This window comes from Stegostoma tigrinum, chromosome 30 (assembly GCF_030684315.1).
Source record: "Stegostoma tigrinum isolate sSteTig4 chromosome 30, sSteTig4.hap1, whole genome shotgun sequence".
NCBI lineage: Eukaryota > Metazoa > Chordata > Chondrichthyes > Orectolobiformes > Stegostomatidae > Stegostoma > Stegostoma tigrinum.
Window position 1 is genome coordinate 9454518 of NC_081383.1, and position 72089 is coordinate 9526606.

At 43.6% G+C, this 72089-nt stretch overlaps 1 protein-coding gene across 2 annotated transcripts; it reads left to right on the forward strand.

Annotated features, from left to right (window-relative positions):
• Positions 1 to 11827: 11827 nt before the first annotated feature.
• Positions 11828 to 39240, forward strand: LOC125466016 (protein FAM174C-like). 2 transcript variants are annotated; one of them, XM_048560106.2, is made up of 4 exons: positions 11828 to 11849; positions 12196 to 12448; positions 28724 to 28846; positions 37874 to 39240. In XM_048560106.2, exons 1-4 carry the CDS (start codon positions 11831 to 11833, stop codon positions 37875 to 37877), a joined length of 399 nt encoding a protein of 132 aa, XP_048416063.1. In that variant the 5' UTR covers positions 11828 to 11830; the 3' UTR covers positions 37878 to 39240. The 2 variants fall into 2 exon arrangements, with proteins under 2 accessions (XP_048416063.1, XP_048416062.1); XM_048560105.2 differs by lacking the exons at positions 11828 to 11849; positions 12196 to 12448 and adding exons at positions 13902 to 14252; positions 30791 to 30871.
• Positions 39241 to 72089: the final 32849 nt, after the last annotated feature.

The following is a 72089-nucleotide window of genomic DNA, read 5'->3' on the forward strand; positions in this document are numbered from 1 at the left end:
AGTTGTTGAGGGTGAGGACGAGTTCGGCTAGGCAGATGAGGGTGTCGGTGGAGGGGGACTGTTCAGGCCTGCGGGACAGGAAGAAGCGGAGGGCATTAAGGCCATCTGTATGAGGAATGCAGGTGTACAGGGACTGGACGTCCATGGTGAAAATGAGGTGTTGGGGGCCAGGGAATTGGAAGTTCTAGAGGAGGTGGAGGGCGTGGGTGGTGTCACGAACATCTCAGCTTTTGTGCCCCTGAGATGCTGCTTGGCCTGCTGTGTTCATCCAGCTTCACACTTTATTATCTTGGATTCTCCAGCATCTGCAGTTCCCATTATTTCATGTCACATGGTGGAATTTGAATTTAATAATAATGTGGAATTAAGAGTTAATAATGATGATTGTGAAACCAAACTGGTTCATTGATATCCTTTAGGGAAGGAACCTGCCACCCTTACCAGGTTAGGCCACAATTGGAATACTGCGTGCAATTCTGGTCTCCCTGTTGTGAAAGTATGTTATGAAACTTGAAGGGTTCAAAAAAATATTTACAAGAATGTTGCCAGGGTAGGTGGATTTGAGCTACAGGGAGGAGCTGAATAGATTGGAGCTGTTTACCCTGGAGCGTCAGAGGCTGAGAGGTGACCTAATAGAGGTTCATAAAATCATGAGGGGCATGGGATAGGGCCAGTAGATAAAGTCTTTTCCCCAAGGGTGGGGGTGCCCAAAACCAGAGGAGCATAGGTTTAAGTGAGAGGGGAAAGATTTAAAAGGGACCTTAGGGACAAATTGTTCACATAGACGGTGTTGTTTGCATGGAATGAGCTGCCTGAGGAAGTGGTAGAGGTGGGTACAAAACATTTAAAAGGCATCTGGATGGGCGTATGAATAGGAAGGGCTTAGACGGATAAGGGCCAAATGCTGGCAAGCGGGACTAGCTTAATTTAAGGTGTCTGGTCAGCATGGATGAGTTGGACTGAAGGGCCTGTTTCTGTGCAGTATATCTCTATGACTCTATGGTCTGGTCTACATGCAATTGCATGATCCCACAGCATTGTGGTTGACTCCCAATTGCCTTCTGGAGCTTAGGGTAATAAATGCTGATCCAGCCAGTGGAACCTACATCCCATCAATGAATTTAAAAAAGGCATTAAAAAAACCTGGAGCCATTGGGATCCTTAACCCAATAAATCCATTAAAAAAGCCTCATCCCCAACTACATATCCCAACACCACCATCACATCTCACTTCCCCACAGCCCCCTTCCTCAGTCCTGCCTCTGTGACCTCCTCTGTGCTCAATTCCAGTCCCACCTGTTTTTTTTCCCTCCCAGCCCTCCCTCATTAGCAGGGCTCCCCAAATACGGGGTGCGGACCCTCAGGAGGTCATGAGCTGAAACCTTGAGGCCACAAGCTCTGTGGCATCAATGGCCATCATGGAAAATTGACTCATTACAGCAGGTGTGCTTCTCCCGTACGACCTGCGCTCAGAGAGGTCCCACCAGCTTTTGCAGGTTTCTTCCTCCATACTCTCACTCTTAGTCAGGAGGCATGACAAATTTGAGCCTCGAAATGGGGCCACAGTGGGAAACATTTTGGGAAGCGTTGCCCTTTAGCCAAGTGAGAATGAGCTTTCTGCGTATTGGTCTCTCACTGCATCACTGAGCTTTGCTCCATCTCTGACTTTTAAAGGATTTTTCAAAACCAACTGACAATTTTGGAGTATACCTCACCACCTCTTTTTTAAAAAATGTAATCATAAGATATTTAGGAGCAGTATTAGGCTATTTGGCTTTTTTTAGCCTGTTCAGCCATTTGATCGTAGCTGATAGGTGTCGCAGCCCCATTCTCCTGCCTTCTCCCCATAATCCTTGATCCCCTTACCAATCAAGAACCTATCTATTTCTGTCTCAAACACACTTAATGACCTGCCCTCCATAGCCCTCTGTGGTGTTGCGTTCCACAGATTCACTACCGTCTGGCTGTGGAAACTCCTCCTCATCTCAGTTTTAAAGCATCATCTCTTCACTCTGAGGCTGTGTCTTGGGTCCTTTTCTCTCCTACTAGTGGTAATATCTTCTCTATGTCCACGCCATCTAGGACTTAATCACTCCAGATGAGGGCCACTTCCAAAATTTGCATGATAACTGCTCACATCAAAAGATGTAGGACACTTTATTGCAAGGTAGGTAAATGAGTTGTTGATGTTATGACCCACTACTGACTCTCAACATTCTTTAAGCCTCAAGGATGATTTTCCTATCATAATGGAACTATACGGTTGGAATTTTATTCTCATTTTAACAATACCTTTGAACTGTTTGGAACTGCGGGTGTTCTGAGACTTTATTCTCTACCACTGCAATAATATAGTTTATAATATAATCCACCCAATTTGTTCCCTCTCTCAGTTGAAGGTTTGTCCACTGAGAGATCAGAGTAAAGATTAATGAGAATGGTCGCCTGAAAGAGGAACTTCAGTTATGCAACAGAACGGAGAAGCTGGGAATGTTTTCTGAGGAGCTACAAGAGAAGGGTGAGAGGAGACTTATTGACCTGTTAAAAATCATTGCGGTGGGTGGACAAAGTGAACAGGGAGACACTGTTCCCAACAGCAGGAAGATTGAAACTTGTAGGACAGAGAGAAAAAATCAGTGAAGACATGAGAATAAACTTTTCATGCAGTGACCATTTGGGATTGGGAGTGTGGCCTGTTAGAGTGGTGCAGGAGTTCCAGTCAAGGCTTTCAAGAGATAATAAAATGTGAGGCTGGATGAACACAGCAGGCCAAGCAGCATCTCAGGAGCACAAAAGCTGACGTTTCGGGCCTAGACCCTTCATCAGAGAGGGGGATGGGGGGAGGGAACTGGAATAAATAGGGAGAGAGGGGGAGGCGGACCGAAGATGTAGAGAAAAGAAGATAGGTGGAGAGAGTGTAGGTGGGGAGGTAGGGAGGGGATAGGTCAGTCCAGGGAAGACGGACAGGTCAAGGAGGTGGGATGAGGTTAGTAGGTAGATGGGGGTGCGGCTTGGGGTGGGAGGGAGGGATGGGTGAGAGGAAGAACCGGTTAGGGAGGCAGAGACAGGTTGGACTGGTTTTGGGATGCAGTGGGTGGGGGGGAAGAGCTGGGCTGGTTGTGTGGTGCAGTGGGGGGAGGGGACGAACTGGGCTGGTTTAGGGATGCATAGGAGAAGGGGAGATTTTGAAACTGGTGAAGTCCACATTGATACCATATGGCTGCAGGGTTCCCAGGTGGAATATGAGTTGCTGTTCCTGCAACCTTCGGGTGGCATCATTGTGGCACTGCAGGAGGCCCATGATGGACATGTCATCTAGAGAATGGGAGGGGGAGTGGAAATGGTTTGCGACTGGGAGGTGCAGTTGTTTGTTGCGGACTGAGCGGAGGTGTTCTGCAAAGCGGTCCCCAAGCCTCCGCTTGGTTTCCCCAATGTAGAGGAAGCCGCACCGGGTACAGTGGATGCAGTATACCACATTGGCAGATGTGCAGGTGAACCTCTGCTTAATGTGGAATGTCATCTTGGGGCCTGGGATGGGGGTGAGGGAGGAGGTGTGGGGACAAGTGTAGCATTTCCTGCGGTTGCAGGGGAAGGTGCCGGGTGTGGTGGGGTTGGAGGGCAGTGTGGAGCGAACAAGGGAGTCACGGAGAGAGTGGTCTCTCCGGAAAGCTGACAGGGGAGGGGATGGAAAAATGTCCTGGGTGGTGGGGTTGGATTGTAAATGGCGGAAGTGTCGGAGGATAATGCGTTGTATCCGGAGGTTGGTAGGGTGGTGTGTGAGAACGAGGGGGATCCTCTTGGGGCGGTTGTGGCGGGGGCGGGGTGTGAGGGATGTGTTGCGGGAAATACGGGAGACGCGGTCAAGGGCGTTCTTGATCACTGTGGGGGGAAAGTTGCGGTCCTTGAAGAACTTGGACATCTGGGATGTGCGGGAGTGGAATGTCTTATCGTGGGAGCAGATGCGGCGGAGGCGGAGGAATTGGGAATAGGGGATGGAATTTTTGCAGGAGGGTGGGTGGGAGGAGGTGTATTCCAGGTAGCTGTGGGAGTCGGTGGGCTTGAAATGGACATCAGTTACAAGCTGGTTGCCTGAGATGGAGACTGAGAGGTCCAGGAAGGTGAGGGATGTGCTGGAGATGGCCCAGGTGAACTGAAGGTTGGGGTGGAAGGTGTTGGTGAAGTGGATGAACTGTTCGAGCTCCTCTGGGGAGCAAGAGGCAGCGCCGATACAGTCATCAATGTACCGGAGGAAGAGGTGGGGTTTGGGGCCTGTGTAGGTGCGGAAGAGGGACTGTTCCACGTAACCTACAAAGAGGCAGGCATAGCTGGGGCCCATGCGGGTGCCCCTTAGTCTGTAGGAAGTGGGAGGAGTCAAAAGAGAAGTTGTTGAGTGTGAGGACGAGTTCAGCTAGGCGGATGAGAGTGTCGGTGGAGGGGGACTGGTCGGGCCTGCGGGACAGGAAGAAGCGGAGGGCCTTGAGGCCATCTCCATGCGGAATGCAGGTGTACAGGGACTGGACGTCCATGGTAAATATGAGGTGTTGGGGGCCAGGGAATTGGAAGTCCTGGAGGAGGTGGAGGGCGTGGGTGGTGTCACGGACGTAGGTGGGGAGTTCCTGGACCAAAGGGGAGAAAATGGAGTCCAGATAGGTGGAGATGAGTTCGGTGGGGCAGGAGCAGGCTGAGACGATGGGTCGACCAGGGCAGGCAGGTTTGTGGATTTTGGGAAGAAGATAGAAACGGGCTTTTCCAGATAGGTGGAGATGAGTTCGGTGGGGCAGGAGCTTTCCAGATAGGTGGAGATGAGTTCGGTGGGGCAGGACTCGAACAGTTCATCCACTTCACCAACACCTTCCACCCCAACCTTCAGTTCACCTGGGCCATCTCCAGCGCATCCCTCACCTTCCTGGACCTCTCAGTCTCCATCTCAGGCAACCAGCTTGTAACTGATGTCCATTTCAAGCCCACCGACTCCCACAGCTACCTGGAATACACCTCCTCCCACCCACCCTCCTGCAAAAATTCCATCCCCTATTCCCAATTCCTCCGCCTCCGCCGCATCTGCTCCCACGATAAGACATTCCACTCCCGCACATCCCAGATGTCCAAGTTCTTCAAGGACCGCAACTTTCCCCCCACAGTGATCAAGAACGCCCTTGACCGCGTCTCCCGTATTTCCCGCAACACATCCCTCACTCCCCGCCCCCGCCACAACCGCCCCAAGAGGATCCCCCTCGTTCTCACACACCACCCTACCAACCTCCGGATACAACGCATTATCCTCCGACACTTCCGCCATTTACAATCCAACCCCACCACCCAAGACATTTTTCCATCCCCTCCCCTGTCAGCTTTCCGGAGAGACCACTCTCTCCGTGACTCCCTTGTTCGCTCCACACTGCCCTCCAACCCCACCACACCCGGCACCTTCCCCTGCAACCGCAGGAAATGCTACACTTGTCCCCACACCTCCTCCCTCACCCCCATCCCAGGCCCCAAGATGACATTCCACATTAAGCAGAGGTTCACCTGCACATCTGCCAATGTGGTATACTGCATCCACTGTACCCGGTGCGGCTTCCTCTACATTGGGGAAACCAAGCGGAGGCTTGGGGACCGCTTTGCAGAACACCTCCGCTCAGTCCGCAACAAACAACTGCACCTCCCAGTCGCAAACCATTTCCACTCCCCCTCCCATTCTCTAGATGACATGTCCATCATGGGCCTCCTGCAGTGCCACAATGATGCCACCCGAAGGTTGCAGGAACAGCAACTCATATTCCGCCTGGGAACCCTGCAGCCATATGGTATCAATGTGGACTTCACCAGTTTCAAAATCTCCCCTTCTCCTACTGCATCCCTAAACCAGCCCAGTTCGTCCCCTCCCCCCACTGCACCACACAACCAGCCCAGCTCTTCCCCCCCACCCACTGCATCCCAAAACCAGTCCAACCTGTCTCTGCCTCCCTAACCAGTTCTTCCTCTCACCCATCCCTCCCTCCCACCCCAAGCCGCACCCCCAGCTACCTACTAACCTCATCCCACCTCCTTGACCTGTCCGTCTTCCCTGGACTGACCTATCCCCTCCCTACCTCCCCACCTACACTCTCTCCAACTATCTTCTTTACTCTCCATCTTCGGTTCGCCTCCCCCTCTCTCCCTATTTATTCCAGTTCCCTCTCCCCATCCCCCTCTCTGATGAAGGGTCTAGGCCCGAAACGTCAGCTTTTGTGCTCCTGAGATGCTGCTTGGCCTGCTGTGTTCATCCAGCCTCACATTTTATTATCTTGGAATTCTCCAGCATCTGCAGTTCCCATTAGCTTTCAAGAGATAATTGGAATATTTCCTGAAAAATAAGAATATTAAGGGTTAAAGGAATGTCATGATTAGAGCCACTACAGGTCCATCTTATTGAATATCAGATCCCTAATTGCATTGTCAATCTGGGCCAATCAGGGAGCCTGGGCTGACAGATATTAGCAGGGGGCCAGAAGGAGTCCTCATTTTCGAGACTGACTCTGAGTTTGCTGGTTACAGCCAGTGTGCTGTGCACAAGTGACTAAAGGGTGACCTGGCGATGGGATACCAGCTTTGGTGCAATTATTTCAGGATATAAGGCAGAGGACTGGCTCCAGGAAAACTGCTACCCCCAGAGGGCCTGTACAGAAACCTTAGGTTGAATGCATGCCCCTTCCCTTTAGTACTTCATTATTCCACGATTCCTGAAAATCAGCGCCTCAAGCAGGTCAACAGTGCATCTTGTACAAGCTGCAGAGTAAATGCCAGTGAATTATTTGGAAAGGAAGAAACAGTGTAACTTTAACTAGACTTATTTCCTCCTCACCTGATATTCACATATGGACTCTTACAAGCATGGATAGTGAACAAGAGTGAGAAATTTGTTCAGCTTCCTAGCCTACAGGTATTGAAGGCTGGCATGACTACTGGATATCATATGAGACTAGAATTGGCAGTGACGTTCTTGCATACCATTACTCCCATCCCAAATGAGAACCCTTATCTCACAAATGAAATTATCCCACGTAGAAGGCAAAGATAGTCTCATAGCTCAGAAAGAGGCCATTCAGCCCATTTTATCCATGCCAGATCTTTCAAAGTGGTAGTTAACTATTCCCACTCACTGGCTCTTTGTTTGCAATTATGATTAGTCCTTTAAATGCATAAAAGGTTATCTTTCACAAGTTACAATCCCACCAACCCTCCAGATCATAATGACTCAGTGAGTGAAAAGTCATCCTTATCCTGCCCGGTTTTCCATTACTCATTATCTAAAATCTGTGATGCATTATGAATCCTCTTGCCAGAATAAAATTTAGCCACTTCAACATATTTAATTTTGAAAAGGGTTAGAGAAAATTGGGCAAGAACTGTACTTCTAACAGACACAAGTTTCGCTCGGACATCGCACTGTCCCAGAGAGTTGTGACACCCTGTGGCAACATGCTGGATTACACCAAATGTATGCAACACCAACTCCGTTCCATTGGGATCTCAGGTTGATGAGTTTCACAGCTAGAGGGCAGCCAATTCGGGCCTCTATTGAAAAGCTCCTAGTAACCAGTTTAAGAATGGAACGGATAGATCATGGAATGCCCGCCCTGTGTCGGAGAGAGAAAAAAAACAAGAAGTAAATGGGGGAATCCGTGTGTATGTGTTGGAAGGAGGGGAGGAACGCTTACTGTTTCTCCTTGGTTATTTTCTGGGGTGTGCATTGCTGAAAGCCCAACATTATGTTGCTCATCCATAACGGAGCTTGAACTGAGCAGCTTGCTTGACCATATTGGATTAATGTGGTGTGGTGTAACATGTAGGCCAGACTGGGGAGCAGGACACAAAATACATTTTTGCCTTCAATTTTTTTTCCTTGAGATTGCATTTTGAATTTTGGAGCCTATTTCTTGGTTTTCAGAGGCTACTTTGTCATTATTACAATCTACTACTGTATTCAACAGTACCTATATATTTATGTTCACAACCGTGGTATTTGGATTTATAGATGCAGGTAGAATTCCTTAACATCCCCAATAATTATCAACCTTCTATTAAACTCGAAGCTACAACAAACAGGGAAGACATTATTCTCCTAGGTGCTATTTACATTTTACTCTGTCCATTAACAGGATGAGGGAGTCACTGGCTAGGTCAGCATTTATTGCCCATCCCTAATTGCCCAGAGAGCAATTGCTGTGGGTCTGGAGTCACATGTAGGCCAGACCAGCTAAGGATGGCAGTTTCCTTACAAATTCAAAATTCCACTATCTGCTGTCATGGGATTTGAACCTGGGCCTCCAGACTATTATCTAGGTCTCTGTATCAACAGTCCAGCAATAATACCACAAGGCCATTGCCTCCCTTACATTGATACAAGATGACAGGCATGCGTTATCAATTAAAGTTATTTTTACACACAAAATGCCACCATTTAAACACTCTACATACAGACTGGTGAGATCGTACCGATGTGTTTCCCATGCTCAAACACAAAACTGGAAAATTCTAACCAGGCCAGTTACGGCCCTTTTAATTGCATCTCAGATTTCAATCTCAGGTATAAAGTAAATAATTAACAGTGAACACGATCATGCTGTGTGAAATATCTCAACAGAGACCAGAATTCTATCACCAAGTTAACTTTTATTTACACATGGTGCATTATTCTTAATGACCCAGCTTGACCTCTTGAGCAGAACCTCTGACACTCCTGTTTACATCTGTCAGCCAGGGCTCCCTGATTGGACCAGATTAACAGCACCAATCAGGAAACATGTATTCCATGAAACCTGGTTGGCTGATATCATAACACTGACAACAGTCCCATCTATAGTGCCCAATTATTTTGTTTTTGATTATGGGAAATAGATGCAGAAAATGCTGGAGAAACTTAGCAGATTTGGCAGCATCTGTGAACAGCTAATATATCAAGTCTGGTAGTGATTCCTTTTTAGAATGAAGGAAGGTGTCTGTGTAAACTTTTGTATATCATTATGGGAGTCCATTACAAGTGACAATCTAAAACAAGACAGACCCATTGATTGGGACCCTATCTCTCACCTTCACCATTCGCCCCTCTATCATCAATGCACAGTTGCAGCAGTGTGTATCATCTACAAGATGCACTGCAGTAATTTACCAGCTCCTTATAGTATCTTTCAAAGCCATGACCTATCCCACCTGGAAGGGAGTATGTACATACGAATGCCTCCATCTGTAAGTTCTCTTCCCACTTGGAAAAATATCACCATTCTGTCACTGTCCTTTATAGCACCGTGGTTACCTTTGTGTTTCAAGAAGGGCAATTAAGAATGGGCAATAAATGTTGGCATAGTCATTGAATAACACATCCAATGAAGAAACAACTTAAAGAAATTGAAGCTCACTGAACTTGATTGGTTCAGCCTGGAAAGGTAGAATATGCCCAAAAATAGAGTTACAGCATGCAGGAGGTATCTCATTGAATCCCTACAATGTTGAAGTAGGCCATTTGGCCCACTGAGTTCATACAAATCCTCTGAAGAGTATACCACCCAGATGTCTCCTCCATCTAGCCTGCATTTCTGTGGACTGTTGGAGTAAACCCATATACACAAGGGATGAATATGCAAACTCTACACATACAGTTGCCTTGGGTTGGAAATGAACCCAAGCCCATAGTGCTGTGAGGCAGCAGTGCTAACCACTGTGCTGCCATGCTATCCCCATTTTAAAGCACCATGAATTGAATCCCCACACACAAAGCAGGTGTGTGTCACCTCTGCATTGATCCAAGATACAAAACTATACAACATACTCTCTGAGAACTTGATACAATCCAAAAGAACAATATAGTACTGGAGCAGGCCTTCTAGCTCTCCTAGCCTGTGCTGACACATTTTGCCCTTCCATCCTAAAACTATCTTCACTTACAGGATCTGTTTTCCTTTATTCCCTTCCAATGCATGTATTCGGCCAGGAGCTTCTTGAATGCTACAATTGTATTTGTTTCTACCACTGCATTACTGTACTGCTTTTGTCAAATCCCATTCAATATCACTCCTGTGCTCACTCACCTACATTACCTACTTAAACAATATTTCATTTTAAAGTTCTCATCCCTGTCTTTGAGTCCATCCGTGGCATCTCCTCTCCCTTTCTCTGTAATCTCGTTTCACCACAGTCCTTTGTGATAACTCCGCTCTTCTAATTCTGGCCTCTTGACTCTCCCTGATTTAAGTGCTCCACGAATGAAGGTGCCCTAGACTCTGGAATTCCTCCCTGGCACCTATCCACATCTCCGCATCATTTTCCTACTGTTGGGTACCTTCAAAAGCCTACCACCTCGACGGATTACTTTGGGTCATCTGACTTTCAATCTCCTTCTGTGACTGGATGTTATATTTTACTCGATAATTGAGACCTTGAAGTGCCTTTGGATGCTCTGTCACATAAAAGGTAATCACCTCACTAACCAATCCCCACCACTGCCTGCCTGCACTCACCTATCGCCATCCTACTTACCTTCCTCAGCCTGTCTCGTCCCCACCTCCTTGACCTGTCCATCTTCTCTCCCACCTACCCGCTCCTTTCACCTCATTGACCAATCCCCACCACTGCCGATCTGCACTCGCCAGTTACCATCCCACCTACCTTTCCTAGCCCCACCCCTCCCCTCTCTATTTATTTCAGAGCCCGTTCCCCTCCCCCATATCTGGAGAAGGGTCCCAACCCCAAACATCAGCTTTCCTGTTCCTCTGACGCTGCCTGCCCTGCTGTGTTCCTCCAGCTCCACGTTGTTTAATCAAACCATAATCTGTTAATAACATAACATGATATATCTCATGGTTAGTATCTCCAATATGCCTTTAAAGACACGCCCATTATATCATCAATGTACCATAGCGCGTGACCTGAGGGTATAAAGCCAGTCTGACAACTGAACACACTACCTAGACTGACATCTCAGTGCAGCGTTAAGGGAATGCTGCATTATTGTAGGAAGCCATCGTTTGCTGCTGATGTAAGGCCGCTTTGTGGTGCCTATTGAAGAAAGGCAAGAGTTACTCTGAATAGCATTCCTCATTTAATAACAAAGATGGATTAACTGGTTGTATATTAGCCTAGTTTTTTAAATAAATCAGTGCAACAGGACTGACTACCACATTAGGGCTGAGATGAAGAAAACCGTTTTTGCTCAAAGTATAATTTTTTACCACAGAAGCATGTGGAGACCAAGTCACTGAATATACTCAAGAAAGAGAAATTTTGTTTTTTTTTGTAAAGGTGTCAAAAGATGCAAGGAGAAAGCAAATGGCATTTTAATATGCACGTCTGCCCACATACCCCTATTCTTTTGGTTGACTATTTTTGTATAATGCTGTTAGAATGCATCAGGCTCCACCTTTTCAGTTTTGTAACAAGCAATTACAGAACAAATATTTATGGATTGTGCTTTTGAGATGGCTTGTCACGTCGTGTTGACTTGGCACATGAGAGGCCTGTGGTTTTTATCGCTCTTAATTTCTCACTCCCCATTGGGGTAGCAAAAGCTGCAGTGGGATGGGAGATAGGTCTTGAGTCCTGGTAGTTGTTTGTTAATTCTAACTGTAAGGGTGGGATTTTGCAGATGGACATTTGAGTACAAGTGAAAATCTCAAACCTGTGGCAAAAATGGCAAAATAGGTTCAGCCTTTATGCACTGGTGTTTATTGAAGCATTACGGAGAGCTTGGCTCATGTCTGGAATGAACTTCCTGAGGGAGTAGTGGATTTGGGCTCAGTTACAACATTTAAAAGACACTTAGATAAGAACATGAACAGGAAACATTTGGAAGAATATGGGCCAGGAGCAGGCAGGTGGGACTTGTTTAGTTTGGGATAATGTTTGGCATGGACTGTTTGGACCAAAGGGTCTGTTTCTGTGCTGTATGACTCTGTGAGTCTATAGCAGTGTTAAAATTAAAAAAAAAAGCTCCTGTGAATGTGAAAGGGTTTTATAACTCCAAGTTCTTTTTTCATCCAGGCTGTGCAGTTGCAAACTAAAGCAGCAGGAAATAACTACACCCTAATTATAAATTCCAAAGTCTGTTTATGATTAACCCTTCATTTATCTGTTGGTGGTATATAGCTGAACTCTGCAAACAGATCAGGATTGCCAGAAGTTGATAAACAGTTGAAGTTTATTTTATCTTATGTTCCTCAGGCTGCAAGAAGCAGACTTGGACAAAGGGAACCCATTTTATACAGCATGAAAAGAGGGTGCTGACTTGTTGGATCATCAATGAGATGGAGATACGTAGCTACATGGTGGTTGTCACTGCTGCTTCTCAGCCCCAGGGAGCAGGGTTTGATTACAGTCTTGGGCAACTATCTGTGTGGAGTTTGCACATTCTTCCTGTATCTGCATGGTTTTCCTGCGGTGCTCTGATTTCCTCCCACAGTCCAAAAATCTGCAGGTAAGGTGGTTTGGCCATGCTAAATAGCCCATAATGTCCAGGAATGTACAGGCTAGGTGGATTAGCAATGGCGAATGCAGGGTTACAGAGATAGGGTAGCGGATTCTTGGTGGGTAGCCCTTTGGGTGGTCGTGTTGACTTGATGGGTTAAATGGCCTGCTTCCACACAGTAGGGATTCTATGATTCTCTATAGCAAGAACAGTTACCTATAATTTTTACTTCTCAGACCAGGCAGGAAGATTCTGATTGGTGAGAGTCAGATCAGGACAAAGTTCTTAGCTGTATTTTAGACTGGACCCCACATCAGAATAAGCATACAGGAATGCAAAGCTAAATCAGCGTATTATTCACATAAGAAAATGATCAAGAAGAGATACAAACAGAGCAAAACATACAGCACAATGTGGTCAGTAATGAGCAGATCTGTTGTATGCTTGGCATTTCACAAAATTGTCACAACTATAGATATATGTAAGAAAGAAATACTTGTGTCTGTGTAGCAACTTCCATGTCCTCTCAACAGGTCAAAGTGCTTTATTGCCAATGAACTTCTTTTTTTAGGTGTTACAATGTAGGAAACATGACAGTAAATTTTTGGATGGTAAGTTCCCACAGCAGCTCTGCGATTGTGACCTGAAAATCTGTTTTCTTTATGACAGATACTTTGTAATCAACCTGTTCAAACTGACATACCTCCAGAGCATGTGGGTCTTGAACTGGCTGCAATGGTTCATACTTCCCTAATCAACCTGTTAATAGCTCTGGAATAGGTAAGACTGGCTCAGACGTCGGGGGTCATGCTTTAGCTGTATAAAACCCTGATTTTATTTGCAGCATCTGGGGAGTGGGCTGAATCTCAATAATCTGTAGACGCTGTAAAACAGACAATTTAAAACTGGACTTTTTTTGGTTAAGACTAAATGTAGTTTACATTCAATCTCATGAAATTACTTCCAATTCAGCCCACACCTGGCAGATAAATTGAATAAAACAAAGAAACAAATACAGAAATTGTGTGTGAAATTCAGCCAGTCTTTCAGTATCTGCACGAAGAAAGCAGAGTTATCATTTCAAGTGCAGCAACTCTTCATCACAACCCATCAGGTCACTTGATACCTGGGTTGTGGAAGGGGCCAGTATGAAGAAAATTCTGTTGCCAATATGAATTATTAGATCAGAGGAATTGATGAGTTAAGAATCATAATATAGATGTTTTAATTTATGAGTTTCTTCATAATTTGTAAAAAACTACACAATGATTAAAATGTAGAAGTCATTGGAGCAACTTTGTAAAAGACAAGCTGTACAACAAGCTGTACATCTCTAATCTAAAAGTGGTTCAGATTGATTAAAAATGATGTTGATTTATCAATCTTATTGAACAAGAGTCGGTTCTGATTTAAGCTGCAGTTTTCTGGCAGTTTGTTGTTGCCCGGACGGACTTAGATGCAGCACCTTCCTCGTTAGTCGTGCGTTACCCCGAGTAAGTTCCCCCGTGTTAGTCAGCAGGAGCCGGGGGAGTTGGAGAGGAGGTTCCCGCAGGATGAAGCTCGGTGTCGGTTCGAGCTCGGTGTCGCTGGTCCTGGCTGTGGCCCTTTGTGTGTCGGTGGCGGTTCAGGACCCTGTCTTGAGCCCGGCCCCGCGGACGGACGCGGCCAACAACAACAACAGCAGCAGCAGCACGGGGCCGCCTCCCCCCCACCAGGCCGCCTACCCTGACAAATCGGTGATCCGCCGGGCCGTGTGGGTGCTGCTCGGGATCAGCGGCCTCGGGCTTGTGTACTTCATCATCCGGAGCATCAGGTACCGGGCCCGGGCGAAGTGAGGAACGGGGGCGGGGGCGAAGTGAGGAACGGGGGCGGGGGCGAAGTGAGGAACGGGGGCGGGGGCGAAGTGAGGAACGGGGGCGGGGGCGAAGTGAGGAACGGGGGCGGGGGCGAAGTGCGGGGGTGGGGAGAGGGTCACGGGGGGTGGGTGGGTGGGGAGAGCGTGATTTTGGGGGAGGGTGATTTGGGGGCAGGGGGGGATGGGGGGATTGGGGGGGAGGGTGATTTGGGGGATTTGAGGGAGGGGGATTTGGGGGATGGGAGGGTGATTTGGGGGATGGGGGGGAGGGTGATTTGGGGGTGTTGGGAAGAGGGTGATTTGGGTGATTTGGGGGTGTTGGGAAGAGGGGGTTTGGGGGGTGGGGAAGGGAGGAAAGGGTAAGGGTAGGGATTTGGGAGGGGGTGACGATGGAGGGGACTCGTGGAGAGCATTAGGATGAGTTGAGTTGAACAGAGTGAGGGAGGACAGAGAGCTTTGGGGTCGGGAATGAAGTAAGGTGGAGAATGTGGAGGAGCTTTGGGGGCGGGGTAGAGGCGTTGGGAACATAAAAGATGGCCCGAGAAGGGTGTGGGTGGGTTTGGGGCGGGCAGTGAAGGGTAAGAGACAGGAATGTTGCAGAGGCAGAGATGGTGGAGGGGAAAGGGTGAATGGGGTCATGTAGAAGATCGGGTCTTGGGGCAAGTGGGAGTAGAAACTGATGGAGGAAATGATGTAGGAGAGAGGAGGCAGGGGTTGGATAAGTGGAGCTTAGCGAAGTGATGACGGACCACAGTGGATGTGGTAGAGTGGAAGGGAAGTTGAGATAGCAGGTGGGAATGTGACCATAAATAGTGGAGCAGAGGGAAGAGTTGGAGAATAGGCTGGGAATTAGAGGAAATCAGATCAGGAAGGGATAATGGTTGGAGTGGAAATGGTGAGAATCGGGTGGATGTGGAGTGGGAGGGTTAGGCAAAGCAGAGTGGAGAGTCTGGTAGGTGGAGTGAAGGGATTGAGAGGCTGGGAGTAGAACATCTTAAGAGATGGGGGAGGAAAGGGATTTGGTAGTGTAATGGTGCCTAATGGATCAAGCAGATCAAAGAAAGACCAGACACACACAAGATAGATGGTGCAGGGATTGGGTGACCGAGGGCGGGATCCAAGCGTTACATTATGACCACATTGACAGGATGGACCTGGGTGAATGGAATGCGTTACAATCCTGTTGACTGTTTAGACTTCTGTTTTAAATGCTCAGTCATGGAAAAAAATTGGCCAAATGCTGAAATTGATTCAGCAGTAAACTGTCAGCATGGGTTGTAGACTTGTCATTTGGAATGAGACATGCAATTCAACTCTTTTTTTTGGCACTTCTCCTGAGATACACACAACACAATGTGTTTAAACAGATTTGTGATCTGTCTCACTTTGTTCCGGTTGTAAATTTTCTTTCTCAACAAAGTCCTACATATCAGCAGCTCTATTCCCTTTGATACAAATTGCTGCAGTAAATTTAGCAATAGTTTGTGTGCATTTGACTGATTGTCAAGTTTTACTCTGAAAATTTGGGTGATGCCGTACGTTTGTTTCTTGAAGCAGCAGTGGAAGAAGCGTAATATTTTCTTAAAATATGAGAAGTGTAATGTAGATCTACCTTTCTTTTTTGATGGCATGCATTATTTTGAAAGCGTTGCAAGAAGTGAACTCTGTCCTACTCTTGAAGCTTGCTGTTTTCAGATATTTTTAAATCAACTTCAGTAATGTTAAGAAACATTTCTAGAACAGGTGAGACTTGAACCTGGCTCTTCTAGCTCAGAGGAAGGGACACTACCATGGTGCCAAAAGCAACCTGACCTCACTCCTATTCCCTGCAAATAATTCTTAACAGTTTTTTAGTGTAATTGAAATGTACCATCTCCGTGAAAATTACCTCACTTGCATGTTTTACGGATTATGCTGTGTACTTAGAACTTGTGAGCTATTGTACGATTATCCTGTCGGGGTGACTGATGCACAGCCTTTTTTGAACTGTCACCTTTAGCATATTTATATTCCACAGCTTGTCTAAATGGTTCAGCTTAAAACTTCTCATGAATTTATCAGTTCCTTTTCTGAATGCAAATTATCTTTCAGCTTGAACCAAGCACGACAAATTCAGAATTAAACTTCATGTATTATGAAGAATATCGTCTTCGTAGATAGGGTGGATAGCAAGCAGCTTTTTCCCAGAATGGGGTACTCAATTATTAGGGGTGACGATTTCAAGGTGAGAAGGGAAAAGTGTAAGGGTGGTAGAGGCGGGCACGATAGCGTCATTTAAGATGTATCTAGGCAGATACGAGAATGGGCAGGGAGCAGAGGGATGCAGATCCTTGGAAAATAGGCTCAGAGGTAATAGGAAGGGTTGAGGCCCAAAACGTCAGCTTTTGTGCTCCTAAGATGCTGCTTGGCCTGCTGCATTCATCCAGCTCTACACTTTCCTATCTTGGAAAATAGGGCGACAGCTTTAGATAGAGGATTGGTGCAGGTTTGGAGGGCCAGACGGCCTGTTCCTGTGCTGTAATTTTCTTTGTTCTTTGTAAATGCTACCCTTTACACCATGGCGTAATGGAAAATGTTTGCTTTTTTTTCCCCTCAAGGTTATCTGGTTGCCAGAGCTTGGGCTTATGCTTATTCTACTGTGAGGTGAAAATGTGACCAGATAAATGTTGTTAGTGATTTGGGAGCAATGCCAGAGGATTTCACAAGCTTACAGTCCCGTATCAAAACAAGGGAAAGGGATTAACTCAGCTGAATGCAGGTGATGGAGCATCCTTTGAGGCATTTGCAATGTTTTCAGTGTTAGCATGTTATATTTTCTGTGCCCTGACTATATTGCTTAGGGTAAGAGACTTGGATCTGATTGGTGGGGCTTATCTTTATTTGTTCCAGAATGTTATACACTTTAATTCTAGGCACAATTAGGGGATTAATCATCATGACTGAACTGAGCACCACCGCTTTTTCTTTTCTGTCACCCCCCTAACTCACCCTCTCAGCACCTGAGCTAATTGTCTCACTTCCACCTGACACCTCTTCAGCTCTTCCTTCACCCTCCAAGTCTTGAGACCTTTAAATACTACAACAACAGTCATGAAAAGGAGGTCTGGTACCTCCTTTGTTCGTCTTCACTCACCAAACCTGCCTTGGAGAGTCTACACTGGACTCTTTGCACTACAGTCAGGATAGGATGCCCTGGCTAAAACAACTCCGTGTAGTCACGGCTCAAAACTTCCCATGGGCAGAGGAAGTGCTTCATCATTCCTGTTGACCAGAAGGATCAATATCTTTTTTAAGAAGTATGTTAGCTCACAGCTAGAGCAGTTCTGTGATCCCCATTATACAAGAAATGTGATTGCACTGGAGGAGGTGCAGAGGAAATTTATCAAGATGATGCCTGGTTTGGAGTGCTTTAATTATGAAGAGAGATTGAATAAAATGATAAAATAGGACTGGGTCGACGTGGCTTTGTCAAGAAGAGGTCATACTTGACAAATTAATTAGTATTTTTGAACAAGTAATGAGCAAGTTAGACAAAGGAGTGCCAGTGGACGTGATCTGTTTAGATTTCCAGAAGGCTGTTGAAAAAGTGCTGCAATGGAGGAGGTAAATGAGATTAGAGTCCATGGTATTTGGGACAAGGTACTGGCATGGATAAAGGATTGAATGACAGAAGGCAGAGTGTGAATAAAGGGAACTTTTTTAGGATGGCAGCAGTCGGCTGGTGGAATTTTGCAGAGGTCAGTGCTGGGACCACAACGATTCATGATATATGTTAACGATCTGGACGAAGGAACTGAGGGCTTTGTTGCTGAGTTTGCAGTTGACAAAGGTAAGTGGAGGGTTAGGTGGTGTTGATGAAATAGAGAGGTTGCAGAAGGACATGGACAAGCTAGGAGAGTGGCCAAAGAAGTGGCCAATTTAGCACCATGTGGGCAAGTGTGAGGCTATGCAGTTTGGCAGCATGGATAGAGGTTAGATGATTTTCCAACTGGGAAAAGACATCGGAAATCTGAAATACAAAGAGACTTTGGAGTCCTAGCTCAGGATTCTGTTGAGGTTAACGTGAACCTTTGAGTGTATTTTTAAGACGGAGGTAGGTTCTTGATTGGTCAGGAGATCAAGGGTTACAGGGAGAAGACAGGAGAATGAGGTTGAGAAACATATCAGCCATGATTGAATGGGAGAACAGACTGTATGGGCCGAATGACCTAATTCTGCTCCAATATTTTATCGTCTTGGGGTAGACTGAGGTTGTTTTCCTTGGAGCGAGGAGACTGAAGGGAGACCGTGATTGAGTTGCATAAAATTGTGGGGACGTAGATAGGAAGAGACTTTTCTGCTGATCGGAGGGATCAGTGACTAAGGATGTAAATTTAAGGTAAGGGGCAGAAGGTTTAGACGGGATGTGAGGGGAAAATGTTTTTACACAGAGGCTGGTGGGAATCAGGAATTCTCTTCCTGAAAAGGTGGTGGAAACAGCAATCATAACATTTTGAAAGGTATTTTGATGTGTACTTGTGATGCTAAGGCATTCAAGGCAATGTACCAAGTGCTTGAAAGTGGGATTAGAATAGTTAGGTCAGAGATAGTGGGAACTGCAGATGCTGGAGAATCTGAGTAAATAAGGTGTCGAGCTGGATGGACGTAGCAAGCCAAGCCAAGGGCTTCCTGAAGAAGGGTCTAGGCCCGAAATGTCAGCCTTCCTGCTCCTCTGATGCTGCTTGGCCCGCTGTGTTCATCCAGCTGTACACCTTGTTATCTTAGAATAGTTAGGTGCTTGTTTTTAACTGGCACGGACTTGATAGGCTGAAGGGCCTCTTACTGTGCTGTAGACTTCTCTCTATGACTCAAACCCCCCATCGTTGATATTTGGCTAACTGGCTTGGAGCTGCCAGTTTTATCTGTCTTGTTGGATAACACTTGCAGCATGTCAGGTTTGTGATTTTTCTGGCATTATTCCTACTTGGTATTAATGTTGATCTGGTCATATTTTACCTCCTAATTAAACAAACATGAACCCTGATTACAGAGTCAGAGGTTTTTGTAATGTCTGGTCAGCAGCAATCAATCTTTGAAAGTTTAAGCGGCCTGATCAATTGCACAGTCTGAACTCAACACAGATTTGTGCCCAGATTTTACTACTCTGGACATCAGAAGGTCTGGACCAATAATGAGGACAAAACTAATTGATGTTTGGAATAATATGAGTATAAATGAAAAGCTGTGAAGATTTTTAAAGAAAAATCAGTGTTCAACTATCTTAATTGAGTTATTTTGAAGTAGTGAAGAGGATCAATGAAAAAAATGTAACTTCAAAAGACTTTTGAACTTTCAGAAGACATTAAATAAAGTACCACGTAATAAATATGTTTGGAAAATAGAAGCCCAGGCTATTAAAGAGACAACCACATGGATGAGATATTCAGTGGCGACTGGTTGTCGTTCAGACTGGAAGAAGGTAACATTGTCCCCTGGCCTTAATATTGGGATTGCTCCCCTTTTTTGATATTTGTTACCAACCTGGTTATTTTAGGCATCATTTCAAATTTTATGATGACATAACATGTGGAAATGCCTTAAACGGCAAGGATAATACTAACCAACCAGGATAATAGCTGGATAATGTGCTTTAAATTGGAGAAGTGTGATGTGATTCATTTTGTTATGAGAAATTACCAGAGGCAATGGCCTAGTAGTATTATTGCTAGACTGTTAATCCAGTGACCCAGAAAATGTTCTAGGGACCTGCGTTTGAATCCCACCGCAGCAGATGGTGGTATTTGAATGCAATAAAATATCTAGAATTAAGAGACCAGTGATGACCACATCAGGAAAAACCCGTCTGGTTCACCAATGCCCTTTAGGGACGGAAACTGCTGTACTTACCTGGTCTAGCCTGTGTGACTCCAGCCAGCCCCACAGTAATGTGGTTGACTCTGAACTGCCCTCTGGGCAATTAAGGATGGCCAATAAATGCTGCCTAGCCCAGCGATACTCCCCTCCCGTTAATGAATTTTTAAAAAAAAAATTTAAATGGCAGTATTTTAATAACGATGTAGGAACAGAGAGACTCGGTGCCATTTGTATACAAGTCTTTAAAATTACTAAGACGAGATGGCTTGGAAAGCATGGGATTCTTGGTTTCATAATTAGAAGCATAGATCACAAGCTTGGGGAGGCTATTTCATTTAATTCCATTTAGTCTATGTAATAAATTATATTGTGACGAATTCTAGAGTGGGACAGCATTGTGGCTCAGTGGTTAGCACTGTAGCCTCACAGCACCAGGGACCTGGGTTTTATTCCACATTTGGGGCAACTGTCTTTGCGGAGTTTGCGCATTCTCTGCATAAGTTTCTTCCCATAGGCCAAAAATGTGCAGGTTAGGTGGATTGGCCAAGCTAAAATGCCCATAGTGTCCACTGTTGTACAGGCTAAGTTAACTAGCCATGGGAAATGCAGTGTTTATAGAGAGGGAGGAGTGAGTCTGGGTGGGATGATCTTCAAAGGATTGGTGTGGACTTCATGGGGCAAATAGCCTCCTTCCACACTATAGGCTATGATTCTTGATATTACACTTTTTAAGAACAATTTCACAGCTTAATAATGGCACATAGGAGATTTAATAAAATGCTCCCAGGGATACAGAACTTCAGTTCAAAATAATGAATAGGGCTTAAAGTAAATAAAATAAAACTGTTTCAGGTGATGGTAGGTTTGGAAAAGACTTGAGTTGATTGCGCTTTTTAAAATTAGATGTTAGATGAGTAAAACAAAATTATGCGATAAGCTCTTATGTTCTGGGGTACACTGTCTTAAAGTGTGAACAAGAATTATACATTAGCAGATGAAAATTGGATAAATGATTCGAGGAAAATGTTGAGAGCTATGGGAAAGAAAGGGAATGGGTATAATAGCTCTTGTAAAATGTGACACAGGCATTATGCGCCAAATCACTTTTGATTCTCGCTTTGGTTGTGTCACTGCCAGTACGTGATTTTCCATTTTAATTAAATACAGTACGTGCTTTTCACCTTAAAGAATCGTTGAGCGTGTCACTCTGGATGACTGCCTTTACCCTGTGCAATTAAGATAATTAGGCTCAGTTTTACATAATCTAGTGAAACTTCACATGATATCTTTAAGCATGCTTCAAAAGCCAGAAATAGTTTTTCAAGCAATGAATTACTTGGAAATCAATAATGCAGCAACCTAGTGCTAATATCAACAAGCTGAATTCCTTTCTGACTGGTGAAGGGAAGGATCAAATGGCAGGAGAAGCCCTTCGACTCTTTTCAAAACTGTGCAGTAACCTTGCCATCTGCTTGAGCCAACAGAGAAGGCAGATGTACAGAGTGCTAGTGTTAGAAGTGCAGATCTCTTTGGAGGTGTGCCAGCTGACCCTTAGAATTGAGCACCAGAGACATTCATTGGATTTTATACTTAACAGATGAGTTCTTAAGGGCTGTTGTGGTGCAGTCATGGTGTCCTTACCTGTGAGCCAGGAGGCCTGGGTTCAAGTTCTACCTGCCTTATACGTGTGCTGTAACATGTCTGAACAGGTTGATTTTTAAAATCAAAGAACTGGGTTCACCCCCAGTGGGGAGTTGGCTTCTTGACAGGGAAATGTGGAAACTGGTGTTTGTAATAAAACTATAAATTGGCATTAAAACTCTTGAGAATTTCTGAAAATCTTTTGCTGCCTAATTAAACATCTGGTGCATGATATCTTTCATCTCTTACATCCAGAGGACAAGAATACGAAGTCATGCTTCACCTATACAAAATACTGAATGGCCAACCTCTGGAGTACCACGAGCAGCTTTGGGCAGCATATCTTCAGTCTCAATAAGTAGCTTGCAAAGGAGAGCTATGTAGATTTATTGGAATGTTAACCTGGGCTCTGTGCAGAGAGAATAAACAAAGTAGGGTTGTATTCCCTGAAATTTAGCAAGTTGAACTATTTGATCAACGTTTTCAAGATATTAAGAAAAAAAAACTAGGTGAGGTAAATAATCTTTTTCTGACAGTTAGATGTTTCAGTACTACAGGAATATCAAACAAATTCAAGCCAGACCTTTCTTGAGAGCATAAGAAATAGAACAGAAGTTGACCACGCAGCTGATCGAGCCTACTGCAGCCGCAAATATTTGTATCCTCCTTGCAGCTCATCTTCTCACCTAACTTTGTAACTTCAGCTAATTTAGGAAGATGACTTTGAAGAGACTGACAGACAGCCATTAATATAGTAGATTCTAAGCAGCTGAGACCCCACGTTTATCTAAAGGGTAACGCGGTGTGAAGCTGGATGAACACAGCAGGCCAAGCAGCATCAGAGGATCGGGAAAGCTGACATTTCCGGTTATCTCAGAATCTCCAGCATCAGCAGTTCCTGCTATCTCTATCTTAGGTGTACTTCACCAGTAACAATCTGCAAAATTTAAAAATTATTTATCCATTCAATCTTAGCCAGATTGCCCCTCAAATGAGCTTTGTTTGAACTTATGACTGTTATTTGTGTGTGGAGGCTATCTCTTTCGAATGTACTATGATATTCAGTTTTCCCTTTGGTGGATCTGTTACACTGAGATTACTAATTAACCCCACCTCCCTGCAAGTTTCATTCTCCTTTCAGGAATGAAAGGACACACAAGGGCTCAGTGGTTAGTACTGCTGCCTCACAGCACCAGGGATCCCAGGCTCGATTCCAGTCTAGGGCTACTGTCTGTGTGGAGTTTTCATATTCTCCCAGTGTCTGTGTGGGTTTCCTCTGGGTGCTCTGCCTTCCTCCCACAGTCCAAAGTTGTGGAGGTTGGGTAGATTGGACCATTTAGCACAGACATAGTGTCTAGGGACGTTCAGGCTAGGTGGATTAGTCACGGTAAATGAAGGGTTACAGGAATAGGGAAGGGGCTGCATGTGGGTAGGATGCCCCTTGGAGGGTCAGTGTGGAATCGATAGGCTGAATGGTCTGGCTCCACACTGTGGGGATTGTATGAAATCAGAAAACCCTTGACACTTAAAGGGTGATAAAAGGTTGGGAATTTATTCTGAAGTGACTATTGATGTTACACCCAAGAGGGTGTTGGGGTTCTGGAATGCATAGTGGTTGAGGCAGAAAATTTCACAACCTTTAGAAAGTACTTTGGGCAGTTGAAGTCTCATAATATTTGAGTCAGTGGGCCTAGTGAGAAAAGTGGAACTACTGTGGGTAGTCACGTACTTTTGGTAGTACAGACTCAATCGACCAAAGGGCCTGTTCTATACTGCAGGGTTGTATGAAGTGCAGCTTCCCTTCCATTTCAGGGGTCGGGCTGTTATTGTATTCTTCTTTGAAATACTTTACCCAAATCTAACTGCACTGTGGTTTGTAAACTAACTTATTTCTTCTAAATTGGCAGAGCACTTTTAAAGGTAAAACTTAAATACATTCAGTCTTTCTAAGCTGCATTCCTGGGGCACATATTGCTACAGTCAGCCCAGCTTATTTTCTTTTCAATGACATTCTGAAAGGGAACGATGAGCTGTGGGGGAGCAGTCTCCGTCCTTGATGTCACTTTAAAAGGATTGTACTGTAAATGTCTGCTCCCAGGCTACCTCTAACCAACACTTCTAAAGCACAAGAACAAAGAAAGAGCAACCGAGACAGCAGTCGGAATAGCATTTTATGGTAATTTAGATGAATACAGTTCCCCTTTAATCTGCTAATTATATTCAGAGTTGTAATCCATAAGGGTATGGCATACATTTAACCATTAAGGAATAATTAGTCACTGTAGTTGAACAGAGAAAGCTTCCAGTGTGGGTTCTGAAAGAGAAACACAGGATTCTGCTGATGCCTTTTTGATGAGTTTTGATGTGAATTCTGCTTATCTGCAATATTTCTGCATTTTAATTTGACATAGCAGTCTCATCAAAGTTGGGGATTGAAACTTTGCTCCAAGACCACAGATGTTGTAGTGAGGGGGTGCTGCATTGTCAGAGGTGCTGTGATTTCTTCAGTCAGAATGTTAAAACTGCACTATTGATGCATGTGAATGTCATAGATTTCATTGGTCTATTTATCTTGACCAAAGTTCCACCAATGTCATCAAATGTGGGTTAAAGTTGTTTATCCCTATATTATCTGTGAGAGTATGCTATACAAGTTAATCTAAGTGATGTGATGTGCTAGATTCGGGTCGTTACACTTCAGATTACTTCCTGAATGTGAAGCAATTTGATGTAAGGGACGTTGTAAAAGTCTGCCTTTATTTTATGTTTCCCGTTTGTCATTTTATTGCTAATAATGTTCAAAGGTGCCAAAATGAATGCAAGTGTTCATTTGTCTGAGTGTTCAATGGAGAAGCTACTGATTTTTCATATAGGCAGTAAATGTTTTCTTATCTTTTGCTAAGTTAAATTCTACATTCATGTTCTGCTGTACAAATACGGAAGCTGTGAATATCCGGGGTGGGAAGGAACTGAAATATTTTCTACAAGGCAGTCACTGCGAGCTATTTGAAAGTCATTTACTGTTTTAATTTACTCTGGGACTTGATCTTGTCCCTCAATGCACCATTGATTGAGAGCCGTGCTGTGAAAGATACTATCTTTCAAATGAGACATTAATCCGAGGCCACATTTGCCTTTTTGAATATGAAAGATCTTGTGATGCTAGTTGAAGTAGGTGAGTTAGTTGTGGTGTCAGATCAACATTTTACATATCAGTTGATATCACACATCAAATTATCCTGTCATTACTCTGCTGTTTAGTGGTAGATTTTTATGTATTAATTGGCTGCCCTGTATCTATGTTATAGCCAATGAAATGTAGTCACTATTGTAAAGCATTTTGGGACATCCCATGGTTGTGAAAGCTGCTATAGAAATGCCAGTTCTAATTTAAACAGTAAATTTCTATATAGAATTTACAGAAATTGGTTTGAAGAAGGGTCTAGGCCCAACATGTCAGCCTTCCTGCTCTTCTCATGCTGCTTGGCCTGCTGTGTTCATCGAGATGTACACCTTGTTAGCTGGTCCTTGCCTCTGTTAAAGATCCACACAAACTTTCTGTAGCCCTAATAAAATGTCATAGAGGTTTACGGCATGGAAACAAGCCCTTTTGGCACAGCTTGTATGTATTACCCAGTTTTCACAATTAATCTAATTCCATTTGCCTGCGTTTGATCCATATCTGTCCATACCTATCCCATCCATGCACCTGTCCAAATGTTTCTTAAATTACAGTATTGTACTGGCAGCCCATCCCTCATCACCCTCTGTGGAAAAAGTTTTCCTCCTGGACTCTCTTTGGTATCTTTCCCCTCTCGCATTAAACCTATGCCCTCAGGTTTTAGACTCCTCTATCAACTCTCCTCTTCTGCTTATCCAGTTTCCTCTTAAATGCACCTTTGCTCTTCAGCTCAACTGCTCCTTGTGATGGTGACTTCCGCATTCTAGTCCCTGGCTCAGAATCCTGGAACTCCCTCCCTAACATCAGAGGCAATACCCTACCTGGCTTGGTCTTAGCTATTCAAGAAGACGGCTGATCACAAGCACCTGGAGAGCAACTGACCACTAGTTCTCAAGGGCAGTTAGGATGAACAAAAAATACTGACCTGGCCATGATACCCACATTCTGTAAGCAAATAAATGGAAATATTACTACTGAATTCCCTTTTAGATTTATTTGCAGATGTTTGTATGTATGTACGGTGTCTGAAGTACGATTCTCATTGGAACCTTTCTGATACTTGCCATCTCCTGATTCACTGGTTTGCCCACGGTTAATCAGAGGAGATGGTATGTGTTATAAAAGCTGCATTGTGACATGTTGAGGGTGCTTGCAGTGCACTCTCGTGGCCTGCTACACCACAGAAGGAGGTCATTTGGCCCATCATACCTGAGCTGACTCTTTTAAAGAGCTATTACCCCATTAACTTTGTGTTGCATATTATTTTTAGTAATTGAGCAGAACTGCCATAATTTACCTTGTATAACAATGAATTTCTCTCCAATTTGTTATTTTGCGTTGTGAAAACGTTTAAAAATGAATTAGAATCCCATTTAGCCTAAGTTACCCAAAGCGTTGAAGCTCCTAATGAGGCAATTAAAGCACTTAAATATTCTGTTTAACATCCATGTTTTAACCTTCACTCCACACCATTAGCATTGTGTTTAACAAAAGAATGTAATGTGCCACACAGGATCTATTGCCAATGCTGCTGTTTCTGCTCTACCAGGGCGAGACAGAGAGTGGGAGATTGCATAATGTTACCGGTCATGCATTTCACTGCCATCTGTTACTCTTATCTCCAACTGCCTGCGGCTCTATTTTTTTAAATTTAGAAATATGTGAGAAGCCAAGACTAATAGAATGTTCGACTGCAGCCAGAAAAAGTAGGACAGAATAGACAAGATAGATCGAGTCTTGTTTAGGTGATGAAATTCCTGAGTTTAAAAAGAAGGATTTGCACTGATGTAATATCTTTCATAACATCAGGATGTCCAGTGGTGACTCAGCACCCATTGAAATACTTTCAAAGTCTGATCCCTGTTAAGTGGGAAACTTGACACATAATTTGTGCAGAGCAAGCTCCCACATACAACAGTGTGAGCATTACTTCAAACAGATGATCTGCTTTTAATTATCTTGATTAAAGGAAAATTATTGGGACACTCCATAACTCTTTTTCTGGAAGAGAGAGCTGTGTAATTATGTCGCAGGTCCTTTGTGTAACACCTCAGCTGGAGCTTCTGAAAGTGCAGCAATGCCTCAGTACTGTACTCAGGTAGTAAGAACTGCTGATGCTGGCATCTGAGATAACATGGTGTGGAGCTGGAGGAACACAGCAGGCCAGGCAGCATCAGACAAGTAGGAAAGCTGATGTTTCGGGTTGGGATCCTTCTTCAGAAATGGGAGACGGGCAAAGGGGCTCTGAAATCAATGGTGGGGGGGGGTTGGGCTGGGGAAGGTAGGTAGGATGGTGATAGGTGAGTGCAGTTAGATAGTGGTGGGCATTGGTCAGTGAGGTGGGAGGAGCGGATAGGTGGGAGAGAAGGCTGTGATAGGTCAAGGAGGAGGGGATGAGAGGGAATGTTGGCCTTGGAATGTGCAGATGAACATCTGTCTGCTATGGAAGATTTCAATGCATCGTTCTCCGCCACTTCAGCCACCTGCAATCTGACCCCACAACAAAAGATATATTTCCCTCCCCACCCTTATCTGCCTTCCGGAGGGACCGTACTCCGTGACTACCTCATCGGCTGCACTCTTCCCACTAACCCCACCACCGCCAGCACCTTTCCCTGAAACTACAGGAGGTGCTACACCTCCCCCATCCCAGGCCCCAACTTTCTACGTTAAACAGATGTTCACCTGCTCATCTGCCAATGTGGTCTATTGTATCCGCTGTCTGTTGTACCCGATGTGGCCTCTTCTACATCAGTGAGACCTAGCAGGGGTTCAGAAATCGCTTGTAGAGCATCTATGCTCGGTTCGCGACAAACGACAACACCTCCCAATCGTGAACCACTTTAGCTCCCCCTCCTGCTCCCTGGACAACATGTCCATCTTGGGCCACCTCCAGTGTCACAATGACGCCACCCAGAAACTGGAGGAGCAGCACCTCATATTCCACCTTGGGAGCCTACAACCAATGGTCTCAATGTGGACTTTAGCTTCAACATCTCCCCACACCTTGCCTCCTCCCAAGACCAATCCTCCCTCACATCCCCGCCTTCTTGACCTGTCCATCTTGCCTCTCATGTATCTGCTCCTCCTCCCCTCTGACTAATCCCCACTACCTACCTGCACTCACCTATCACCATTCATCTACCTTCCCCAACCCAGCCCTCCCCACTCTATATTTATTTCAGAACTCCTTTCCCGATTCCCCAATCTGAAGAAGGGTCCTGACTCGAAATGTCAGTTTTCCTGCCCCTGTGATGCTGCCTGGCCTGCTGTGTTCCTCCAGCCCCACACTGTGTTATCTTAGTACTGTACTGAAGTGTCAATCTATATTTTGTGGTCAAGCCTGTGGAATGGTAGTTGAAACAATCTTCTGCTTTTGAGGCAAGAGTTAGGATCTACTGAGCCACTTCCAGCTGATTGCAAGAAATAAGGAAAATCAAACAAGACAATTTCCATGAACTTATGTCCTGTAAAAGAAAGGCCTAGAAAAGAAGATTGTGTAAATGAGTCTCAAACGTGTAAGTGAAGGCAAAGCAAGATAGATGAGGAAGAGTTTAGAATAAGTGGTTACTAGACGTGCTTTAATTTTGTAGGTGAAAATGCTGTTCTAACCGGAAGCTAACATTTCTCTGCATGTGAGTGAAATGAACCAATTGCAAAAATGAAGAATTCCTTCACTTAGAGCCCTGTATAATGGTTCCCAGAACTGGAAGTCCTTTTAATCACTAATTTTAAATAAAATTCTATCCTTTAGGTTAAAGAAAACGCAAAGAAAGAAGTATGGCCTGCTTGCTTCATATGATGACCATGTGGAAATGGCTCCAGTGGACACTGATGATGATGACACAACTTTATTTGAAGTAAAGGGCATGAGAAGGTGAGGATTGTTGAGTGTACTGACTGCAAGGTTCAGTCCTAATCATTCACATTTGTCTCTGTTATGATCTAATGGTTTCCTGTAAAGTTCACCCTTTAAGTGCTTGAGCAATGTTGCTTTCTTCAAATTATTCCTATCTCTTAAAAACATCTAATGCTGAGTATGTAAGAACAAAACTTAAAAAATCTAGTAGAAGGCATCCCACTTTGAGTTTAGGAAACTGATTCCCTTTCTTTTTAGCATTACAGCATTCTTATTTTTTCTCTTTATTTGTTCATGTGGTGTGATGTGGGTGCTGCTGTCTAGCACAGTTTGTCCACCATTCCATTACCCTTGAACTGAGTGGCCATTTCAAAGAGCAGTGATGAGTCAATCTCGCCATTGTGGGTCTGAATTCACGTGCAGGTCAGATCAGCTGGGGATGGCAGATTTTCTTCCCTAACGTTTGAGTGAACCAGTTGGATTTTTACAAGAATCCATGATAATTTCATGTTTGCCATTAGCTTTCAGTTTCAGATTGATTAACTGAACTTAAATTCCATTAGCTGCAATTGTGGTATTGGAACCCAAGCCACAAAAACATTAACCTGAACGTCTGAATTTCCAGTCCACTGACATTACGACTGCACCATAGTCTCCCTGCTGTATATTCCATTTGGATTTCTGGATACAATTCTGCTTGTTTATGGCAAAAAGAGGACCCCATGTCTAAGGCTAGATGCACAGGAGTACATTGAAGCTCATCTGTGATGCCTTTGACAAGTGATGTTTCAGAGGGACTTTTAAACGTGTTTTTTGTGTCACCGTAATCTTTCTGGAACATACAGCTGCTCTGTCATTAGAGAGGGACGACTGGTGGTGATTGAACCTGAGAGCCACCATATCTCAGGTGAGAGGAGAGGTCGAGAAGGAGAGTCCTTTGTGATAACCGCAGCCATTGGTGGGAGTTGAACTGACGCTGTAGGCATCACATTGTTCCACAAAGCAACAGTCCAGTCAACTGAGCTAAACTCCCCACCCAGCCCGCGCCCCATGCAGTACAGTTAAATCCAAAAGAAAACTCAGATTTAAGGTCAGTCAATAGAATAAGCATGCATAGGTTCAGGGTTTTGAAGTGAACAGTTTAAGAAGCAGCCATAAGGCATTTGTTTACAGTGCAGATGGTCAACAAGTAGAGCACGTTTGCCAAGATGTGGGTTGTTTACAACTTGTACCAGGGTCAAGAAATGGGGCTCCCTTAAGAAATTTTCTAAGGTGACAATATTAAAGAAAGATAAAATTGAATGGCCTTAAGTTGTCATTTCACAATGTGATGTGCCTTTTAAAATTTTTTTTAGTATTGGCACATTTCAGTAGTTTTTTAAAAATGTATTTAGACACTGTTTAGTATATCTACCTGTAATATTTTGCTGACGTATTTGATACTTTTATGATTGGGAGAAACGGTATGAACATTTCCCTGGTTCATGTTTTGCTGCAAAAGAATGTGCGTTTTCTCAAGTTCTAAGTGGTAAAGTTTAAATTCAGCTGAGAATCATGGAATGTGGCTTTCCGCCAGCTATAGGAACCTTTGTATGAAGTAAGTTTGACAGCCTCAATTGAGTTTGCAGTACACGATCCTCCACAGCTTAACTCTGCCCTTTTAGAATGCACGCGAGCAGGCCGCAAGACATTTAATATGGGGAGACAAAAAGTGTACCCAGCAGGACTTGTGAGAGGTCTTGACCAAATGGAGCAAACTTTACTTTATATGGGACATTACCTGACCAGACTGCACTTAATGATGTTACTCTGCATCTGAATGGGAGTGTGCTGTTAACTAACATTTACACTATTTGAGTACTGGGAAATAATGCTGGTTCTTAGCATGTGGATAAAAGTGGTCTGCCGTATTTACGGTGTGCTGATATGATGTTCTCCTACTTTCTCTTTCAATCTTTGCAGGAGCATTAACCACACTGCCTCTCAATCTTGCTGACTTTCCATCCACTGCAAATGCTTCGAGACACTCTCCACTGCTTTGCTGTGAGTTTTTGTAGGTCTTTGCAACCCTGCCTTTTCTCTTCCTGTAATCCTCTGTTATTACTTCCTCCACACTTCTCTCTAAATCAAACTCCAATCCCTGCCTTGTTCCTGGCTCCCCATTTAGAATGTCCATTCCCCCAATTCCTCAACAGGCTGGATCGTAAAATATTCCTGACTATAGAATTAAAAGAAGTTGTAGCTTGGATGTTATGTGGTCAATGGAGTTGGGTTAGTCAACCTGCTACTTTGATGTTTTGACAGGAAGGCCTGTCCTTTCATCCAGATTTCACCTTATACTGGGTGGCATTGCACTTAGAGCAGGATAGTTGGTGTGAAGCCCATAGCCTCTAGGAGGAATAGGAATCTGCAGTGGGTAAGGAGATGTGCTCAAAACAAAACAAAAATGCTGGAGATCACTGCGTATCAGGCAGCATCCATGGAGAGAGAGCGCAAACTAACGTTTCGAGCTGAGATGACTGTTCATCAGAGCTGAAGTGAAGTGAAGAGGGTAGTATTTATGTAACAGTTGGTGGGGGGGGTGGTGGTGGATGGTGGTAGGATGTAGAGTGCTATGGGAGGAAAGATGCTGATAGTTCAGATTAAAAGATCAGCATATGAAAATGGCAGAACAGTGGTGTGCCTAATTGCCAGGCTTGAAAGAACAGACAGTTCCACAAGGGTGAGGGGAATGGAGCGATGACAGGGGAGAGAGAATGTAACAAATTAAGAAAGGAAAGAAATGACAGTTGGTTCACAGGTTGAAGGTCTTGAGCTTGATATCAAGTCCAGGAGGCTGTAAAGCACCTCGCATTAAGATAAGTAAAAGTTATAATAGAGTCATAGAGGAATACAGCATGGAAACAGGCCCTTCAGAACAAACAGGTCCATTCTAGTCAAGGTGCCCACTCGGCTAGTTCCAATTGCCCATGTTTGATCCATATCCCTCTTAACTCTTCCCATCCATGTACCTATCCGGTTTTTTTTTAATCTGAGGATGAATGTAAGCTTGGGCACTATATCCATTTACATGGTTTAGTTATTGCTAAACCTAATCTTTTAACCTTTATTTCATAACTTCTGTCACATCAAAGTTTACTGCACAGTGAAATCCTACGCTCGGTTCTGCACACACTGTTTGTGATTTTTAAGTGTCAATACTGAGCGTAGATAATCCTGTCTTTGCTCTCCCCAGAGTAATTTAAACTAAAGACCAAAAACACACAGCTGAGACAGTCAGAAATGACTTCAGCAACTCTGGGCATCTTTTCCTTGCCACAGATTAGAGGGTTATTTACACACCGAGTGTGAATGTTAAACAGAAGTCTTTTCCTCAGCAAATTGGGTTTTGTTTTAATCACTTGCATGGTAACTTTAGATTTGCTGAATTTTTAGGGGCCACTTTCAGCCTGTTTCTGATTTAATTGGAATTTGCTTGGTCTGGGCTGTTCTTGTTGATAATCATGTGTTTAGCTTTAGAAAAGATTATTTCCTTCACTACCTTTCATGCCTTTTGTGGTAAAATGGTATAAATCACAGTTGGTTCTCATTCACGTGTCAAGACCTGCATTTTGCTCTGAGTATGAATTCAAATTATGTTAGTCGGTGCCATGGGCTTTCCTTTAAAGAGCCTTCCTGTAAATTTCAGCAACTTACTTAAGGCAACTTGCGAGTCACGGGTAGGTTTCCGAAAGTTCTAATTGGGAAATCAAGAATGGGAATTACTTGTACTGAGTGGTAAATTTCTGGAACTCGCTGTTCACAACTGCCAGTACATTCTAGTTGGTGCCTTTGCTCAGTGTTAGCTGTTTGCAACCTAGTCATAAGGTCATGAGTCCCGACCTTTTTTGAAACCTGAGCATTTAATCCAGGCTGCCGTTTGAGCCCAGCGGCATCTGTTGGAGACATCGTATTTTGGATGAGACATTAGGTTCAGCCTGCCCTCCTGGGTGGATGAGAGAGAATTCCTGCTGCTAGTCCAAGATGAGTTCTCTACTGTGTTCTGACCAATATTGAATACTCAACCAACGTCTGATCATCAGTTCATTGTTTCAATGCAATTTAGGAAACCTTGTTGAATAAACTGGCTGCCACATTTCCTGGATTATAGCAATTACTACATTTGAGAATGACTTAATTTGCAGAGAGGTGTGTTGACATAACTTGCATATGCTATAATATACAAGTTTTATCATCCTCACATCCTGTTAGTTGTCCAATTTATATGAACCTAGGCTGTTGGATTATATTTGGGGAGGGGACAGTCAGATAGCTGCATCAAATTCTGTCCCTGCTTACCCATCAGGGGTGTGATTCCATGCTTAATTTCTCCCACATTCTCAAATTTGAGGTCAATGGGGTTAATTGTTATGCCCTAACCGTGTCTTGGTTGACTAAGCACAGGTTTGAGGTTGAATCCTTCATTCTTCCTAGATTATATGGTTACGCTTTGCACAATGAAGTACGTAAACTTGAATATATAGGGAAAAACCTATTCAGAATCTGTGGTCCTTCTCGAAAATTGTTGTTGCAGCTGCATCAACAGTTGGGGCTTTTACATTTTTCACAGGGACCCTGACTGAGATCAGGCAGCGTTCTATTTTAATTCAAATCGAGTAAATGAGTTTGTGCATGTGGGTTTCTTCAAGGTGAATAATTTGAATAGTTTTCACTTCCAGTCTCAGTGATGGTGAGGGTGCAGGTGGGAGAGCTGCTGTCTGCTCTTGACAGGTCCTTGTTTGAGAGCTGTACAGCTGAGTATCTGAACTCCCTTGATGATATCAGTGCTGCTGTTGGAAGATGATAATAGGAGAGAAAAATAAATGATAGAATGTGTTCAGAGGTGAAGATGAATTTTAACAATATGTAGTTTAAAATCCTTAATGCAATGGGTAAATTTAAGGACAGTGGCATTAAAGAGAGCGTAGGGAATAAGCATTTGTACCTAAAATATTCCTAGTGAAGCTGGGGAATAAAATACAAGGAGATCATCCGTTTCCTACTGTCATTTTATCATTAGGTGACGCCCTCTGTTCCCCAGGAGATCAAGCTGTGTTGGATGCCCCACTTGGGAAAGGTCTGTTCAGGTGAATTGATCTGACAGGTCTGTCTCCTGCCAGCTGCTACTAGAACCCAGTGAGGGCTCATATGCATCAGGCTTCTCGATATTGATTTTGAATGTTCAGCTGAGGTTAAAGGCTGGTTACCACCTAGGGACACTGTCTCAGTGGCAGTGACCAACAACCTAGAACAAAGATATCGCAAATGTGGCTTTACGGTAATTACTGAGAACACTTGTTCTCTTCTTACCATCAAACCCATGTTCACTTTTATTTCCTCCCTCCTGTTTTGCAACATGTTTCATATTTCATCTCAGTAATCAAGACAGTCTGTCCATGTAGGGAAGTTTTGGAGCGGTTGGGACAACAAGTTGGTAATGCAGCCTGCACCCCCAACCCTGCACTATAGGAGTGGGCTTTTCGTAGGCCATTACTGTGTAGCACTGATGGGAGTAAAGTGTTGAAATCATATTTAAGCAGGTAGCAATCAAGTTGAATTAGTAATACAGAATAAAAAGCAGAAACTTGGCTGAACCGGTCCTCACTCTCAACAATTTTTCCTTCAATTCCTACAAACCAAAGGGTTACTGGGGCACCTGCATGGGCCCATGCTGTGCCTGCCTTTGTAGGATTTGTGGAACAGTCCCACTTCTGCAACTACACCAGCACCATCCCTCCCCTCTTTCCCTGCCATATTGATGACTGCACCGGTGTTGCCTCGTCCTCCCACGAGGAGCTGTAGTACTTCAGCTTCTCCAACATGTTCCACCCTGCCCTCAAATTTACCTGGACTATTTCTGACATCTTCCTCCCCTTCCTGGACACCTCTGTTTTCATCTCTGGAAAGCAACTCACCACCGACATCCATTTCAAACCCACTCACTCCCATAAATACTTTGACCACACCTCCTCTCACCCACCCTCCTGTAAAAATGCTGTCCCAGACACCCAATTTCCCTGCGTCCACGGCATCTGCTCCCAGGATGAAGCGTTCTACTCCAGGATGTGGAGGTGCCAATGTTGGACTGAGCAAACAAAGTCGGAAAAGTCAGAAACCACACCAGGTTATAGTCCAAGATAATAAAGTGTGAAGCTGGATGAACACAGCAGGCTAAGCAGCATCTGAGGAGCACAAAAGCTGACGTTTTGGGCCTAGACCCTTCATCAGAGAGAAAGGTCTAGGCCCGAAACATCAGCTTTTGTGCTCCTGAGATGCTGTTTGGCCTGCTGTGTTCATCCAGCTTCACACTTTATTATCTTGGATTCTCCAGCATCTGCAGTTCCCATTATCACAGGTTATAGTCCAACAGGTTTATTTGAAAACACAAACTTTTGGAGTCCTATTCCGCCTTTCAGGTGAAGGAGTAAGATTGAAAGCTTGTATTTTCAAATAAACCTTTTGAATATAACCTGGTCTTGTGAGGCTTCTGACCATTCTACTCCAGGACATCTCAGATATCATCCTCCTTTAGGGACCATAGTTTCCCTTCCTCTTTACGTAAGAATGCCCTTAATCACATCTCCATTTCCTGCACTTCTGTCCTCAATGTCCTCCCGCCAACAACAATAAGGATAGAGTCCCCTTCATCCTCATCACCCCAACAATCCAACGCATTGTCCTCCAACGCTACCAACAATCAGACCCCACCACTAAAATGGTATTCTCCACCCCACCTGTCTGCTTTCTGCGGGGACTGTTCATTCCGCGACACTCTCGTCAGCTCTACAGTCCACCAATTTCTCTACCATGGCCAGCACCTTTTCCTGCAGCCACAAGAGGTGCAACACCTTCCCCTACACCTTTCTGTCACCTCTGTCCTAGGCCCCAGACAATCCTTCCAGATCTAGTAGAGATTCGCTTGCACTTTATCCAACCTGATGTATTGTATCCTTTGCTCCTGATGTGGTCTTTCCGATAGACCGTAAACACAGACTCGAGGACCAGTTTGCAAGGCATCTGCACCCTGCATGCATTAACCAACCTGACCGTCTGGTTACTATCTGTTTTAATTCCCCCTCCCACTCCCCTGACGATGTCCGTCCTTGGCTGTCTCCACTGTTAAAATAAGGCCAAACGTAAACTGGAAGAACAACACCTGATATTTTGCCTTGGGAGCTTACAGCCCAATAGCCTCAACAGTGACTTCACCAGCTTCAAAATCCCTCCACCGTGAGCCTTATCCCATGTCCAGCCCTCCACCCCTCCCTCCTCCTCACCTCCCTGACCTGACCTTACCTTTCCATCTTCCGACTGACCTATCTGCGCCACACTTCTCATGGACCAATCATGAACTCCCTACCTGCATCCACCTGTCACCATCTCTCCTATCCTTGCCCAGTACCAGCCCCCTCCATCTATTTCTGGGCTCCCCTCCATTCATAGCAAAGTTGGCCTGAAACGTTGACTTTTCTGCTTCTCAGATGCTGTCTGACCTGCTGTGCTTTTCCAGCTTCACACCTGTCGATACTAGCAATACACTGCTCAGCCAACACCCAGTAAGTGGGGCGATGGGTGTGCTTCAAGGCATTACCTGTTCCCTTAACAGAAATTACATGTTCCAAGTATGTTTCTATTCTAAACTGTGAAAATTTCATTCTATTTTAATTAATGTCCCATCATTGATTTAGTACTGAGATTGCCAGCTCGAAACATCTTTTACTGAATGCTCAGATAAATTTGTTCCATTCCTGGGAACATCACCCCTCTTAAACATTTCCCCCTTAATATATCCCCAATGCCATCCTCATCTTCTTTTTATTTTACAATATTAAATCCTAACTTGTTTTCTCTTGAGTGCTACATTCCTCCCTACTCAAACAATTGTGTCTTTTGGCATACTAATTTCTATGCTGTACGTATTTATGATGTATCTCTACACAAAATCCTGAATTTCCCACTGCAGTATATTCTCATTTGAATTTTACAGGTTATCTTTTAGAATGAAACAAAATTATTTTTCTTTTGAAATTCAGTCTTTAACATACAGCATGTTTAGTGTGTGTATTGATGTTTGTACACAATGATGCTATGTGTGTCTGTCATGCAAGTTCCCTGGGTTTAAGATAAGTGGCTTTGAACAAGGACTGAAGCTGTTGTTTCTTGCATTGGTTCAACTCAGCAGTGACTGCTATAAAACTACAACCAGTGCACTGCCAACTCTTAAAGTGCACAAAAATTCCAACTGATAACCTGGAGATTTTACCCAACTTCCTTTCCACATCATTATTCATAATGAGACCCTGTTGTTATCCAAATGTGGGCTGTATAGGCATGATTTGTACATGAATAATTTGTTTGGTTAGAAAATGAAGAGGAAGAAACTAAGACTCTGATCTGTGCTCTGCTTCAATATTCTTGCACTAACTGTCCAAATTTGTGCTTTTTGTATATCCCAAAAACTTAGCTTTTGAAAAGTTTAAACAGATTGGAACTCTACTCCAATGGAAATAGAAGAATAAGAGGTGATGTCATTGAAACATTGAGTTATTAAAGAGCTTGACGCTGTAACTGTTGAGAGGATGTTTCCCCTCATGGGAGACTGTAGTACCGAGGGCATAGTCTCAGGAAAAAATGGTACCAATTTAAGACTGAGGTGAGTAATTTAATCTGTGAGGATTGAGCCTTTGAAGCTTCTTGTTGCAGAGAGCTGTGGGGGCTGAGTCCTTGTGTACATTTTAAGATAAGGATGGATAGATTCTTGATCCATTGGGAAATCTAGGTTTACAGGGAAAGAGCAAGAAGGTGGACAGGGGCAATGTTGGATCAGCCATGATTCCTTTGAATGGCAAAGCAGGTTCAAAAGACTGAACAGCTTACTGTTACAATTTCTTATGGTCTTATGGAATTTGGTTTGATTAAGAAAAGTGTAGTCACTTAACTAGAGAGAAAACAATTAGGAATCAAATTTATAGCATTGCTAACTTTTATTTTAACTTTTATTTGCAGGTAATAAGTATTCTGAAGACATATGGTGAATGTGACTTATTTGTCATGCAGTTTTCAGAAGCCTCAATCTTCTTGTCACTTGCTAATTACTTACCGATGACTGACTAAATACATTTGTATCTTGCGTGCAACTGGACAGGTAATTCCAGCATAACCCAGCTCTTCACTATTCAGGAACCGAAGGGAACCTGCTGAAACTCTTCCATTGTTGGGGAAACTTCACCATTATTGTGATTTCTGTATCATTTCCTGAGAGTCATTCAGAAAAAAGTTCCTGGTAATGAGTTAAAGATTGCCTGGACTAAGTTTTTCTTTGTCACAGCTCCGCCTCAAGCGAGTAGAACCTACAGACTTCAATTGTTTACATTGACATTGTTTAATTTAAATTTGCTGGAACGATTGCTCTTAAATCACATTAGGTGGATAAGCCTATTGACATACCACATGGGCACAGTGAAGACTATGTAAGATTTCCATGGGTGACTGGCATTGTGTACTCTATGGGAATGGGTGGGGATGAAGAGGAGTGGTAAACCTTTTTGCCTGTTTTGGTACCTATGACCCCATTCTTATTGGGGCCCCAACTACAGTCCTTGGAGAATACAATGCAGCCCATTGGTCTTCCCAACGAGTGTGCAGTAAACATCCACCTAGCAATATAAACAACAGTGCTCTTCCTGTGCCTGACTATTAAGCTAAAAGCAAATTTTTTTTATATATAAGAAAGTCTCTGTTAACCTCTCGCTGGAATGTTAATTTTTAAACACGGTTGTCATGTAACAGCATCCACTTAAACTAAAATAAGAGCAATTAACTATATGTCTTTAGTTGTTGTTTAATGCTGAATGCTACTTAACCTTTAACATTCACCATTCCGACTGCTTCCGTGAACCGTGACATTTCCTTAGACTGTGTTTAAAACAAAAGTGGGAAAATGCACCTCTCCCCGAGCTGGTGCCAGTGCAGAATTAAACTGGTTAATAGTAAGGCAACTCCTGAGGCCTTGACCAAAAATCAAGTGTGCCTTGCTTACTGCCAAATGTAGCAAGTCAGTAAGTTCAGCTGACCAGCTTCAGCCGGTTGTGTGAGACGCTGCAGTTTTTAAATGTGAATGCACACTTACTGCCTGCAGTTGTGGCGGACTCGGCTGCATGTGGCCATTAGCCATGCTACTTCTAACTGGGGCCTGTTTCTTTGTTAGCTTCAATAAGATGAATTCAGGTGCAACATGCCCTTCTTGCACACTGTGTGAGCTTGTCAGGACTGTGAAGTGTTTTATAAGCCTTTTAAACAACAACAAAAAGTTACAATTCAATGCCATCCTTTTTGTTTACTTGTTTATTAAAATAATTTTTTGTGAAAGAAAATGTGTGTTGAGTTTTCTTTAATCTATTATTCATAGCTCTTCAGAAGCCCTCTGCAATCTATATAATGTATAGAGCACCTCAGGGATGACAGTCAGGGGTGGGACAAGTAACTAGACTCTCCGATTCTCAAGAAATTGTTTATTTCGCTCCCCGTTGACTTTGTGGAACTTCACGGCATGCTGTTATTAAGGGAAGAAACAACATAAACAAAACATGCAGGATAAACTCAGTGGGTCTGGCAGGATCTGTGGAGAGAAAGCACAAGTCAACATTTCTGGTTCAGTGAGCCTCCTTCAAAACCAGATTTGATGTGCAATGTCCCATCCCAAACTGAGGTGTGGTTAAATATACAGGTGTTGCTAAGTTAACAAGAATTTTAAAGTAACACCAGAGGTAAAAGAATACCCAAACGTATGAAAGAGCAGACTTCAGTATGCATTCTAAATGACGAATGAAATGAGCTTGCATGCAGTCCATCTTTGCTTATGTTTAGGGCTTGGGTTGAATTGTTCTGTGTTGCAGGAAGTATAACAAAAATGTATGAGTAAAGAAATGAATTAAAATCAAAGATACCACAGTTCTTAAAAATTAACATTCTTTAGTTTTTCCCTACAATTAAAATGGGAAAAAAATAAACTTCCTTTTAGCCTGTTTCACAGGAAGCTGTACTATTTGAATGCCTAACTGTTGGTTAAGGTCATGGTGCAGTAGGTCAAGTTGTTAAATGCACCATTTGTGCAAGAAGCTGCCTTGATGGTCACTAGTTTGTGAAAAGACAATTTTTGCAAAAACATAATGTTCTAAAATAAATGATTTGGAAACAAAATTATCAAAGTAACTGTTAGTTCTGAGGAGGTATTTTTTAAAAAAAATCCTTCATCAGATGTGTCCACTGTGGCCCATCATTTAGTTCCCACCCCTGATTAATCTAATCTTGCTGAAAAATGTCAGGAGGGTATGAAACAGGTCCCCCCCCACCCCGAGAGTTCTTTATCAGATGTTTCTTTCTGATAGGGAAGGTGACTTTAGAGTCATATGACTGCGTTTGAGAAATTTGACTTCTGTCAGGGAATATATTAGTTTTTAAGCTTGTTGTAATTTCAAAACCAGTCACTCAATGGGATGGTGCCACCGTCCTCCGAGTGAACACCCACGGCAAAAATATACTAAATTTAAGTTAGCTGATCCTCGCAGGAGCAGCAAAAGAACATCATCCAGTTGACCTCGGAACTGAGCTGAAGAAATGGTGGAGAGTACTGAGCCAAGATTCTTCAAGGACATTAAACTTACAAATGGTGCTAGAAGGAATGGGCTGTCATGACTTCCACATGTTGGATAGGCTGCCTTTAGGTGCCACCTACAACATTTGTAAGGAGATTGGTCTCTTGGATCAAATTGTACTGCATTCTCTTTTTAAAAGTAATGGCAAAAAGCACAGCAATTCTTTCACACAGGCCAAGGCACCATTGGAGCCGTATCCTCCCAAGAGCCGGCTTGCCTAAGACCGGGTTGCCCGAATGTGTGCCAGATTTTACTTTAAATTGTGTCCTTGTTTCCAAAAGAGCTGCATTTGGTCCCAGATGGGCATTCTGGTCTTGTTTTCAAATGAGCTGAACAGTGCAAGGCCAGCAAATAACATTGTGCAAACGTTTTGCAGCCCCCTTTCATACCTCAGAGGTGAGGCGGACATTAGCCAGTCTTAGAAATTTAAAATAAAATAATAAGTAAAAATAATCACTTGCACTACTTGGAGGGGGGTGGGGGGAGCCAAGATTGGCTACTGACAAAACTAAATCACTGTGTAATGGGTTATCATAGTAATGAATCATAGAATTTTATGCTAGTTTGCTACTTATTCCTCAAATTGTCAAAGCTGGTTTAGTTTTGAGCCCAGGGATCTTGTCTGTTAGTGGCCTCGTCTGACAAGGTACCTCGTGGTAAACTGCTTAATAAGGTTAGATCACATGGAATACAGGGAGAACTAGCTATTTGGATACAGAAATGGTTTGAAGTTAGAAAACAGAGGGTGATGGTGGAGGGTTGTTTGTCAGATGGAAGCCTATGACCAGCAGTGTGCCACAAGGATTGGGGCTGGGTCCACTGCTTTTTGTCATTTGAATAAATGATTTGGAATGTGAGCATAGGAGAGATGGTTAGTAACTTTGCAGATGACACCAAAAATGGATATGTAGTGGACAGTGAAGAAGGTTACCTCTGAGTACAACATAATCTTGATCAGATGAACCAATGGGGCAAGGATTGGTAGATTAAGTTAATTTAGTTAAGTGTGAGGTGCTGCATTTTGGAAAAGAAATCAGGGCAGGATTTATACACTAAATGGTAAGGTCCTGGCCAGTGTTGCCGAACAGAGACCTTGGAGGGCAGGTTCATGGCTCCTTGAAAGTAGAGTTGCAGGTAGACAGGGTAGTGAAGAAGGCATTTGGTGTGCTTGCCTTTATTGGTTTTTGCGTTGAGTGTAGGAATTGGGAGGTCATGTTGATGCTGTACAGGACATTGGTTAGGCCATGTTTGGAATACTACATGCAACTCTGGCCTCTGCTAAAGGAAGGATGTTGTGAAACTTGACAGGGTTCAGAAAAGATGCACAAGGATGTTGCCAGGGTTAGAGGGTTTGAGCTACAAGGAGAGGCTGGATAGGCTGGGGCTATTTTCTATGGTGCATTGGAGGCTGAGGGGTGACCTTACAGAGGTTTATAAAATTAAGAGGGGCATAGAGAGGGTAAATAGCCAAGGTTTTTATCCCTGGGGTGGGGGAATCCAAGACTAGGAGACATAGCTTTAAGGTGAGAGGGGAAAGATTTAAAAAAGACCTTAGGGGCAACTTTTTCACACAGACGGTGTTGCGTGTATGGAATGAGCTGCCAGAGGAAGTGGTGGAGGTGAGTACAATGACAACATTTAAAAGGCATCTGTGTGGGTATATGAATAGGAAAGGTTTAGAGGGTTATGGGCCAAATGCTGGCAAATGGGACCAAGTTAATTTAGGATACCTGATTGGCATAGACGGGTTGGGCTGAAGAGTCTGTTCCCAAAGCTGCATATCTCTATGCCTCTAAATGCCTACTGCTGAACTTTGGGAAAATACATAGGACGTCAGTGTTTGTTTCTATAATGTGAGAAAAATGCAGCTCAACTCATCAGAAGGAGAGATAATAAAATGTGAGGCTGGATGAACACAGCAGGCCAAGCAGCATCTCAGGAGCACAAAAGCTGACGTTTCGGGCCTAGACCCTTCATCAGATGAATAGACCCTCTCTGATGAAGGGTCTAGGCCCGAAACGTCAGCTTTTGTGCTCCTGAGATGCTGCTTGGCCTGCTGTGTTCATCCAGCCTCACATTTTATTATCTTGGAATTCTCCAGCATCTGCAGTTCCCATTATCTCATCAGAAGGAGAATCTTCTTTTCATTGTGAACCTGAATGCTCCTCATCAACAAGAGCACCAGTGGCGTCCCACATCTTACTTTGCTGATAGTAAGAACTGCAGATGCTGGAGAATCTGAGATAACAAGGTGTAGAGCTGGATGAACACAGCAGGCTGAGCAGGAAAGCTGATGTTTCGGGCCTAGACCCTTTTTCTAGGCCCAAATCATCAATTTTCCTGCTCCTCTGATGCTGCTTGGCCTGCTGTGTTCATCCAGCTCTACACCTTGTTATTCTACTTTGCTGCACGGGTTCTGGGACCTCAGTCTGTGGGACTGTAGTGTCTAGCGCCCCTCAGGTTAGGTAGAGGCCACTGCTGTTGGTGGCCCATCTGGGTAAACGGCCTGGGTGCTCATTGAGTAAGGCACTAGTTCAAGATTGTGGTCGGGAGGACAGAAAGGCAATGTTTAAATAGTTTTTTGATGAAGTCCTTTCCTGGATGTTTAAGTGGCGAATAGTCACCCAGAATGAGTACAGGTCAGTACATGTCACCTCAGTGGAAATGGGGAAGAAAATTAATATCACTGACAAGGTTAGCATTTTTTTAATGCATCCCAAATCGTCATTGAGCTAAGTTGCTTGCTACAGAAGGTAGTCAAAAATCAACCATATTGCTGTGGATCTGGAATCACTTGGTAGCTAGACTAGGGAAGGAAAACAGATTTATTTTCTTAAAACATGTTAGTGAACCAGATGAGCTTGCAGAACAATTGATGATAGTTTGTATGGTTACTTATTGAGATTGTCTCTAAATTCTAGGTTTTATTAAATAAATTAAAATTCCATCAGCTGCCATATCTTCCTAGAGCATTTACTTGAGCCTCTACATTACTAATTGAGTGACACTAGCATTATGTCATAGTCCTTTCTTCAGGATTGATACGTCTGTCCTTATTCCAGAATGAATTGTTTTCCAAATAAACAGTAAATGTCCTCTCGTAATAATGCATTTGGGTATACATCTGAAGTGATCTGAGATGAGTTAAGAGCTCCACACATTGTGAAAATGAGTCATTACATTTCATTTTGGTTTGGTTGTCCAGCCATAGCGTGTTGAAGTCCTGATGTTTTTCTTTTATTCATGAGATGTGGGCGTCATTGTCTCGGCCAGTATTCAGTGCTTGTCCTCCAGAAGGTGGTGGTGAGCTGCTGCTTTGAACTGCTGCAGTCCACCTGCTGTTGGTAGGTACACAAAGCCACCATGATGGAGGGAATTCCAAGATTTCGACCCAGCAACACTGAAGGAATGGCAATATACTACCAAATCTGGGTGTTGCTTGGCTTGGAGGGATGATGGCGGATTTCCCACACATCTGTCCCTTCTAGATAGCACAGGTTGTATGGAAGATTTTTGGTGAATTTCTGCAGTGCCTCTTGTAGATGGTACACACTGCTGCTACTGAGCATCAGAGATGGAGGCAGTGAACATTGTGCCAATCAACCAGGTTGGAGTACTCCTCTAATAGTTTTAGTTGGTACGAGAGTGAGTGTGGTTTCTGCTGCATGAGCAGGCTCATGTACTGTTGATCCAAGATTACCAGAGTTTCATACTGAGACACCTAGACTAAAGTAGTAGCATTGCGAAGCATTTGCAGATACAAAATACTGATGGGCTTCGTACAATTTAAAGCCTGTGGTCAAATTGATTCAAAAAAGGGTGGATTGTCAACAGTGATTGCAGGTAAAAATTGTAGAGTATGTTTGGAATGTAAATGATTTCCATTTCCAGACTTATCTGTGCCTGTGCCTGTGCCTGTCTCTCTCTTTGTTCTCCTCCTACCTCTCTCACTCTGAAGTTCTCACTACTCTCTGTACAAACTGAGCTTTAACCTGGTGACAAGAAATCAGAATCCAAGCCAATAAATATATTCCATTAAGCCCTCAGTTCTAACAAAGAGTTTGTATATACATTATCTAGTGGCATTTTTTTTCTCAAGTGATGCACCTGTCTCGCTGATTGGCTCCCAGCCTATTCTGCTTTACTTTTCAATTTCCAGTGGTGCTATTTTGTTTTCTTTGGCGTTTATACCAAATTACAAGCATCAACCAAGTCATGTCTATTAATATCAGAAAACCTTTTACGCTGCAGAGGTTGTGTGATGGGTGTTTACATTTATACTGGATTTGTTTTAATCAGAACAGGAGGAGGCTATTCTGCCAATCAGCTTCTTTCATTCACTACAATCATGGCCGATTTGTGGTCTTAACCTCACCAACCCATCATATCGCACTTGCACAGACCTGGTGTCAGAAGGTCCTATCACTCTCCAAAATACTGATAGTAAAGAGAAGGAAGTAGGTGAGGGCTTTAGGACCCTGAGGAAATATTACAGTGATGTCACAGAGCTGCTCCTTGCATACAACAGTATGGGTGGAGGTAAGAGAGAAGGCAGAGAAAAACATATAAGAGAGGCACGTGGAATAAACCAACCAGTATTAGGTGACAGGATTTTCTTTTAATATTCATTCACGAGATGAGGGCATAGTTGGCAAGGCCAGCATTTATTGCTCATCCCTATTATGGAATTCATTTTTCAATAATCGGACCGTAAAATTAGAAGCTGTCATATCTCAGATTACCATGAATTGTGGTATTTAATTTGAATATGTAATAGAGTTTTATAAAGAAACCCAAGCCAGAATATTGTTCTTGAACTTGCCTGTTTATCACCCAGTCTGTCTTTAAGCCAAACCCACTGATATGAGCATAGATACACATGATTATTAGTTGGTTAAGAAATGGAGATGTCTACAACCCACAGAGGTGGGATGGAGTCCAAAGTCCTAGCTAATCCCTTTGTACACGTCCATTCATCCTCATTCAATGATGAGGAGCCTGTAAATTATTTCAAGGTGAAAGAAATTTTGTGCCAGATCTTGAACAAAAATTGTTCAGGGTATTCCTGTGTTTTTATATAAGATGAAGGAGCAATATGCCTAAATACTGAGCAGCTCCTCATGCATTTAGCACACAGTGTACAAACAAATAGCACCCTGTTCTAGGATCAGCCAGTGCTGGCTCCAAGTTCACTCGGGGAATGGTCCAATGTAACTTATTCCCTCCCTCCATTGCTTTCAGAGATACCTGTGCAGAGGAAATTCCTGCCTGAGATAGAGCAGACTTGATGGGCTGAATGGCCTATTCCTGCTCCTACATTTTAAAATGGATAGGCTTCAGTGGTGAGGAGATGTAACCTCGCCTTTGTACTTCACATTGCACTTTGTAAGTTCGTCCCTCTTCTTTTTTTAATATGGAAGAATAGATTATTTCTCACCATTTGGGGGCTACCACTTTTAATAAAAGCCCCATCCGCTCCTCTTCTTAAAAGAAAATGGAAGTGAATGTCTCATTACCGTCTTGGTGCAGCATCGATCTGCAACAGGAAAGTGTTCAATTGCCCCAACACCTCAATTCAACTTCCCTTTTAAACCAGAAAAACAGTGGGGAACCTCTTGAGGTGCAGTGGTAGTGTCCCAATTCTTGGATCACATGGCCTAGGTTCAAGTCCCACCTACTCCAGAGGTATGTAGTAACACCTCAGAATAGATGGATGAGGAAAAATGGGTAAATTATAAAAAAGCCACTCTCTGCTGCTTGGTTGATTCGCACTTGATGTCTCCTATGGTGGAGGAGATGGCCTAGTGGTATTTTTGCTCAGCTCTTTATTCCAGGGACACAGGGAAGGTTCTGGAGTATTTCTATTCAAATCCCAATAAGAGTGTAAAGATGACTGTAAAGCCATTACCAAAAACTGGGGGGTGAAAAGTAGCTGGTTCTTTGGTGTTAAGGGGAGGCAGGGGTGTGATGGTGATGTCACTGGCCCACTGATGCAAGACCCACAAGCTCAAGTTATGGGGATGTTAGTTCAAATCCCACCAAGGCAAATGGTGAAGGTTGTTTTTTAAAATAAAAAATCTGGATGAGGTTTAAGCATATAATGAATGGGCACCAGACTGAGCAGCTTATGCATACACCTTAGCATGCTTATTTGTCACTGGGCTGTGGGGATTTCCATCGGAGGACTCTCTACACAGAGTCCTCCGTCATTCCTTCAGGGACCAGGGGGAGAGAGTGTTGCATGCAGCAGTCCCTTATGACCACGGTTCACAGACTCCCAGATAACAAGGTGTAGTGCTGGATGAACACGACAGGCCAAGCATCATCACCGGAGCTAGAAAGCTGATGTTTCGGGCCCAGACCTTTTCTGAAGAAGGGTCTAGGCCCAAGATGCAGCTTTCCTGCTCCTCCGATGCTGCTTGGCCTGCTGTGTTCATCTAGCTCTACATTGTGTTATCTCAGATTCTTCAGCATCTGCAGTTCCTACTATTTCTCACAGACCCCCAGCCCAGCTGCTTACTTTGAGGTGTTGTAAAGCCGTGTATATATTGGATGTGAGCATTTGCACTCTCTTTTTAGTTAGTTGATAAAATATTCTGTTGTGTTTTCGGTTGTTTATCAGCCCCATGTACCTCATCTTTGGGTATCCAGTGCGGAAGGGTGTGGGCAGATTGCCGGATCTCCTTGTGGGTTTGCTCCTGGGTCTGGCCAAGCTGGCAATAAACAGGTCCCGGCAGTGGGACATAGAAGGGGGTCATTTCTGCCAACTGCCTGCCCCTCTTTCATGGTTATGTTCAGGCCTGGGTGTCGTTGGAGAGGGAGCATGCTGTGTCCATCAATGCTCTCAATACCTTTAGAGAGAGATGGGCACTGTGGGGGTTGGAATGCTCTATTTCTCCCTACAGCTCCATTTTGAATTATTGCCCTCTCTCTATTCCTGACACACCTCCTTCACCTTTTGAAGACAGCATTGCCCTGAATAGTCTTTGCTTGTTTGTATTTATTTGGCCACTCAGGTCTTTTCCTGCTGGTGGGAAAGTGTATTTTAAAGTAAATGCACAATGGTGTCTTCTAACAACATTATATGTTTTTTTTTGAAAGAAAGGCCCGGTTCTGTAAATAAAAAGCAAGTGGTATGGCTCTTGCAGCACAGTGGTACTGTCCCTATCTCTGAGCCGGAAATTTCAAGTCCTGCTCGCTCCTGTCGAGTGTCATAATGACTAACAGATCAATTAAACATATCCTCTATATGTTGATGCCAAACTGATTTGTGCTCTGGGCTATTGTGATGCAGTGATAGTGTCCATATGTCCGGCTCAGAAGGTCTGGGTTCAAGTCTGTCAGACGTATGTCATCAAATGGCTAAACAGGTCGACTAAAAGGTGAAGAAAAGGGAAAGTAAGCAGCTCCTAAACAGTATGGAACGTCGGAATCCAGAGCACTACATCGAGTGAAATATTAGCGCAGCAGCAAAAAGTTGTACAGCTCCCAGCATGAAGAAAGGCACTATCTAAACTTAATGTGATTTTTAAAAAAAAAACATTCATGAGGGCATCACCGACTAGACCAGTATTTATTTTTCAGAGGGCAATTCAATGTCAACCACATTGCTGTGGGGCTTGAGTCGCATGTAGGCCAGACCAAGTAAGGATGACAGTTTCCTTCCCAAAAGTTCATTAATGAACCAGATGGGTTTTTCCCCAGCAATTGGCAGGCCATCTTAATTTATTGAATTCAAATTCTACCATCTGCAGTGGTTAGATTGAAACCTAGTAATGTTCCAGAATGTTCCCTGGGTCTCTGGCTGAGCAGTCCAGTGATAAAACTCCTAGGCCATTGCTTCGCCTTTGATGTAAGGCCTTCATTGTGAAGCCAATAAATAGTCAATGAAATCCCATGTAGAGAAATGGAGTTGCCAATTATAGACCTGTTTGTGCACAAAGGTTGGACAATCTGATGCCGGCGAAACTGCAGGAGGAATACAGTCAGGGGAGGCAAATTACTTCTCCCTTCCCCCCCAGACCATCACCTGTATCTGTTTGAGGTGAAAATGGTATCTGCAGGTTGTGTTAGAGATAATGGGAACTGCACATGCTGGAGAATCCGAGATAACAAAGTGTGGGGCTGGATGAACACAGCAGGTCAAGCAGCATCTCAGGAGCACAAAAGCTGATGTTTTGGGCCTAGACCCTGATGAAGGGTCTAGGCCCGAAACGTCAGCTTTTGTGCTCCTAAGATGCTGCTTGGCCTGCTGTGTTCATCCAGCTCCACACTTTATTATCTGCAGGTTGTGTTGTTTGGCAGAGCATCCTTTGGGAAACAGACATGTGCTGACATTCTGAGCAGAGTATTCTTGATAGGTTACAGGTTTTCCCCTCCCTCGCCCGTGTTTGAAACATGCCCAGGTCACTCTTTGAAATGATTTATATTCAGCATAGACAGAAGAGCCATTACTGGACAAGTCCCCCTGTTGACACTAGTAGCCCAGCAACAGCTCAGCTGTTGGCCCCTGAGGGTTTGTTGAAGCATATGCGTGCAACCTGTCCTGTTGCTCACCATTTAGAATTCACCTGCTGCAGCTCTTGTCACAACAATCTGTCTGCTCGTGGTTCTTTTAGATTTTTAACACAGCGTTACACTGGGTGCTGACAATCAAGTCTTTGTTTCGTTGCTGCCCACTCCCCAGGATGTGAGTCATCTTTCACACTCACTCTTGATCCATCAATCTTTCATACTCTCGTTCAATCCCATGCCCTGTTTTTCAAGGCCAACCTTAGCCTAAGTTCCATGGCTATTTTTCTGACAACTGACAGGCTTCCTGAATGTAACTTGTATCCAAGATAGATTGTATGTGAATCCTTAAATTGGAAACCATAAGACCAGAAGAAGTAGGACCAAGAGTAGACCATACGGTCATTCAATAGGATGATGGTTGATCCAACAGTACACAGGCCCGCTTCCCTACCTTTTCCTGTAACCCTTGACTCCCATTCTGATCATGAATTTATCCCAGCCTTAAATAACTAAAAATGTAAACAATAACAGAAATTACGCTGAAGGCCAGCCGAGAGGAAAGGCAAGTTCAGATTTAAAACAGGAGGCCTTTTGTTCCAGAAATAGTTTCGTTTTCTATCCACACAAATAATCTTTTTTATTATTGTCTGTCTGCCTTTGTCTATCCAACTGTTCTTCTCTCTTTTTGGGCACTATCCCCACCTATTTTTTTTTACTCCTTCCCCCTTCCCACCATCTTACCTTGTGCATAAAAAGCGACCTTTTCCTTACTACCATTTGAGGCAGGGTCACTGGACCCGAAACGTTAACTCTGATTTCTCTCCACGGATGCTGCCAGATCGGCTGAGCTTTTCCAGCAGCTTCTGTTTTGTTTCTGATTTACAACATCTGCAGCTTTTTCAGTTTTTAATTTCTTAGTTGCTTCCTGAGATGAGTAATTTCTACTTCTGGGTCAGGTTTCTGGTGGCTAGGGCTTTTGATGTCTGTATCTGTTTTTCTTTAGCAAAAATGCCATTCACGAAATGATGCCCAACTGGCAGGCTAACATTAGGGGTAGCAGGTAATCAGGAAAGTTGGCCTTTATTCCAAATGGTTTGGAGTACAAGCATAGGGAAGCCTTACTGCAGCTGTACAACTGACAGTGAGACCACATCTGGGGTATTGACAGCAGTTTTGATCCCGTTAAAAAAAGATATCATTTCATTGCGGGCAGTACAGAGAAGGTTCACTAAGATATTCCCTGGTATGGAAGGCTTATCTGATGAGCAAGGGATAAACAGGTCAGGATTGTACCCACTGGAATTTAGAAGATGAGAGGTGGTGTGGTGAAACATATAGGATTCTTAAGCGGCCAACTGATAACCTGGGGATTTGTTGAACTTCCTTTCCACCATTCTTTTCTTCCTCTCCTTTAATAATGAGACTCTGTTGTGCTCCAAGTGTAAGCTGTATATGCATGATTCATACATGAACAGTTTTGCTTGAACAGAAGATAAAGAGGAGAAACCATGATTCTGATCTGTGCTCTGCATCAGTACCCATGCAATACCTGTCCAAACTTGCACTTCTTTACATGCCCCAAAAGCTTAGCTTTTGCAAAGTTTAAATAGGTTGGATCTCTACTTGTTGGAATTTGGAAGAATGAGAGGTGATCTCATTGAAACACATAGGCCATTAAAGGGCTTTGACAGGCTAAACGTTGAGAGGATGTCACCCCTCATGGGAGAGTCTAGGACCAGAAGGCATAGCTTCAGAATAAAGATGTGAGAATTTAAGACTGTGATGAGGTGAAATTTCTTCTCTCAGAGGGTTGTGAGTCTTTGAAACTCCTTACCACAGACAGCTGTGGGGGCAGAGTCCTTGTGTATATTTAAAGGCTTACACAGCAAGATTCTTGATCAATCAGGGAATTAAGGTGATGGGCAGGAAAATGGACGTGAGGAATGTCGGATCAGTCACAATCCTATCAAATGACACAGCAAGCTCAAGGGTCCGGATGGCTTCCTGGTGTTCCTATTTCTTAGGTCTTGTGGACTGAAGAAGCTGATTCATGAATGGTGGTCCATTTTGCAGCTGGTACAGATGAATTGCTTTGGCACATGATTGACTGATGGTTTCGGTCCCCCTTCTTTTGGAATCTGATTATTGCTTTTGCCCTCTTCTTTCCTTACATCCTTCATGAGTTCTTCTCTCCAGGTAGCAGCGGGGGTATTTCACGTGTTGACCCCAAGCCCTGTCAAAATGACGTCTGGCTTTCAGACAGCATTAACTTGTCGAAACAAATGGTCTGTTGTGTCAAACTGATAGCAAGCACAACATAGAGTATCTTTTTGTGAATGCATGCTGAATGGATAACAATCTTATCAACCCCATAATTGGAACTCTGCACCTGTAGGATATCTGAAATGAGCGTTTCCTTACTCAGATCTCTTGAGACTTTGTGTCAAACTGAATTGAATTACATGTTGTGTTTGAACAGCGGGTACTAATGGGAACATTATCCATTTTCTGAGCTCCATCTTAACCAGCAACTTGGCTCACAATCCTTATTAAAACTGCATTCAAACACATTTGCTACTAATATCACACATTTAAGTTTTCAGCTCGTCTGAATTTAAATGTTTCTTTTTCTTTATTTCTTTTGTCCCGGTTAAAAAGTGAGTGCATGGAATAACAGAACGAGCAAAAATATCCGCTGTGAAATGTAAGTAAGGTGCTTGGGTAACTTTATTTCAACCAACAGGTAGCGTGTTGACTCAGTGATTAGCATTATTGCCTCACTGTGCTAGGGACCGGGGTTTGATTCCACCCCTGGGTGACTGTCTGTGTGGAGCTTACACATTCTCCCCGCGTCTCCATGGGCTACCTCCCAGTGCTCTGGTTTCCTTTCACAATCCAAAGATGTGTAGGTGAGGTGCATTGGCTATACAAAGTTGCCCATAATGCCCACCAGGGATGTGTAGGATAGGTGGATTAGCCATGGGAAATGTAGGGATAGGGCAGTGGGGGGGTATGGATCTGGGTGGGATGCTCTTTGGAGGGTTGATGTGGACTTGATGGGCTAAATAGCCTGCTTCCACATTGTGGGATTCTGTAACCACTTCTTTACTCAACAGACCCTGAACTTGCTGTTGCCTGCACTTCAATGCACCACCCCGCTCCCTAGCCAACATCTCTGCCTCCAGCTTGCTGCAGTGTTCCAGTGAAGCCCAACGCAAGCTGGAGGAACAACACCTCATTTTCCGCTTGGGGACCCTACAGCCCTCCGGACTCAATATTGAGTTCGATAATTTTGGGGCCTAAACTCTCCCATGTCCCAGACCCCACCCCACACACCAGGCCTTGTTACCACACAGCCTGCCACTACACACCCCCTGTTGTTGGTCACTAACAGTCCCCGTTAACAACTATTCACCCTCCCAGCCTGATTGTTCGCAACTTTTTGTCTGTCCAACTGTCTTTCTCTCTCTTTGGGCTCTATCCTATTGTTTACTCCCTACCCCACCCATCTCCCTACTTTCTGTATATAAACTGACGTTTTCCCAGCCACCATCAGTTCTGAGGAAGTGTCACTGGACCCGAAAGTTAACTCTGTTTTCTGCTCAGACCTGCTGAGCTTCTCCAGCAACATTGTTTTTCCTCTTTACTCAACACCTTGCTTGTACTTGCTGTCTTCCTGTGATTTTTGGAGTGAAATCTAGTGTGATCTTTCTCACAATTGTCTATGTTGAACAGGCCAATGGATTTTCATTGCCTCCTCCCGGAGGAAGCAGGAATTTACAGGTCCCATGGAACTCAAACCCATTGCGCTGTCTACTGTTAGTATTCAGTTCTGACATCATTGTGCTGAAATGCCAAACGGACTTCAAAAGATTACAAACCTTGCCTTGGCAGTGACAATGGATTTTAGGAATTATTTGGAGTTGAATATTCCTCACTGATCTATGTTTCGGCCAACTTAGAAATTTAGCCCCAGGCTCAAGGCCTTCAACTTAAAATTGGAGCTCAGAGTTTTTTTTTGCTCTTCATCCAGTTGATATTCTATACGATAATGACTCTGAAGGGGTTCATGTTGCATTGGGAACATTCATTCTCCTGATGTTTTTAACATCATGTGGGTATTGAGGCATTCTACTCAAGCTCTCACAGGGGAGCAGTTGCACCTGTACCAGGTGCCTAAACTCCTAATCATTATACCTGAGCAAGCATTTATTGTCATTGTGCAATGAACCTAGCAATCTAAGAGAAGAGCCTTTCTGTAGGTACTCTATGGCGGTGTATCATTTACCACTGGTCAGCTCAGTTGGCTGGATGGCTGGATACAAGATAAAGTGATAGCAAGAGCATGGGCTCAATTCCTACGCTGCCTAAGGTTGGGATGAAGGATTCTCCTTTTTCCCTCTCCCCTCACCTAAAGTGTCCTGATCCTCCAGTTAAGCCAACGCCAATTGTCTCTCTCTCTAATGAGAGAGCAGTCCTATGATCTAATAGGACTATCTGCTTTTTTTTAAATCATTGGATAGGCCCAAGACAATGCAAACACATAGCAGGACTGATGACAGTGAACTATTTTAAAAGCCCTGTACTACGTCCAGGTAAAGGGGCAAATACCACATGGTACTAGGTGTGGTCATTTGGGTACACAATATGCCCAGGTCTGCGAGCTCCCAAGAACTGTGTGCAGAACTTTTAGCTGTTTGGTTATGGAGTACAACAACCATTTGTATTTGTACAGCACCTTTAATGTAATACATTTGTCTCCTGGCATTCCAGGTGAACATTATCAAACAAAATCAGGCACCAAAATACAGAGTTAAGACCGTGATGCTACCATACTAAGCAATGAAAAGGTAGACAAACAGGAGACTGGCAGAACACAGCAAGCTAGGCTGCACCTGGAGGAAAGGAGCAGTCGACGTTTCAGGTATTACCCTTCCTCAGGACAAGCAATGAAAAGACTCCTGCTACTTTGCTGCATGTGTTCACCACCTTTAGCTGCATTTGATGGAGTTTTATCTGGACTTGTGTTGGAAGAATCCTTGACCCTCCAAACCTTATGGTCAACCAGCTTGGCTCACTGATCAATAGTTTCTTGGAGTCAGCTGTTGACACTGCCTAGATATTCACAGAGCTACATTGCAAGTGTGTCTTTGGACACAATTCGTGCCCCTTCAGCAATTTCACTCTAACTTAATCCCGAGGGCACCATTATTAAACTGGTGTCGGGGTGTATCCTTACTGGAGGAGTCTGAAACGATTGTCAATGATTGTAAAAAGGAAAGCCATCCAGTCAGCTATTCTTTAGAGAATCTGCTGATCTTTCTCTGGTCTGGCCTACATGTGACTCCAGGCCCACATAACTACCCTTTGGAATAACCTCAGGATAAGCACAATTTGGGATGGGCAACAAATGCTGGTTTTGTCAGTAATGCCCACTTCCTATCAGAGATTAAAGATTATCTCTGGAATAATCCCCATCAAATTCCCCAGTGCCCCGAAATGTGGTAACTTCTTGTCCCTGTTCGAGAGATTTGTCTATTGCTTATTGCCATCGACCATAAATTACAACCAGTCCCCTTGTGAGGAATGAGGTTGGAAAAATATTACTTTATTTTGAAAAATATGAAAGGGGAATAACATGCTGCTTAACACAGGTCCTTGGGTAGTGTCACTAGTTTCCAGTGAGCTCTTGTTAATCCTTTTTGAGGGAAACTGTTAATGAATTCAGCTTTAATTAGACACTTTATAGTTCAGTTTTAATTGGGTTTATAAATTGCACACACTTAAAATAGTATCTTCCTCTCATCAGACTCCAATCTGGTCCACAAGACATGTTAAGATTTTTTTCTGTATTTAGCCTATTGCTTATTTGCTATTTGGTAATTTAGCTTAACTAATATAAGCTTGCATTCCCCCTGCTGCACCTACTTATAATACAGGAAAGCCTCCCTCATAGAGTTGAGTAAATGGCCTTGGTGCTTCTTAGATCAAGGAATCTGTCGCTGAGTAAATGCATCAAGGTGGAGATAGGGTAGACTTCGCTGGAAAATATCAGAGCATTGAGTTTCAGGGCTGGTTGGATGACATATCATTCTTGACCACAGAGGGGCAGCCTTGCACCATGAAGCTGTGGAATCAGACTTTTCCTTTGTTGCAAAAGGCTGCAAGTTAATTAAGCTTTTAAATATTAATATTTTCAGAACCAACAATTTTGTTTCTCCTATCATCTTTCCCTCTTGACAACAGTGAACCACACATTGTTTTTTAGTATGTCATAAGATCAAGCAAGGAGCTGTTTTTTGGAAGAAATCCAGTGAAAATTTGACAATGGAAATCACTTTTGTGACAAGATTTTAATTTCAAAGCAGTCGATTGAAGTTTTTAATACCCACGGTAAAATGTCAACAGTGTTGGCCACAGTCAGTTAATGGAAAGGAAGGAAGGACTTTGAGAGTTTGGGCCTTGAGCACCATCTCCTGGTCAGATTTTGCAACTACATTGTTACAAGTTGCTGTTTACATGTTGAATTCTGCATGGGTGGTCTGAATGTGAAGTTCAGATATCGGAATTTAATAGTTAGAGGGTGTATATCCATGTGTCATCACATAGGGTGACATGGTGGCTCAGTGGTTAGCACTGCTACCTCGAGGTGCCAGGAATCTGGGTTCAATTCCAGCCTTGGGTGACTGTCTGTGTGAAGTTTGCATGTTCTCCCTGTGTCTGTTTGGGTTTCCTCTGGGTGCCCTGGTTCCATCCCACAGTCTAAAGATGTGCAGTCTAGGTGGATTGGCCATGCTAAATTGCCTGTAGTGTTCAGGGATGTGTTAGTTAGATGGATCATCCATGGGAAATGCAGGGATAGAGTTGGAGGTGAGGCTGAGTGGGATACTCTTTAGAAAGTTTGTGTAGACTTGTTGGGCTGAATGGCCTGTTTCAACACTGTAGGGATTCTATGATGATAGTTATATTCCCCCTTTGAAAAATGTGTCACTCAGCTGACAGTCTTCCTCTTTATGTAACTTTTATCATGTCCTGTAGGTCTCAGCCATTAGAGTGGCTCACCCAAGTACCCTTTATTTCATGAGTGAGCTAAAGCATCAGCTGTTAATGAGCTGTTGATTGTGGCAGGCATTGCAGGTCTGCTTGAGCTTATGATTTCTAACTGACCAGGAATGGTAGTCAGGTCTGATCTGTCTAGACACCCAAGATATTTATAGTCAATCTGTTCTGAGATGTTGTTACACACCTTTGGAGCAAATGGGGCTTGAACCCAGGCCTCCTAGTTGAAAGGTAGGGATGCTACTGCTGCACTAAAGGAGCTCTGCCCAGTCCCCTCAACATGTCAGGGGCTGATGTGTTCAGGTATCATCTTCATCGCAGTCCAAAACTAGAGGGGCATAGTTTTAAGGTGAGAGGGGAAAGATTTAAAATGGACCTGAAAGGCCACTTTTCCATGTAAAGGATGATGCACGTATGGAATGAGCTGCCAGAGGAAGTGGTGGAGGCTGGTACAATTATAACATTTAAAAGGCATCTGGATGGGTATATGAATAGAAAGGGTTAAGAGGAAAATGGGCCAAATGCTGGCAAATGGGTCTAGATTAATTTGGGATACCTGGTCAGAATGGACGAGTAGGACCAAAGGGCCTATTTCTGTGCTGTGCATCAATTTGATGTGGGTCACATATTAGGGATTCTTGTGGTGCAAGGACAGTGTCCGTACCCGTGAGCCAGGAGGCCCCAACTCAAGTCCCACCTGTTCCAGAGGAGATTGTGATGACATCTCTGAGCAGTTTGATCAGAAAATGCTCTGTAAATCAGTCTGGGCACCTTCAGAGCCTGCAGCTCTCAATCTCAGACTACAGCATACATTTCAGCTGATAAAGCAGCACAGATTTCAAACCACATTAAGTTCCTTTAATGTATAGCAATTTACGTTCTACTAACTTCACATTTCATGATAAATTTAACACAATGTAGCTGCCATTCGGCTTAATAATGATCAATGAAGGGGCACATGTGATTTATTTCGAGAGAGTCTGTTTACATTGTGAATCGTTTCATTCAGATTGACTCAGCAGCAGCACCATCAGGGACAGGTGAGTGAAAACGCAGCCGTGGGGACGGTCACGAAGGAGCTGTGGGTCTGGGTGACAGACTTTAGTTTGGCATAGCCTTGGGCCTTGAGCTGTTTTCCCAGTCACAACAATCACACTCACCCCACTCATCCCATAAGCCCCTATAACGCCAATTTGCATTGCCTTCAGCCCCTCAAATAGTTTGTTTTAATGTACAGTAAAGGAATTTTTAAGAAAGAGTTTTCTTTGATGCTGATTTCTGTCTCAGGTACTAGTTGCTCAAGAAGTTCAAGAAAAGGGGGAGAATGTACATCCCAAGGCTCAAAGATCAGAAGTGAAGTTCCAGTGCTCAGGGCCAATTTGGCTGAAGGCACAGAGGTAAATGGAGGAGGGAAGGACAGTGTTTGAGAGGCCAGAGGTTATGAAGCGCAGGGGCTGACCTTGGAGAAATTTTGTTTAACATGCATTAGCCAGAAAAACACCGCAGCCTAACTACATCAGGCATGTTTTATTGCCGGCTGCTTACCATTCTAACATTCACCAGTTAATGGTCACAGAACAGCAACACAGAGGCTGCATTACTTGATGAATCATCTTCCAATAAATCAAGGATCAATTGACTTATATTAAATCCAAATTGGCTTGACAGGCCTGAGTTTACTCTCAAGAGGCATCCAGCCATATTTTTTAAAGGAGGCTCTTGTGTACGTCGCCATGTGGATCCTTAAACAGAGTTGCTTTTGTAGTTTTTATATTAGTGGGGGTGTTCTGAGGCCGAGTGAGTGTGCAGCATCCTGTTAGACCACTTTGCCTGTTGCAGTATACTGCTTTAATCCTGAGTTGCCAAGGGGTCAGTCTTTATCTCTTTGTTGAATTGTTAGGAAACACAGTAACTTGTCTGAAATATTTCCGTTTGGCGAAGTTGTAAATTATGAGGACAAGAAGGAACAAAGCATTTATGTACATGGGCTGAATGCATCATAAATTTGACATGTTAATGTAAAATTGCTCTGGGGTGCAGACTATCAGAGACCCTGATTCTGCAACCCAGGTGCCTTGCCACATGGAGACGAGAAATAGGAGTGGGATAAATTAAGAGAGGACGTCCTAGGGAGAGAACTTTTAGTCTAGCTGCAAACTGGCAATGCCTCACATTGTTGATGCACCTGTGTGTTGTACAGGATCTTTGTAGCTCAGAAAATATCAAGCCCAAGATTTCCAAGGCTAACACCATGGGTCACCACCAAAGATTAATAGGAAACCCTGTCTCTCTGAACCCTGTCTCTCCAATCTGGACACCTTCATTCCTGACTCTCTTATCCCTGTGACTCTGATCCTTTTTGCTTCCTCGTCCATCTCCTTCTCAAATTGCTGTCTCTTTTATTGCTATCTCTCCCAGCACTGACTCCCTCATCCCTACCTCCCCTCATTTCTGTTTCTCTTATCCCTATCCCTGTTATCCCTGCCTCTCTCATCCCTATCTCCTTGATCCATTTCTCTCCCATCCCCTGCTTGTTCGAAACTTCTATTAAAATGAAGCTGTCATTCTGATTGTACCTCAAAGCGCTCCCAACAGCCCCAAAGTTTTCTTTACATTTAGTCATTGCTGTTTTGGGTGTCAACGTGGCAGCAAATAAGCTATATTTACTCTCGTGCTCAAACCCCTCCATGGCTTTGCCCATCTCTACCTCCCTTCTCTAACATTAGTCAGTCCTGCAACTTTCTATGGATGATGTAGTTCTCGAATTCTGACCTTTTGTACATCCTACACTTCCATCATTGAAGATTATGTCTGAAACTGTGGCATTCCCTCCCCGAGCCATTTTGCTTGTCATCTCACTTTTTTCCTTTAAGACCTTCCTTGAAGCCTAGTTCTCTGACCAAGCTTGCCTTACACTGCCCCCTGTTGGCTTGGTTTCCTGTAGCATACTTTGGACTATCCAATGGGAAAGGTGCTACTTAAATTGCTAGCTGTTCAGGCAAACTTCCTGTTTAGAGAGTGAATCTACTGGAACTGGCAGGTAGTTTCCCCTAAATACTGCTTTCGCTTAACAGTTAACCTTATGTACTCAACTCAATTAACCTTACGGGGATGTGGTCATCATTGACTGAGCCCCAATGTGTCACCCATCTCTAATTAACCTTGAGAAGGTGGTGGTGAGCTGCATTCTTGAACCACTGCCGGCCCTATGAAGTAGGCGCATTCATGGTGCAATTCAGGAAGGAGACAGCAACAAGAAAGTATTTCGGAAAAGATTCCAACTCAGAGTGGTGTATGTCCAGGAGGGAGGGATGGGGTGGGGTGGATGTAGATGGAGATCATACAGGTGGTGCTCCCATTTATCTGCTGCTATTAGCTTTCTTAGCTTTGACCTCAATACGAGGGCAGGGAGATCATCTCTAACGGGGAAGTGCTACCACTGGGATTGCCTTTGCTCCAAATCACTAACAAATGAGCCTTTCTGACTACCCATTGCTCTTGGTCAGGTAGCTTCTGTGCTGCAGACAAGTTAGGGTTAGGAAGGAGTTGGCTAGATTCTGACTTTGTTCCCGACCCCATTTCCAGGAATGTCCGGCCCTAGTATTCACTCTCTGACAACGTTCACTGCTGTGTTATGTCATTAAGGCGTTTGTGTTTTATCCTTCTTCCAGGAACCAACTCCTCCCACAAACAATATGACCCCTTCCTTCCCAAAGGTACCCATTCATTCCATGAGTTTAAAGCTTTGCAGATTTTCCCTGGTTTTTATGTAAGTGCTGAATGTTGCTGTGTTATTTCACCAAGGAAGAGACGGAGGGACAAATTAGTACGCATGCCTTTATTGAGCATTAGAATTGGGAGATTGTGGCTCTACATGACATGGGTTAGGCCATTTTTGGAATACTGCGTTCAATTGCAGTCTCTCTGCTGTAGGAAAGATGTTGTTGAACTTGAAAGGATGCAACAAAGATTTACAAGGATATTGCCAGGGTTTTAGGGGGTTTGAGTTACAGGGACAGGCTGAATAGGCTGAGGGGTCACATTATAAAAATTTCTAAAATCATGACAGGCATAGATAAGGAGAATAGTCACGGTCAGGACAGGAGAGTCCAAAACTAGAGGGCATCAGTTTAAGGTGACAGGGGAAAGATTTAAGAGGGACCTGAGGAGCAACTTTTTCACGCAGAGGGTGAAGCATGTAAAAAATAAACTGCCAGAGGAAGAGGTGGAGGCACGTACAATTACAACATTTAAAAGGCATCTGGGTGTGTATATGAAAAGGAAAGATTTAGAGGGATATGGACAAATTGCTGGTAAATGGGACGAGATTAACTTAGAATATCTGGTCAGCATGGAAGAGTTGGACAGAAGGGCCTGTTTCGGTGCTGCATAGCTCGATGACTCCAAATCCTTGTCCACTCTCTCCATGCACATGTCCTTTCCAGCTGGTATCAGGGTGATGGAAGGGGAGGCTATTTTGTCACAGCCGTGGGGACCGTGACTACCCGAACTACCAATTCCTGGCTCAATGCAGAATGGGTTTGCACCCACCTTAACCCCAGGGAGAAGTTCTGCTCCCTGTGCCGTGTCACTGTGGTCTGGTGGACCAGAGATCCTGTGTGAGTTTGTGAGAGAAAAAGCTGACTCATTGTGTTCATCCTGGCTATTGTCCAGTCTGCTTTCACCAATTGTGTAGCAGGAAAGAGACATCAAAGAGACACAACAAAAGTAACTGCTTGGTCTCCTCATGAAATTCCCTCAGGAGTTACTTTTCACACAAAAATAATGACTTCCCGGATTGCTATAGGCCAGACTATGATTTTTTATATATATATTTGTTAGGCCAAAGCCCCTGAGGCCACTAAATCTAACAACTGACGGGTGAGCAAGCCAAGGTCAGCATAATCAGTGCCAAGAAGCACTCACGCAACAGAGCATATCAAATCAAGATCATTGCTAACCTTAGCTGACCCCCTTTATTATTTTGGGAGGGGAATGACCTAATTCCTCATCATGTTCATGAGTCTTTGTTGTGAGCATTGAATATATGGATCGAACTTACAATTTAATTGAAGCATACAATATTCTTTAGGCCTCTGGTAAGGCAGATGTTGAGAAACCTCCCTCCCTGGCTTTGTAATTGTGAAACTCTGAAAAGTAGTAAACCAAGCACTGGACTTTGCCCCTGGACAGACAGACTTGGAAAGTCCGGAGGTCACACTGTACCTGTGTTTAATTTTGGTTAGACTGGAACATGCAGTTTTCATCACCATGTTACGTAAGGGAATATAGGCACTGGTGAGCGGACAGAGGACATTTACAAGGATGATAGCAGGAGGGTACGGGTGTACACATCAAGAAAGGATCTCGAGGCTATTTTCTCTTCAGGAAAGAAGGCTCAAAATGAGAACCTTAAAATGTTTTGTCAGTGTGAATGCAGAGAATGTTTCCTGTCTTTTGGAAAGTATAATAAGAGGTCACCAACTCTACAAATGATGGCTTTCGAGAAATAGTGAATTCAGAAGAAACTTCTTTACCAAAGAGAGTGATGAGAATGTGGAACATGCTCTGACAAGAATTGGTTGAAACAAATAATGATTGGAACGAGGTCAGCCAGGTGGACTTCAGAGACCATCGGTTCCCCGCTTGGGGCTGTTAAGCTGGTACCATTAGGGAGGCCTGGCTGACAAATATAAACAGGAGTGTCAGGGGTTCTGTTCACTCTGAGAGCTGGCTCTGAGCTAGCAGGGTCAGTGTCATGTACTATGTATGTGCAAATAGACGATGACTTGGTGACAGAGTAATGAAGTTATTTCAGATGCTTTAAAGGAGAAGCTCAATAAACAATATGATAGTGAAAGAGATGTATTCCTTACAATGGAAGGTTTAGATATGGAAAGACAGGAGAATGCTCGAGTGGAGCATTAATACCAGCATAGATTGGCTGGGCCAAACGGCCTCCATCTGTACTCTGTTTCCTTTCAACTTAAAAATACAAGTTTACAGCCTCAGAATAATGGGCCAGCCATTCAGGGATGCAATGCAGATAGCAGTTATTTGTTCAAAGAGCTGCAACTATTTGGAAGAGGCAGCTAGATATCGCAGTTGGGCAAATGGGATTAAAGGTTATGGGGAGAAAGCAGGATTGGGCTACTGAGTTGGACAATTAGCCATGGTCGTGAAGAATGGGGGAACAGACTCAAAAGGCCGAATGTCCTCCTTCTTCTCCAGTTTTCTATGTTTCTCTGTTTCTATGAATGATCTGCACCAGATAACTGTGACTATTCAAGTCGGAGGTGGCTAATATTTGGATATTCAGGAATTTCATAATATTGACATCGTGAGAGGAGATGGAATTGAGGTAAGAGGCTTGCTGCAATTGCGTTCAGTGGCAGGGCATGTTCATGAACTGTCAAAATAAGAGCAGGAGTAGGCCATTCAGCCCTCAACCCCTCCACCATTCAATAAAGCACGGCTGATGTGATGCAATTTCGACATTCCCATATACCTTGATTTGAAGGGCAGAATAGCCTTTGCAGCTATTTCTTGTGTTCATATGCTTCTGTTTTCTGTGCTCCTTGCCTCTAAGTTTGGGATTTGTACCCAGGAGCCTGGCTCGCTGGAGAATTGCTGCTGCGTATCATTCCTCTGTGCAGAGGTGGTGTATTTATCAAGGTCTGCAGTTGACTCACTGGGCCATCGACCTCGTGATGAGATTGTACCTTTAAGAGAGACGTGTTCTGTGCTGTTTCTCTTGCAGATGGGTGTTGCCACAGTGGTACTGAAATGTCTCCTTCCAACAGGCAGTTGATAAACAGCTTTAAGTTCTCCCTTGGTGTTCTTTGAAAAAGTAAGACAAAAGAATCTTGAGTGTGCGGGTCAGGCTCACCAAGCCCTGAAAAGGATTTTGATTTTGGTTTGAGTTAGTTGAGAAGGCTTCTGCTGGCAGCTGGTGCTAGAAGCTTGAGTTCTTAGCTGCTTGAGTGAAGTTGTAGGCAGTGAAGTTGCTCTTAAAAATCAAAAGGGGCAGATTGTACTGGACTGGAGAGAGCCAGCATGTGAGAATCATAATTATGTGTTTGCCAGGAGTGTGTTTATAGGATGCTGCTATATTGGAACAGTTGCTGGTTATGTAATATGCTATCTTGTCAAGTGTTTCAACAGAGTAAAGAAATGCCAATTCTTCCATTTATTATATTCTAACTGTGTTCATAGAATCCATCCAGTGGGGAAGCAGGCCATTTGTCCCATCAAATCCATACTGTCCCTCAAAGGAGTATCCCACCCAGACCCATCTCTACCTCACCTGCATACTAGAGGCAATTAGCATGGTCAATCCACCCTAACCTGCACATCTTTGGACTGTGGGAGAAAACAGGAGCACCCTGAGGAAACCCGCAACGAAACGGGGAGAATGTGCACACTCCACACAGACAGTTGCCCAAGGGTGGGATGGAACTCAAGCCTCTAGGCAATGTGAAGCAGCAGTCCTAATCACTGAGCCACTGTGGTGCACTTTTTCCCTCAATATACTTTTAGAATCTTTGTGTTCTCCTGAGTTTTGGCAGATAAGGTCAGCTCATGGTCACATTTTGCTGCTCTAATTTCCTACTTTGCTGTATCCCTAACCCACTATAACTCCTCAAGGGATTCACTTGATCCCAGCTGCCTATACCTAACATATGCCTCCTTCCTTTCCTTTATCAGAGTCTCTACTGATCCAATATTCCCTACTTCTACCAGCCTTGCCCTTCACACATCACACAATCGGGATAGTCCTGGTCCTGAACTCTCACTTTCTCACTTTTGAAAGCCTCCCACTTGCTAGACATTCCTTTACTTATGAACAGCCTCCTCTCAAATCAGCTTTTGGAACTTCCCATCTAGTACCATCAAAATTGACCTTGCCCAAATCTTTAACTTTAACTTGTGGACCAGACCTATCCTTTACCATCACTATTTTAAAATGAATAGAATTATCGTCACTGGCCGCAAGGTGCTCCCCACTAACATCTCGGTCATTTGCCCTGCCTTATTTCCCAAGAGCGGGTTGAGTTTTGCCCCTTCCCTAGTAGGACCATCTACGTATTGATTGCGAAAGTTTTCCTGAACACACTTAACAAATTCCTCCCCATCCAAGTCACTTTGGTACCCTAGAATTTGTTTGGATAGCTCAAATCAAATTCCCTACAATTACAACTCCATTATTCCTACAGCTAACTGCGATCTCCCAACATATTTGATTCTCAATTTCCTACTGACTACTGGGGATCGTATAGTACAATCCCTTCAAAGTGATCACACCTCTCTTATTTCTCAGTTCTGCCTTAAAATTATGCCTCCTTGTTGTTGATATAGCTTCCTTGGGTGATCCTGCAGGAGTATACTAAGTAATACCATCACACTTTCCTGAAACAAAAGTGCTACTTCCCCTTCTCTCTTGCCTCTCCTTTTGTCCTACCTATAGCATCTGTACCCCAGAATATTGAGCTACCAGCCCTGTGCCTCCCTCAGCTTTGTTTCTGTAATAGCTATGATTTCACAGTCCCATGTTCCCATCCATACCCTAAGTTCATCTGCCATACCTGTCATGACTCTTGTATTGAAATAAATGCAGTTAAATTCAATATTCCAGCATTCCCTGTCCATCCCTCTCATAATCTTCTACAGCTCTGCCAGGTCCTCCCTCAACCTTCTCTGCTTCAAAGAAAACAACCCGAGCTTAATCCATCTCTCTTCATAACTGAAGCCCCAGTCAGCATCCTGGTGAATCTCCTCTGCACCCTCTCTACAGCAATCATATCCTTCCTATAGTGAGGTCACCAGAACTGCACACCGTACTCCGGCTGTGGTCTAACCAGAATCTTGTACAGCTCCTACATAACCTCCCTGCTCTTATTATCTAAGCCTTGACTGATAAAGGCATCTCCCATATGCCTTCTTACCTACTGTATTAACCTGACCTGCCATCTTCAAGGATCTGTGGACAAGCACCCCAAGATCCCTCTGTTCCTCTGAACTTTCTACCGTCCTGCTATTCCTTGAGTTCCTCTGCCTTGTTCCTTCTTCCAATGTGTATCACCTCACATTTATTAGGGTTCAATTCCACCCACCACCCGTTCATCTGTCCAACCCATTTGTATCTTCTGCAGACTAACACCTTTCCCCTTATTGTCAACCACCCAGTCAATCTTCATGTCATCCACAAACTTACTAATTATCCCCCCACATTCTCATCTATATCATTTGTATCATTTCTGAAATTTACACTGTAACCTTCTGGATTTGAAATCTGCTTTTTAATTACATCTGTACTTTTTTTAAGGAAATAGGTTGCCTTTTGAGGTAAGTTTAAATTATTATATGGAACCCTCAAGCTTGAAGGTACAAGCAAATTGTGCAAAAATTCACAGAAGGCACAATTAAATTGCAAATCTATTTCAATTAATCATCATTTTCTAAATGACTCAAGGATTTTTCTTTTTACTTTTTAATGGGAAATGCTATTATCTGGTTAATAACTTTTCCTTCCCTCCTTCGTGCGTTACTCCCTTATTTACTTTTCAAAGTGACCATTTATTAGTCGAAACAGCCTATTTGTCAAAATAACAAAGCACGCACTGTCTGCCATAGCGGAATATTCCTCCCTGTTGATAATTGAAGGTCCCAAATCCTCCTCGCAAATGTTTTTAGGTAATTCTGTGAATATCTGACTTTTGTTTTTAACAGGTGGTTTTTTTTCCCATAAATTCTAGAATCCCCAGAACTCCACTGGATCCTCCCACTGGCCCCCTAATGTCTTGTGTGTTGTCGGCCCATGTTCCTGACACACCCTAGTCCTCAATTCATTGAACTCCTGACCACATTCCTGTACTTAGGAGTCTTCTGATCCAGTTCTGGGTTCCCTGATCTAAATCTCAGGTTCATTGGCTTCTTGCGTTTAAATCATTGACCTGCAGAAAAATTAGAAGTCTATATTGAGCACTTGTTAGTATACTCTGGAGGTTTGGTTTGGTCAGTTAGCTGAATGTCTGGTCTGTAACGTAGAGTGATGTGAACAGGGGTTCAATTCCCACACTGGCTCAGATCATCATGAGAAACATACTTTCTCAAACGTGCCCCTTGCTCAAGTTTTGCTAACTCTCACGTTAAACCAGTTGTCTCTCTCTAATGACAAGAGCTGGCCTCAAGGACTGTGATGACTTTTACTTTGCTTAAAAGGTGATTGTTTGACACAAATCGATGGCTCAGTGGTTAGCACTGCTGCCTCACAGTGCCAAGGACCTGGGCTTGATCCCACCCTCAGGCAACTGTCTTTGTGGAGTTTGTACATTCTCCCTGTGTCTGCGTGGGTTTCCTCCGGGTGCTCCGTCCCCATCCTCCTACAGTCCAAAGATGTGTTGGCTAGGTGGATTGGCCATGCTAAAAAGCCCAGAGTGTTTGGGGGATGTGTAGATTTGGTGGGTTGTAGAGGGATGGTTCTGGGTGGGATGCTCTGAGGATCGGTGTGGACTTGTTGGGCCGCAGGACCTGTTTCCACACTGTCGGATTTCTATGATTCAAACATAGAACAAGGACCAGTGGGCTCTTGTGTTGCAGTGGTAATGTCCTTACCTCTGGGCCCAAAAGTTTATGTTCAAATCTCACCTGTTTCAGAGGTGTATCTGAACAGGTGAAGGGAAAATTTATGAAGGGGCATAGGATTGATAAACTTGTGTACAGAGGGTTGTCAAAGACAAGAAAACACTGCAAGGAATTTTTGACAGAAAAATATTTTTCCTGTATCAGGTGTAAAATTTCTCAGCAATTCCCAACTCTGGTTTCAAATTGTATTTGGGCCTTCGGGTAACTTTGAAATGAAACACTTGACATGAGTGACTCATACTATATGTAATATTTAAGATACACTTGTCCTGTCCTGAAACAGTTTTATTTCTTGCCTCTCTGACCACTCCAATGTTCTACTCTGCTGAAGGTACTAACCCTGTGTTGGAGAGTTTGTTGTCATCTGGTGTCCTGGTGATTTGGTCATTCTTAAACTGTGAGGGTCCCCATCTTTCTCTCCTGGGTCAATCTCGTGGCACTGTTTCGAAGAAGTGCAGCTAAGTTATTGCTGCCTGGTGTTTATTTCTTGACTGACATCGCTAAACAGCAGAGCTAGTAGGAACTGCAGACACTGGAGAATCTGAGATAACAAGGTGTAGAGCTGGATGAACACAGCACGCCAAGCAGCATCAGAGGAGCAGGAAAGCTGAAGTTTCGGGCCTAGATCCTTCATTCTGAAGAAGGGTCCAGACGCGAAACGTCAGCTTTTCTGCTCCTCAGATGCCGCTTGGCCTGCTGTGTTCATCCAGCTCTACACCTTGTTATCTCGCTAAACAGCAGATGACTTGGTGATTTATTTAACTGTGCTTGTGAGCTTGCTGTTTCCCTGCTAGAAGACCTGGTTTCTACATTGCAACAACAACAACATTCAATATACTTTTTCATTGGCTGTAAAGCATGCTGGTGTTTCCTTCAGGTTACGTGTATCACTACAGAAATGTAAGTCTTTTCTTTTTTTTGAAGCCTTGTTTACTAACAAAATAGTGGAATTAGCTAAACGGCCTGCATTACTATTGATGCTTTCAACAGGCAGAGGCGGTGGGATCTACTTGCCAAGAAGCTTTATCAACAGGAAAATAGACTCAGGATGTGCATGAGAAACAGGCCTTTGCATGAGAAGCACACTGTTTACTCTGAGCTGCTTGAGTGCTCTGAATCGGAGAGTTTCCACAACGGAAACATGTCCGTCCTAACCAGTGAGGAGATAAAAGAAAACTGCAGCCCCTTCTGATGCTGATTAAACAGCTACAACTTCCTGCCCTGGAAACAATGCTGTTTAATGCCCGATTTTCTGCCTGGAAAATGTAGCACCGGGATTCTCGTGATTCTCACAGATTGTGTGTCACGTTAACTCCGTGTGGAACTGGCTTTACCTCCAGCGTCATTTCGATGAGGTTCGAGACTGTGCTTTACTTCAGTGAGGGCTTCTTTCGCCTTTGAGAGTAGTGTTTACCTGTGAACGATCACAGGGCGGAAATTTAACCTACTTTTCGCACATCTCATTTCTATGTTATGTATTTCCAAGCTGAATTCTAATTTGAATGTGGACCCTGCAGTCGCAGATAGAGCTTTAATTATGAAGCAAGGTTGGGCAGGCTGGAGATGTTTTAATTGGAGCCGCGGAGATGGTGGGGATGGTGGGGGGGCGGTGCAGGAACAGGATTGAGATGTGTGCAATTATAAAGAGTATAAATAGGAAGGAGCATTCCTATTCTGAGGAAGGGTCACTCAACCCGAAATGTTAATTCTAATTTCCCTCCACAAATGCTGACGGACCTGCTGAGCTTTTCCAGTATTTTCAGTGTCTGTTGCTGAATTACAGAATCCGCAGTTCTTCCTGTTTTTATTAAGGAACAGTTCCCATTGGTGGAGGGATCATTGACGAGGAGGCATAGATTTAAAGCAAGGGCTGGGAATATTAAAGGGGGCATGTGAGGAAATGTTTTAATCACCCAGAATGTGGTGGGAGTCTGGAGCTCACTGTTAGAGTGTGTTAGAGGCAGACACGCTCGGGGCATCAAAGAGTTATTAAGGTATGCAATCAAGATTGTAGGAACTGCTGATGCTGGAGTCAGAGATAACAAGATGTGGAGCTGGATGAACACAGCAGGCCAAGCAGCGTCTTACGAGCAGGAAAGCTGACGTTTCAGGTCAGGACCCTTCTTCAGAAATGGGGGATGGCCTGAACCCATTTCTGATGACGGTCAAGGCCTGAAACGTCAGCTTTCCTGCCCCATTTCTGATGAAGGGTTTAGGTACGAAATGTCAGCTTTCCTGCCCCATTTCTGATGAAGGGTTTAGGTACGAAACGTCAGCTTTCCTGCTCCTAAGATGCTGCTTGGCCTGCTGTGTTCCTCCAGCTCCACACCTTGTTATCTTTATTTAGGTGCACACTTGTCTTGCCAAAGCATACAAGGCCAAGCACTGGAAAATGGGATTAGAATAGTTAGGTACTTGCTTCTGATTAGTATAGACTCAATGGGCCAAAAGGGGCTTTGTCTGTGCTGTAGACCTGTGTGACTGTATGAAGCAGAGATGCATTTAAGGGGCAGTTCAATAACTCCAGAAAGGAAATGAGAGGTATAATGACATGGTGCTATGTGAGACGTTCCTTTTATGGAGTATTCACGCAGACATAGTCCAGATGGGTGGAATAGTCTGTGTCTGTGCAGAAACCTTGATGTATTTCTGTAGAGTAATAATATCAAAGGTGGAAGTGAGAAGGAGATTGTCTGACTCCTAACAAAGGAAGCATACATTTATTAAGCACAAGCAAATTACTCCAGACGCTGGTGATTGGAAATAAAATATAAAGTGCTGGCAAATCTCAGCAAGCGTCTATGGAGAGAGAAACAGTTAGTGTTTCAGGTCTGCATTTTATCTGGAATTACGAGTCTAATGATGACCACAAATCCATTGTCGATTGTTGGAAAAACCCATCTGGTTCACTAATGTCCCTTAGGGAAGAAAACAGCCATCCTTACCTGGTCTGGTCTACATGTGACTCTTTTGGAACTGCGGAATTTCAAAAGGTTTTTCTGAACAGGAGTAGTATCAAACTCGAAACATTAGCTTTGTCTTCCTCACCACGACTGATGCCAGACTTGCTGGGTTCCTGAAGCTCTTTCCCTTTTTATTGTATTACCTGTTTTCGCATCTCGCACAAATTTCCAGAAGTTATTTACGGTTGCATTTTATTTCAGATTTTCAGCATTCACCATATTTGTTTTTTGTCTGAAAGTGATGACAGGAATTTTGTGTTAAAGCCGTTATAATGAGATTCCGAACTCAGTAAGATGTAAATGTAGTGATCAGCAGCAAACTTTAATCAATGAAGTATTTCTATTATTAATGCAATGGCGCCAGGCTTTCAGATCACATTGAGTTCCTAATTGTTTGCATGAATTTTATCGTGTAAATTATTACATTAATAACAAGGTTGCCTAAATACAGGACAATAAAGCTCATTTTTCATGGCTGAAAGAATTATTGATTTTCAGTCAAACACAAAAGTAAAATATTGTGGATGCTGAAAATTTGAAATAAAAGCAGATAGTGCTAGAATACACTGCATTGTCAATGGAGAGCGAAATAGCAAATGTTTTAATGATGGGTTACTAACCCGGAGATAAACTTTGTGTTCTCTCTCCAATGATGCTGTCTGACATGTTGATTGATTTTCATCACTTTGTCTGCAATTAATCTGCTCATTTTTCTTTTAACAGCAAATGTATTTTGCCTCGCACCAATGCTTTGTGTTCAATTGTAGATATTAGCACCGTGGGAACTAACTAAATGAACTGAGGCTGCCGCATGCTTATACTTGGCTCATTTTAAGTCATATGACTTTAATACGGCACACTTTGTTTTGGAGACAGTATGTACTGCAAATGCTGGAAGCTAGAGTCAAAAAATGTGGAGCTAGAAAAGCACAGCAGGTCAGACAGCAATCTGAGGAGCAGGAAAGTCAACATTTTTCTTGCCAAACATCTTAAATCGGTGTCCTCTTCTTCACAACCCTTCTGCTGATGGGAAATGTTTCACCCTTTATACTCGTTCCAATATTTTGAACACCTCAATAAAGTCTCCTGCCAACCTTCCCTTCTTGAATGAGAACAGCATCAACTTGCGCTGAAATGTCACTACAGGTGGGAGATGTTTGATAACAAGAGAGACTTTATTGTAACTTGACTGGACATCAGGAGATGATGATGGGGAAGCACGGGTTTCCACTTTTGTTTGTAAATCCAAATTGTGACATCTGATGTGCAATATGTTACATATTTAATATGTTCATTAACATTGGGTGAAATTTACCATTTGTTTGTGACATTACTGCCCTCCACTTGAACCCAATACGATTAAGATCCAGTCCAGTCACCAGGCATCTCTTTCGGATTGACGTCATCAGCAATGTGCGTGACACCATGTCCCTGTGCAGTGCTGTCTCACCTGACTGGCCTTTCCCCCAGTGGGTCTATCACATCTGCACAAAGGAACTAAACACGGATATTAAACTTCGAGCACTGCGAGTGAGTCTAATTGAAGGAGGATAATTCATTTCCCAGTGTAACCTTGTGTAAATGGTGCTGCCATTAGCAAGGTCTCCAGGAAGGGGCTCTGGAGATTTGCTAACGGATACAACTAATGTACTTTCAGGACATAAATGAATTCAGACAAATGGGTTTGAAATCTTGTAGATTAAGCTAACAGCCTGCAAACAGAAATAGTGACAAGATAATTTTTAATGCATTCATTCCAGACTGGTTCAATTGGCTATGTTTAACCCAGTACTTTACATTGCTGTTGGAAATGCCTATCGTGCAATACCCCAAAGCAATCACAAAAAGCTTTTGAATCGTTGGATAGATTTTTATTTTAACTTTTTTTTAATACATATTGGATTGCTGCTTTAAACCAAGCAGACAGTCAGGAAATGGGTTAGATGTGGATGTTAACCTTTAGACAGCTGGAAGGTCCAGGGAAATCACTGTCCCAAGGCCAACTCTTTTATTTATTGTTTTTCAGACAATGCATCATGACATGGAAGCAAATGCTCACATTATTACAATATGGACGGGCAAAGTTTGAGCACATAATCCATGCTGGCAACCTTGTGCAGCATCAGGGCAGTGCTGCCCGCAAAGGAAATAAGAGTAAAACTTGGGCAGCACGGTGGCTCAGTGGTTAGCACTGCTACCTCACAGTGCCAGGGACCTGCGTTCGATTCCAGTCTCGGGTGACTGGCTGTGTGGAGTTTGCACATTCTCCCCGGGTCTGCGCGGGTTTCCTCCGGGTGCTCCAGTTTCCACCCACGGTCCAAAGCTGTGCAGGCTAGGTAGATTAGCCATGCTCTCGTGCCCCTGGTGCTCAGAGAAGTTTAGGTTAAG

Excerpts from the sequence above, each read along its gene's own strand:
- LOC125466016 (XM_048560105.2), top strand. The coding sequence starts at position 13,993 with ATGAAGCTCGGTGTCGGTTCGAGCTCGGTGTCGCTGGTCCTGGCTGTG. Across the intron at positions 14,253-28,723 it reads TTCATCATCCGGAGCATCAG|GTTAAAGAAAACGCAAAGAA; the intron begins GTACCGGGCCCG and ends TCTATCCTTTAG. Across the intron at positions 28,847-30,790 it reads GAAGTAAAGGGCATGAGAAG|GAGCATTAACCACACTGCCT; the intron begins GTGAGGATTGTT and ends CAATCTTTGCAG.